Consider the following 72,089-nt stretch of genomic DNA (forward strand, 5'->3'; position numbering starts at 1 on the left):
GTAATACCAATGGTTGATAAACAAACAGATGCAGCCTAGAGCAACTGATAACAAAATCATTCTCTCATTTGTATGGGCAGGAAAGGTGGCGTAAGAGTAAGAAAAAGTGAGTTAGATTGGTGTAAAATGAAATCGCTCTCCTGCCACACATCCTCACTTGCAGCTTTGACATGCTCTCCGTTATCTATCTCAGCAGTAAAGTATTCGTCAAACAGTTGTTTTGTCAGCCCTGAAGATATGGACACAGTTCCGCAAACACTTCAAGCTGTTCAACCTGAGGCTCTTTGGCCCCGTTATGCAATGACAATCTATTTCAACCATCTAACCTCAACTAACTAACTAACTAACCCACACAGTTTGGAATAACAAAGGAATCATATTATTCAGACACCTGTTTTTGGATGGCACATTTGCCGACCTTAAAGGTCTGACCAGCAAATATAACCTGTCTCAAGGTGCGTTTTGGGCTAGCTCAAGGTTTGCAGTTTTATTAAGAATCATTGCGCTACATTTCCTCACTTGACCCCTGAAAAAGTGTTGACGAGAAACCAGAACACTTGACAGGGTTGACAACATAAGTTATACAAATAAATCCTTAGATTTGATCTCCTTCCATTTGCCAAAATGTAACACGAGTCGGTGGCTGAACTGGAAACTGAAAAATGACAGGTTAATTATTCCTCCTCTTGTTCCTGTCTCAATCTTATAACGTTTAAAGTGCTCTACAGAATGTAACTCGGCAGAGCTAAACTAGCAAAATAGTTCCCTGGCACCAGTAAAAGATGCACCTCTCCCCTTTCCCGTCTTGCACATACCTTCTGCTCAAGTTCAAAATAAACAAGGTTTTGGAAAAACTTTTTCAAAATCATATCTGAAGTTCCGGATACAAATATTCTACCCTGTCCACTCATTGCTGTTTTTGGACTGCCCCTTAGTTCATTCATCACAAGAAATAAATTGAATACCTCTCATACATGCATCCTTCTGCACTGGAAATCGCATAAGCCCTCAGCAGAAAGCTGACGGCAGACGGTTTAATGTCGGTCCTTAAACTGGAGGAAAATAATCAAGAACTCATCTAGAGTTTTAAACATTTCATGGCAACCTATCTTCTCATATACACCTTCCACTACTTAGAAAGGCACTTTCCCATTTTGTCTCTGTTTTGTATCCAGCTGTCAAATCTTTTAAGATGCTAAATACGCTAAACACTAACTCCGCTTGTGAAAGTGGACCAACTGGAGACAAGGTGTTTTTATTTTAACTTCTATATTATCTCTATTTTTGTTCATCTGTGTTTCTGTTTCAACAAATATAAAACTGGACATGCTTGTACTTTCAGATGCTGTGTAAATATGAAAAAAGAAAAGAATATTGGAGCTCCTTAGCACAGAGAAATAAAATACATCAGGCTCTGGGTAGACAGAGACAGTACGTTGATAGGATCAATTCAGGATCAATGAGCGGAAATGGGCCGGTTGTGTTCTTGCAGGGCTGACGAGGTGAAATGGAAACAGGTGAGTAGGTGACTGGAGCAGGTGGAAAAGACTGAAGGCATCTGCTGCACAGGAGGATAATGCTGAACGGGTTTTGGGGAAGTGAGAATGTGGCTGGACGGAGGGACAGAGAGGCAGCACAGAGGAGGCACTGAGAATGGGCTTTGGATGTAAATTGTGTGGGATCCAAATAAACTGTTGCACGAGTAAAAAGTCTGCAAAATGAATCAACTAAATCAGCTGCATGTTTTCTGATCTGTCAGTGTATTCCAAACCGTCACAAATCAGCTGTTTCAAAAATAAAAAAAAACATCCACCATCACCTCCTCCCTGCACGGAATTGGTTTTCTTCCAAATCATCTAATTGTTGTTGAGATATTTCACTGGACCAAAGTGTTGCATTGCCATATCATATGCGGTATACCTCCAAAACAGTGAATTATTCACTGCTGCTTTTCTACATTTGTGGTTTCTCCCCCACAGAGGAAACACGTGACGCTTCATCACCTCCCAGGCTGATAAATGTAGTTTATACTCATTTTATCAGAAGGTGTTTGGCTGCCACATGCCTCAGCTAATCCCTACAAAGTGCAGAGTAGTTGAGAGCTGAGTCATCGAGGACGGAGCCAGCGTGCACACACACACTCGCTTAAAACCCTGAGAATCCTGTGGGTTTAACAGAAAGTGACTCAGAAGGATCGCACAGGTTTTCTTCTCCCGATGCCCGCTCACAGCTCAGGCCTTCAAGCTTAAAAACGTAGTCGACAGCACTCCTCTACTTTTCCACCGCTCAGGAAGATGAATAATTTATTTCCAGCCATTAATCGTCATTTCTGTGAAGACACAACTGCTGCTGTAGGAAAGGCCACCAGAGGGGCAGCAGACAAACCAGATGACATTTATGACCGACAGAGAGCGCCTGTTGTTGTTTTACTGGACGAGTCTCATGGTGGTATCAGGGCAATGACACAGAGAGCAGGGCAGCCTTTGAGGGAACTTTGAAGGAGTTTCCATGTGTTGTAAGAACACCTTCCTTCTATATGTGTCCAAAATTCAAACTAATATTTACTATTTAAACTGAAGATTTACTAAAATAAGGTTCAAGTACATGAATTATTTCTAACATCTAACTCATAGATTAAGATTTGATATTTAAAGCTACTACGAGGAGCTGACGTTTTTGGTTGATTTTGGCTGCCCCTGTGGACAGAAGTGGAAGTGTTTATGAGCACCAGAACCCTTTTAGAAAACCGCAAATGTTACCGCAGCAGGGTAACAGTCTAGACAGTCTGCCCGGCTCAGTCCTGGTTCTCCCTTGCCTCCCTTCCCTCCAGCGGGCTCAGCGATACAGCCTGGGCCTCCAGCAGCGTGGCGTCGACTGCCATCGGAGCAGCGAGGCGAAGCTCTGCTCACTGGCTGGAGGGGGAGCTGCTGCTTCCGGCCACGTAGCTCTCTACCTTCTGCTGCAGGTTCGACTGCAGGTTGAAGGTGACTGCGGGGTCTGTCGGAGGAGAGTTGGTTGCTGCCGGAGCCCCCACTTGAGTCTGAGCTGAAGGACTTTATCTGATTTCGCCAGAACTGGTGGCACCGATGACAAGCACTAAGAATAACTGTATAGAAATAGACTGTTTGGATCTGTTCGGATTCAAATTGATCCAACAATTTCATCCAAACTGATGGATGACGGATGGATTGGCATGTCATGGTCCCCATAGGATGTATCTCTCTGACTTTGGTGATCCTCTGAGGTCACCTTTAGTGCCACAGGAGGTTGACATTTGTGGTTATGATTGGAATACTAAACTACTCTTGGAAGGAGAGCCATGAAATTGAATACGTTCCCCACAGGATCCCCAAGACTAAAGACACAAGGTTTTTTGGAACTAAACAACCATCTTCAATTCACTTTTGGCACTTAAATAGCTTTCAGAGCTGATATTTGTCTTTAAAGCGAGACATTTATTTTCACACTGTGGTATTGCCAACATCCCCATGTGGGATTTGTGGCAGGATTTTATGAAGAGGCGTTCTTAGAGAGGCCATCTTGGAAAACAGGTTTTGCCAATCATCTTTGGCGCTTCGGAAAAGTATCTTGTATGAGTAAAAGACCAAAAATGAGTCACGCTGGAAGTGAAACAGGTTTAAGTCGGCCCTTTAACGACCAATCAAATTAATCACACACAGAGGAGAGCTGAGAAATGATCTCAGTTGGTGGATAATATTCAGAAACACGGAGGGGACGAGAGCTCAGAAACAGAACGTTTTATTTGCTTTATCGGTCTCCAGTCCTGCTGCAGAACCGAACCAGCTCAGGAGTAAAAACAGAACGAGAAATCAATGATTTTTAATGACAGTTAAAACTTTTGGTCCCATTGGATTCTTTTGCTGGAAAACATACAGTAGAGGTAAACAAATCTTGCACAGTAGATCCAGTTGTTATGCTGCAGCTCTTCTCTGGCTGCTGTAATGTTTGTTCAATGCTGGTCGAGCCCTGGGGGAAAGAGAAGAGGGGGAGTCCTTCAGTTAATACCAAGACTACATCATACAGTTTCACAGAAGGTTGTTTTAGAGTCAAACCTGGACATGGCCCAGGTCAGCCTGTTCTCATACAGCATTTGTAGCGTCTACGGAAACGAATGCGCTGTAACTTTGTAGATATCCGACAAAATCAATTTGTATGTAATCTACACAATCATGTACCAGGAAGTATAAAGACCACAACAACCAATACAGGTTGGGAGGAAAAAAAAATTAAATAAAGTCCTTCAACCAGGAGGCCGATGTTTGAAGCCCGTGTGAAAAGAGGAGTCAACGTTGATTTATTTGTCACCTAACTGCTGTAATTAAGCGACGCCACTCGCATAGTTATTTCAACCCAAAACACAATCCTTTCCTAAACCTAACCAAATAGTTTTGTTGAGTAAACCTAACTGAGTTGTTTCCTGTGAAGTGTATTTTGTAAAGACTGCACGCATGTAACGAGCAGAAATCAACATGAGTTGTAGGAACTTTTCATACGAGACACATTGCCCAGGTCCAGCTTTATTTGAATTACTAGTAGAACTACTGTTTAATATTAGTAGCATTTGTATTATAGTTATTTACATTAATTTAACTTGTTAAAAACAATTTTTGGGTGGAAGAACCTTAATTAATGATTTTAAACTAACTTTAACTACTAAGTGAGAAACTGGTGGCCCTTAATTAAAGACGTTCTCCCTTTCTAATGAACCTGTGAGCTAATAAAAGTGTTCTGGCTTCCTCATTTAGAATGAGACGTCAATTAAAAATCTCAGCTGAAGGGACTTTTTTCAAACATGGCAATCCAATTGTTTTCATCTGGCATATTTGATAATTCATTTAAAAAAAAGACCGACATGGTTACAGCACCAATGCACATGCACAATTAAAACAATGTGAAAAAAAGACTACACAAAAAACTCACACGTCTTATTTCCATTGTAGTACTTGTTTTAGTTAAATGAAATAAAAAAATGGGGTTCTTTGTCACAAATTCTAAAACCAATAACAAAGTCAAGTATCATGCATCATAACGTGAAACGTGTAGTGGAGCCCCATCTCCAGGCCGGTGTAGGATCAGAACCGGCCGTGTTGAAGCGATGGGACTCCACCCTTTGCTGTCCGCACCCTCGTCACCACATCTGTCCACTGAGAGGACACCATGGTAATTAAGATGCGTTGTTTTTATCCACCAACACACATCGACACACAGATACACCCCCCCACACACACCATGCTGCTCGCTCACCTCTTGTTCAGTTTTACAGAGTTTTAGAAAGTAGCACAGGGACTGTAGATTGTACGGTGCTACGTGGTATTTTGTATGTTTTTTTTTCACCTGCAGAGGTGCCACTGCCATATTTTTCACATTTGGTATTTGGGCTGCATTTGTGCCAAATTTGTAGTGGATCTCAGTGGTAATTTCTTATGAAATATTGTCTTTTTTTCAATGCAAAACACTCAGGAAGACTAAAAAAGAAACAATCTAATCAAAGGCAGCAAAAATACAATTTGAAGCCTTCCGTGTGATTATGTTTTGATTCCATCTTAACTTCTCTGCTGCATCTCATCTCTTCTGTCAAGCGGACTGATTATCCAGCACTTTTTTTGTCCTCCTTTGTCTTGATTGTTGGTGGTCATTTTGTGTTTAAATGTGATATTTAAAAAAATCTGCTTGTTGCGTTGCTCGTGCACCAATTGCATCTCTACTTGCTTTGATTTAAACAACAATTTCATCATGTTTTTCTCTCTCTTCTTTCTCTCTTTTAATCTCTGTGCGAATCAACTACATGTCTCCAAAGCTTCACTTTATTACACGCATAGAAAACATTTTGACCCGAGGAAGATCAGCGCCACGTCATGAATGTTGTCACTTGATATTCAGTGTCACTTCTACACCCCCCCCCACACACACACACATGCACAGTACCTGCTGCATGTACTTTGGTCCTTCCTGCAGCACCGTGGAGCTGAATCATCTGCATGAAGAGTAAAACAAACACAAAATATATAATTTGTCACAACACTGCATAGAAGATTAGTCAATTTTACTGGGTGGTCCTCGGGGCAACACACACACACACACACACACACACACACACACACACACACACACACACACACACACACACATACTGAAGGCGTACCCTGGCAGCGTGAGGCTCTTTCCATTACAGAATTAGCTGGGCAGTGCAGATAAACTGAATGTCTCTTCACTGTTCACTGACGTAAAATGTAAACCTCCCTCCAACAGAGAGTTGTACATCTGTATGTTGAATGCTTCTTTATCTTATTCTTCTCATTAGCACTGTTAGTATTCTTTATTATCATGTTTGTCACAGCTAGACTCTATTGTTTACGTGTATTATGTTAGTCATTGCTTTTAGAGAGCAGGATACCCATTAACCTACGTAATAGTAATTTTGTGGAAGGGTGTCCTTCAAATGTCTTCCAAATAAACTGTGCGTCTGAGCACAGTGTTTTTTGTTTTTGTTTTTTGGAGCAAAATGCATCAAATGCTGCCATGTCCATTTAGCCTGGGGAAGAAATCTTAAACCTCACCCTGCCTCTGCCAGCGCGCGCACACACACACACACACACACACACACACACACACACACACACACACACACACACACACACACACACACATTGGACAGGTGGAGGGCTGGAGACAGAAATAACCTCCAGGGTTGGGCTCTGCTGCGTTCCATGACCCCCTAAATAGTTTACATACTGGGAAGTGACATGTTGGAGATACCTCAGCGTGTGTGTGTGTGTGTGTGTGTGTGTGTGTGTGTGTGGACAGGTTTATATTTGTGAGGAACAGCACTTGGCCAACCACTTCATTCTTGTTAATTTCAGTTCGTTCCTCAAATTGAAATAATGTTGTAAACTGTGAAGTGATGAGAGTCAGAGACAGAAAGAAAGAGACATAAATGGGATGTAACATTGTGATCATAGATTCTGAATAGTTGGGGTCACAACACCACACAGGGTTTGATTCTCTCATTACAGACACACCCATCAACAGCTGGATCCAGTGGACCACAGCTGGACTTTGAGTTTTGACTGAACTGTGATTCAGTTCAATAAAATGTAAGAAATTACAGAGAGGATTCATTAATATACAACTGCCTGGACCAAGACTAAAACGGGTCTTATTGAACTTCATTGTAATGAGTTGAGTAACGAAACACGACAGAAACATCCCTCGCTCTTTTCTGGAGCTTGACTCTAATTTCCGTTTGAATCCACGAACAGCATGTGAGCGAGACAAGAGGAGAGCTTCAACACCGTCTGACGGTCAGGAGAGACGGCCAGTTTAAAACCTGCACCAATACTGAGCTCAAGTGTTGGAAACCTGCTACTGCAAAGGGACGGATCTCCAAATAACCTCCCACTGGAAATGATAAGACGAAGGTGGAAAATAAAAATAACTGATGGATCAATAACTGATTGATTAATTAAATTAAGGCAAACGTGCACAGCAAAGTCAATTTACATATAATGGAAAACATAAAAAATAACATAATTATAATATGAGGATAATGCTGTTGAAGCATGTATTTATTTATTACCACTACATTCCACTACATCTTTTGTCTTTCCGCCACATAGACTACGTGGACGGATACTGTTGCCTCTTATACAAACATGCACACCAAACATTCCCACTCGTACCCCAATCTGATTGTAATCTAAACTCCTGGACTCGTATCATTTCATTACGTCATCGTAACTGCATTATGTTACTGTCTGTATGTCTGTCTGCCATGTTTATGTCACTATACGTATTGCTTCATCAATAAAATAAATAAATACACAAATAAATAATAAGAGAATAATTATAATAATAATAATAATGATTGTAATAAAACAATAGATTACACACAATGAGTTGTTACCACTAAACCTAATACTGCAATGATTATTCTAGGCTAACACATCATTGAATTAGCACTGTTTGGTTTGCAAAAATAGTTTTAATTCTTGAATCAAATCAAATGGAGAGGTGCAAATGAATTCACCCTGATATCATTATGGATTATTGTGCTTTTAGGAGAACAGGAAGCCTAACTGTATTGTAGTTGAAACAAACTCTCCAAATGTATTTGAAAACATTGGAAGATTTTACGTCACGGGTGTGTGAATGGACTGAAGGTGAGCGCACAAAGTTATAGACAGCGGATTAAAAAAAGTTTGAGAGCGAACAGAATGTCTACCTGAAAGAGCCGGGGACATCAGCGGGACACGGAGTGGACATCAGCGGGGCTTGAATCTGCAGAGACAGCAGTTTGACAGACAACTATAACGACTGATAGTCGAACAGCAACGCTGGTTTGTGAGTGTGCTCCTCAGACAGCGGGGTGCAGGACGACTGAAGGCTGACACACACTGACCGACCACTTTAAATTGAAACTTAGCGCAACACGTGCGCCCAGGAAGCCCAGTTAGGTCACGGTCAGACTCTCAGTCTGAGCCATATGCTGCATGTCTAATAATAGCCATGTGCTCGAGATCAACTGTAGCTACACCACCATATGTGGACAGGACTTGACGATGCGTTAATACACAATAAGTGCGCTATATGCGGACATGGTGAAATATGCAACATCGATTAAAAACAATATTCTATTATATTAGACAAAAAAACTTTTGGACTTGAAATTGATTTGCTCCTCTGTCCTCTTATTCTTACCTTCATTCCTGTTCAATAATTCTCAAATATTATTTTATCGAAAACTCTCTTTGTGTATAAAAACAGCCGTCTAACAACCTCTCCAGTCCAGCGGTGATCCGCGGGGCTGTGTGGCGCCATGTCCGCCCTGCTGACCGGCCCCCCCGGCGAAGTTAACGCTCCTCCTCCGCGCGGCTGCTGTGCGCAGATGGAGGCTCATAGGAATGTATGGAGACAGAGAAGCTATTGTGTTGTGAAATATCATCACAGCCGGCGGCCAGAGGACAGTCCAGCTGCCCCTGTCATAACAACAACAATAATAATAGTAATAATAAAAGCAATTTTATTTGGTTGAAAGTAATCCCGGTGGTGGCTGTTGGTTCACTTTATATATTAGGCTATATATATTTTTTGTGAAATAGTCATCAGGCGTATATACTGCATATATATAATATATTATATTATATCATGTATAATATATGTCTATCAGTTGCAAATATATTATACTGAATATTATAGCTCAAGCCCACCGTACAAAATAAGTACAGGAAGCCAGTGTTTACAGTGTTTGATGAAATGTCGCTGTAGCCTGAAGGGAAAACAAATCTACCAAATATTGGGTTTGGTTGGCACTGGAGAGACTCTACTTGAAAAGACTCCCGATAAGGAGCAGAAAAAAAACTGGATATTTATACTTTTATCTGAGCTCTGTGACCTTTCAACAAGAACAAAGAACAGAACCGCCACCACCTCAGGCCCGAGTCAGGCTCCCTCCACTTCTGTCTGCTGGGGACAACCAGACACCTTTTCCACAGGTGGTCCTCACGTCTTCCTCCCTGTATCCTGCTGATGAAAACTCAGCAAGGTCCATCCAATATTACACCCTCCATAGCAATAAAACTCAGTAGCTCAATTTCACAGAATGAGAGCATCACGATCAATGAAATGAACCCTTTTACCTCCACACTACGTCACTATAACAGCACCAGGATTTTAAATGACTATATATCCGTTTGTCCTTCACTTTGAGCTCCTTTCTGTGGCTCAGTAATTGGAGTCTGACAGAGAGAGACGTCCGTCCTACAGCAGACCTTCAGTAACATCATTAGATCATTATTAGCACTGCAGCTCCACAGGCCATTCCGGCTGGGTCAGTCAATTATTTTTCAAAGAGACGGCCATAACGAGATTCTACATGCTTTTTGAAAGTTTTAGAAACATGAACTCAAGGATTTATACTTTTGAGTATTTCTGGCATTGAGGGGACTGTGTATGAAGCAGCGATTAGACGATGATGAAGGGAATGCTGTTTGGTTTTTAAGGCTGAGAAAGTGAGGAGAGAAACACCATGTGCCTAATAAAGTTAGAGTGGTGTGCAGGTTGCTAGGTGGGAATTAGGAGCCATAACCTCAGTGTTTCTTTAACCCTGCAGCTCTTCTGCTTGATGGAAGTCAGTCTGACACGTCGTGTGACAGAAGAACGAAACAAACACAAGCTGTGAGATTGTAATTACATTATTATATGCTTATCAGAGTGAAGCACTTTACACAGCTTTGATTCAAACACATTTATTCAGAGTCATTTCTGTATAAAGAGGAAGCTGATGATGTCTATCAGCACACCACTACCAGCTTCTTCAGACAGTTGCCATAACAACCACCTCTTCAGCCATTGGTTCTTTCAATCACTCCACACGGTGGAAATTAAAGGAGTTCATTTACCGAGCCTGTAAACTTTCCATCTATTGTGTACACGGCTGATTTAGTATTAAATGAGTTTATTTTAAAAAAGCAGTCATGAAGACTGAGAGTAATCTTCTGAACAGCGAGAGGCACAGCTCACCAGCATGAACGTTCATTACTCCAGACTACTACAGCAGACTGAACGGATCCATTAAGAAAACAACTGCAGTCCCTGAGGTGAGCTGGGATATTACAAAGAAAACCCCACTGAGGCTGCTGTGGTTTGTAAAACTAGAAAGTGATCGATGAGTCGACCACCTGACACGGTGATCTATGAGCCAGCAGATGTGATTCATCATGAAACCGACCTGACTGAAGAAAAGCTGACACAGCGCCCTCTTCTGCTACTGGCACCAGAGTACATGACGGAAACGTGATTAAAGAAAATAAAGCCAGTTGAAGGTTTTTAGAACAACTAACAGTTCATAGTTTAACGACTGCCACCAACATGTTACAGATGTCTTATTACACATGTAGTTTGAATCCCGGGCCAGCTCTGATAGAAACACAAAAGAAATGCTAAATAATAATTGCCTTAAAATAAAAATGCCACCTGTGAACGACCCTTTAACAGCGTAACACTGGCAGTACAGTTCCTCTGGTTAAAGAGGAGTCCGCACTGAAGCCAGGTTTACTGGAAGTCAACCGTAGCAGACTGGGGAAACTCCGCTCCGCTAAGAGGTCGTCTGATTTCTCAACTCAAGAGTTTCCATGTTCACCGTGAGAACAACTGTCCTCAGCTGGCTAGTGCAAAAAGCACGAGAGTTGAAATACTGAAACAAACGTGTCCACACTGCCGGCGGGTCGAAACTAACACAAGTCTTTGTGGTCGGAGTGCTGGGTGAGCGGCGTGCTGTAGGCGGAGTCCCAGTCCCTCTCAAACACGGCCTGCAGCTGCGACTGCACGGTCGGCTCCGAGGACTGAGACGCGGTCTGGTTGACAACCAGCGCCGAGCCGGCCGTGTTCACGAAGTAGTCACCTGACCAGTTAGACGTACCTGAAGACACAAACACACAGATCACATCTCAGCCCTGTCAGCACTGTTTTCCCAGGTGACAGGATCACTTCTATATATACGTATATATATATACAGTCAGATGTGACTATTACTGTTTTTCATTATTGATTCAGCATGCAGTGTGCGTGCAGCCTCACCTATGTAGGCTATCTTATCGGTCACCATGTACTTGTTGTGGTTGACTCTGGCAAAGGGAATCTCCTTCTGCTTGGGGCTGGCCGGCACCACAAACAGCCTCTGCATGAGGAAATAACAGTCATCGGGTTATGACTTTTACTTTAAAAACACGCACCATAACATGTACTAACTCCTGTCTCTGTGGCAGAGAAGAAGCACAGAGGAGCTACTCACCACCTGGATGTCCAGCCTGCTCTTGGGGTCGTACACTGAGGCCAGAGACTTCAGGAAGGCAAACATGATCGGTTGGGTGCTGGCCCAGCAGCTGATCAGCAGGCGCACCTTGACCCGCTTCTCGTACCCGACCCGCCTCAGCTGGGTGTCGATGTCGGCCCAGTACCTGCAGGGGGGGGGGGGACGCGGCGTTACGTGAGACGCGGCGTTACGTGAGACGTGGCGTTAACCTTCCGGATACAGTCGCGTCCCGCTTCTATTTGACTTTACTTGTCCTCAAAATAGAAAGCTCAGGATAACGCTGGTGTGACTAATTCATATTTTCATGAAACACAGTAACTCAGGAGGTTTGCTTTGTAAAGTGATTTTAACATTTCAAGGTATTTTGAATCTCTTTTTGGTAACGTGTCAGACGAAGCGTAGCAGACCCGACCTCAGCCTCTCAGCCGCTTTTATGTTCCCTCAAGTCGCTGCGTCATCATTAAAGCTTCATGGCGCTAAATATGAACTCCCTGCAGTGATAATCACTGGTCTCTGAACAGCTCTACCTTTTAGGATGGGAGAACTCCATGGTGGGCATGTAGTTCATGACAGCGATGTAGATGAAGCTCTCGGCGTCCTCCATCACGCTGAGGATGGACTGAAGGTCTGGAGTCCGGCCGGCTGCACAGAAGGACGGAGGGGAACTCTTCAGCGGGGAGAGAAAAGAGAGCTTGTAAGTGATTTGTTCATTTTTAAGCAACGCGGGAGCCTTAAACGAAAAAAATCTCCCCCGCTTCTCACCGACAGGTAGACGTTGGACGGCGTGCCGTTGAGCGGCAGCTGGAGGGGCGTGTCCTTGTTGTAGAGCGTGGCGAAGCTGTTGGGCCAAGGCGACGGGATGGACTGACTGTCCCCCAGGAGCCAATAGGCTTCGAAGATCTTACCCAGGTCTGCAGCCAAGCAGCTGCAGTTGTAGACCACCACGCCCAGCTCCTTCACCTGCACACCAGCACAACATTCACGTCAAGCACAGGTGTTTTTAAACCGCGGAGACGAGTAGGAAACAAAAGCTGCAGGAGCACAGAAGTACTTCATATCAAGACAATATTTTACAGACTTTTTAGACTGACTAGGAAAGCTACATTTGAGATATTGATGACGTCACAGTATCAAAGCAAATTGAAACTATTCTTTCTGCACAGCGTGTGACCGAAACTTTGAGCCGACACGAGAACTTCCTCCTAAAAGCAGAAGACACGTCGTTCTGCTCGGAGGCTTTCGATCCGATTCAGAAAGCGAACGCTGAATTCTGAAAGTAACAAACTCAACAATACTGAACAATTCATTACCCCCCCCGGGAAAACATTTAAGACATTTCCATTCACACGTATAGGATAACAAAAAGTGATCGAGAGTTATGACCTGTGTGAGGGACCTCCAGTCCATGTTGGCGCTGCCGATGTAAATGTGCTTCTTGTCCACGACCCAGAACTTTGTGTGGAGGACGCCTGAGGTGAGCTCTCTCACGTTAACTGTCCTGATGTCAGCTCCTGACACACACACACACACACACACACAGTATTACGATTATAGCAAAAGTCATTATGAAAGAAACTTATTCACAAGCTCCTGAGATTGTCTTTGTCAGCGGCGGCTTCAGTGAGACCAGAGGCTCACTGGCAGCAGTGAAGCGCTGAATAACATTCTGCAAACACTCATTTCTTTTTATATTGATGTTTTTGGGCCGAGCCTGCTGCTGATACTTGATCAGTGTTTCTCATGAAAGTGTTCACTCAAAGTTGAAATGATTAGATTATTTTAGGGTCTATTTAAAGTGACAATCCTTAAGAGTTCAATCCGTGTTGATTTACAATTTCTATGTGAGTGAAAACAATGATATTGTGCTCAGAGTTTATCTGTCTGGAGTCCAAGAAATCCATAATAACGTCATTTTTTAGAATTGTGTGTGTAGTTAAATTTCTTGTGTGTGTTCAATGGCAAAAAACTGCAATACAGCATTTTTTCCAGGAACGTCACCACACACACACCCACACACACCCACCCACCCACCCACCCACCCACCCACCCACCCACCCACACACACACACACACACACACACACACACACACACACACACACACACACACACACACACACACACACACACACACACACACACACACACACAGTTGCAATACCCTCATCTCTAGTGTGTTACCTCCTGCGGCTATAGATCAGTTACTTAACAGACATTTGTTTAAATGAAAGTCTTCAAGATTGCCACTTAAATGTAGAAACCCAGTCCTGAAATAGATAAGTGCACAAAATCAAATAAACCCCAGGTGATAATGTAGCCTTTACCCATAAAGCATTGCTTCATTCCAACTAGTTTGAGACAATTGTTCACACTTTGATTGAAAATACAGACCAGGGATGATAATACCATTTACACAATATAACATATATGATGTAAATAATATTCTTTGTGATCGAAACAACTAGAATATGAAGTAAGTGGTCAGCCTTAGTAAATACAGAAGATGACAGGCTTCACATGAAGGCACCTGAGTCGTTGAGCAGCCTGAGGTCTGCCTGCGGTTGCTTCCCCTGTGGTGTGTTCACTGCGATACGAACAGACAGCTTCCCGGAGACGTCGGCCAGCGTCTTCAGAACGGTCTCACCCTGTGAACGCAGCAGTGAAAGATGATCTCACCATTGAAGACGTCACAAGACGGTACAACAGATATTTCGAGAGGTGAAACTCTTCCTGAGGCGGACCTGATTGGCTGTCGGCTCATGAGTGCCGGTGTCTTCATTAGTGAGCGTCCAATAGAAGGAGGCGATGTCGATACTGCTGCGGGCCTCGCCCATCAGATTGAGCCAGGCCTGGAAGATGGTGGGGTGAGTGGTGCTGGAGTTAAACACCAGACCTTCAGGGATGCTCTCCACCACAACGACCCTGACGAGAAAGTCGTAGTTTGTTGGAGCAACATTACATTTTTCGACAAACTGTTCAGTGGACTACATCTCTTGTCTTAGAAGTGGACGTAGTGACCATATCTGGAATGCAGAGGAGTGACGTAGAGATGCCGTAAACGTCTCTGGTAGCAGCAGCGACCTGTCAATCACAGTAGCCCCGCCCTAAAGCATACTCTGCTTTATGGTCTGTTTGACTCTAAATGGACCATCATTTACTAAACGAACATCATGCTGTATTGAAGAAGACTTGAAACTAGAGATTGAGACCATAAACTCATGTTTACAATGTTTACTGAGGTAATAAATCAAGTGAGAAGTAGAGTCATTTTCTCATAGACTTCTATACAACCAGAGGAGTCGCCCCCTGCTGGTCAGTAGAGAGAACACAAGCTTTAAAACACTTCCGCATCGGCTTCACTCGGTAGAACCGGAGGTTGCCGCCTGGTCTTGCACAACCATGTACGTCACCAATGCCAACACGACCGTAACTTGTCTTGCTAGTTCGCTAGCTAACTTAGTTTTGTTCTACTCAAAAATGCGACCGCATCTCACCAGATGCGTTTTATCCGGCCACTCTTTTAATCACCCGGGAAGCAAATGAAGGAGCGAGACCTGTTGTTTGTGTAACTTCATTCTGGTACAAAACACACCGGCATCGTGGCCTCAGAGAGACGTCACTTACGGGTGTGTAGTCTTTAATACTGTGTTTTCAAAGTCTTATACTTACAGTTTTATGACAACATGCAACTTTCGGGACTTGTAAAATGATCTTTTAAAATCGTACATCGTACGTGTAAGTCATGGCACAATTCAAACGGGAAGGGGCGGGACTTGGCCTCCCCATTAGCTTCTCACAGATATATTAAATGACACGTCAGCCGTTGAGTAGCAAGACAATGTAGTACAGAAATGCCAAAGATGTGTTCCACGTTTCAGGTCATTTAGAATCAGAGTCCCCTTTACATCGTTTGTCAGGATTGTTTTCAACAGTAAAATGTCTCACGATTGACAAAATAATGTCTACCCAAGGTCCGCCTGCTCGTTTGTTGTGGAGCTTTGGATCTAACGGACTATCGAGCTTAACCGTTAAGTGCTTTGAATAGTGGGAATCTGCAGAATGAGCTCTGAACTTTGAATCGACATCAGTCTCACACACTTTTGTCTTTTGAGTTCGCTCTCAGATGTTCAGTATTTAATAACACTTAGGTTACACATCAGCTATTTAAAAAAGCTGATGTGATACACAGTTAGAGACACGAGAGCTGGATAAATGTGTGTCTGTGTGTCTGTGTGTGTGTGTGTGTGTGTCGGTGCTTACTTGCAGGGGTCTGAGCAGGCCTCTACCCGGGGCGGACGGAGGCTGCTGCTCGGTGCCGGATGGGTCAGTGCCGGATTGGAGGAGGAGACCTTCGGTGTCAAGAGGATGATGAGGGCCGTGGCAGCCAGCAGCACAGTGGCCACAGCGACCAGAGCCATCGCACACCTGAAGTTCTGAAAGTGTGTGTGTGTGTGTGTTTGTGTGTGTGTGGGGGGAATCACAGTTACATCCAAAGTGGTTTATCTCTTTGAGACACGTGACGACTGCGATGGATTATGTCTCACTTATTTGTTTCTGGTCTGAAGACATTTGTTGTTTTAAAAAGTCAATGAACATGACTTGACTTGATTTGAGTGTGTGTGTGTGTGTGTGTGTGTGTGTGTGTGTGTGTGTGTGTGTAACGTACCATCTGTGCTTTCCGGTTGGCTTCTTGTCTCCTCATCTCTACGTCCACCAGCTACAGACATCAGAAGAATACATGAACACTATGAGGATTTTACACGAGACGATGTTCTTATCGGGAACCAGACACAAGCAGAAGAGAAGAAGAGCGGTGATGAAGGGTCACATGGGATGAGCTGTCCTCTTACGACAGACGGTGCCGGGATTGTTGTGATCGGAGTAACGAGCTCAATGAATCGAACAGAAAGCATTTAGGGCACACAAGGTCAAAATAAAGGATGCCAGTCTGAAGTTACAAGAGTTAAAAGGATTTTAAAATGTGGACAAATGAATCCTCACATTAGAGAAGCTTTGCCGAGTAAATGTCTGGTATGTTTTATATAATAAATCATTCATAATCTATATGAAAGGAACCGTACCTGGTTGTAAGCGACGTCCGTCTTCATTGTGAAAGACAGAATGATCTGATGTTTATCAGTAGTTTCAGCTTCAGGTCAGATTAGCCTCCGCAACTCTAAAAAACAAACAAACAAGTGGAACAAAAACACACAATGTGTGAGTAAAAGATACACAGCAATCTCAAACACCGTTGTCTCTCCCCTACACACACACACACACACACACACACACCTCTGCCTAACCAAAGAGAAGGTTCTAGATGTTTTTTAGAGCCACGGACAGAGAATGACCCGAACAGTTCATCTCTAGCACAAAGACACACACACACACACACACACACACACACACACACACACACACACACACACACACACACACACACACACACACACACACACACACACACACACACACACACACACACACACACACACACACTGCCTCCAGCTGCTAGGAGCTGAGCTGACAACGAAACAAACAAAAGAACTGTTTACTGGAATCTGAGGTCTCATGATTTATGAGGTTCGATTGCTTAAGAGAGAGAGAGGAAGTGTGGACGCCTGGATGCTGACAGCAGCAGTGTGACTTCAGGGTGAGGCTACAGCGTCATCAGTTTGGGATCAATCACGAGAGTCTGGAGGTTTCTTAGTTCATGAACATGGAGGGAACAAGCTCTTCAACATGTGCAAAACACGTTGTTTTTAACCGATTTCAAAGAAGACAAAACATTTCCAAAAATAAGCTTTAGTTTGATGCTCTTGTGTAGGCTTATTGTTTTTAAGGTTGAAGATGTAAGAAACAGGAAGACAAGATATTAACATTATGTCTGGTATGAAGCCTGGAATAATAAATATAGAGCCATTTTTTAAATCTGACATATTTCATATCTACAATTGAAAGCAGCACTCTTGTTGGATACATATATTATACAGGCTTTCTTCCTTATGGGATACATCTTTCATTCAATGAATAAACCTAGAACCACATGTAGCTCCTCTTGCATTGAGCTCCATAAAGCAGATGATCTCTTTAATGATATACTATTCAAAGTAAACAAACAAACAAATAAATAAAGCCTGCAGTGTCTTTGACAACGTGTGGCAGATCTTTCAGGCCTTTCTCTATCATGCCACAGGCAGCAGAGGACAGAGTCTGTGGAGAGCAACTTAAGAGAGGAACAAATCACATTAGTACATAGAACTACAACTTATTAAGAGAGGAACAAATCACATTAGTACATAGAACTACAACAGGAGAGGAACACGTGACACGAGAGTTGCGGCTCAAGTTTCAAAGCTGACTGAAAAAAAGAGCAACACACGTATTTCGTGAGCTTCAGAATAACGTCAGCTAACACAGGGCTAGCTAGCTAAATAAGGAATGTAGTTACGTTAACGTCGGGGGAACTTTGAAGAGTAGCGGAGATATAAAGTTATTAATAAAAACACGTTAAGAAGCAATAAGAGACGTTAAGAAAACACATTTTTGACTGTTTTGACAGTACCATATTCATTTTAATAGAGCCATAATAATTCCCACTAAAAGGCCGTTACATATTACACTGTAACCCCTGACTGAGCAGACGAAGAGTCGCTGACAGTGCAACAACAACAACACAAACAAAGTCTCCTTCAGCGTGTACAACTGTCAACCCACCTGTCACCATGCGTCCAGGTGAATTAAAGTCCCGCATGTAACAGCGTCGACGTCCGTTCGTTCCACGCAGTCACATTTAAGGTTGTTGTTTCATTGTTAAACACACAAAGAACACAGAAGAAGCTCATTCACTGCGCTATTACAGTAGTGGTTTGGAAAGACGGGACACGGAAGGGGGGGGGAGAGGGTCATGTGATCCGAGCCGGACAGCCAATTAGAGGGGAGCTGTCGGCGTGACGTAGAACAGGCGAGTTACAGTAGTGCAGTTCTCAATCTTAACCACAAGAGGTCGCTGTTTATCCGTGCGAGTGATACAAAGCAGCACACAATTCATATAATAAGATAAAGTAAGATAATCCTTTATTAGTCCCATAGAAGGGACACTTACAGGATATTACAGCAGCATACCGTCTAGTGCAAACAAGAGACATATTAAAAAGAACCAAGATCTAAACAAGTATTGTAAATAAGTAATAGAACAGTAAAGAATATTAACGAAGTAAAAAAGTTAAAAAATTGTACAATTAAAAAATATTATATATACAGACAGAATCATTTTTGTATTGCACCAATTTTTAGTGTTGTGTTGTGTGGTCTACTGGGAACAGAGCTGGTTGTGCAGCCTGACAGCGGCAAGGAAGGACGGACCTGCGGCACCTCTCCTTCACACTCCGGGGGTGAATCAGCCGGTGGCTGAAGGAGCTGCACAGAGCTGCCAAGGCGTCCCGCATGGGGTGAGAGGTGTTGCTCATCAGGGTTGATAGCTTAGCCATCATCCTCCTGTCTCCCACCACCTCCACCGTATCCAGTGGACACCCCAGCACACTGCTGGCCTTCTTGATAAGTTTGTTAAGTCGCTTCCTGTCGGCTGTCGAGATGCTGCTGCCCCAGCAGACCACTCCATAAAAGATGCTGATGCCACCACAGAGTCGAAGAAGGTCCTCAAGAGTGCTCCCTGCACTCCAAAAGACCTCAGTCTCCTCAGCAGATAGAGTTTGCTCTGACCCTTTTTGTAAAGTGCATATGTGTGAACAGTCCAGTCCAGTTTATTGTTCAAGTGAACACCCAGGTACTTATAAGATCTCTAGATCTCAATGTCCATTCCCTGGATGTTCACTGATACCGGAGGAGAGCGTCTACCCCGGTGGAAGTCCACCACCAGCTCTTTGGTTTTACCAGAGTTGGTCTGGAGGCGGTTCCGCTGGTACCATCCCATAAAGTCCTGGTTCAGTTCCCTTTATTCCCTGTCATCACCGGCGGAAATGAGGCCGACGATTGCAGAATCGTCAGAGAACCTATGCAGGTGGCAGTTAGCGCAGTTGTATTTGAAGTCCGAGGTGTAGATGGTGAAGAGGAATGGAGCTAGAACACTAGGACTCTAGGTCGGACTCACACTCCCGTATCCGCACATACTGTGAACGGTTGGTCCGTGCAGTGAGGTGGTGGTCCACCCCGGTCTGCTCCAGGTTGTCCCTCAGAAGCAAAGGCTGGATGGTGTTGAAGGCACTGGAGAAATCGAAAAACACGACTCTCACAGTGCTTCCAGCCTTCTCCAGGTGAGAAAGGCATCTGTGTTGCAGGTAGAATAGGGTGAACTAAACTCGGGTTTAACAAATAGACATTACCATGAAACTTCCCCAGTTGATTACTTACATTAATAGATTTCCTGCAGTGTTTCACCAAAGGAAAAGGGGACAGGGTCTTACTTGACCTCTGGCTTGACTTCCCCGATGAAGGTCACCTTCTTTTCCTCAAGGTCAGGTTAACTAAAAACACTCCTCTTCAGTCTAACCACTCATGTGGCGACATAATGAAATATACCGGCACAAGCAGCAGATAAGCCCAGAGGAACGATTAACATACACAAGACGTTACTGCCAACACTTGGAGGCATTATTTAGCAACATTAACATCTTCTGTTGTGTTTTTTTCATGTTTTCGCATTTATCTGAACTACAGTCTTTAGTTTTAACAGATCGGTCGCAAATTCATTACTCATTACATCAATTTAACATTTGATTTAATGGATAATTCACTTGTGAGGCACCGGTTTTGTGCACAACTCTATTTCTGCTGCAGGTAACCAGGGCCAAGAGGAGTCATCGGGCTTCACTTTTAATTGTGCATGTTCATTTACAAATGTTATATCTTACCATCTTGAACTCTGTTTAACCTCTTAAGTGTTAAAAAACCACACGCAACAACAATCCCCTTTTAAAAATGCATTTACCCACATTTACTGTAACACATAAATAAAGAACGGAGGTACATGCACTTCACACCCACATAAAGATATAAACCAATTCCACTGGAATCCTTTTCTCGCGAGTTTGAACGTGTTGAAACTTGGCATCGCTAGTTCCTGCCTCCTCGTCTTCTCCGGCCTGTGACCTGGGAATCGCTCCACCTCGAAGGATGTCTCAATTCCTAAAATGAATCTGGAGGAGCGAGGAGCGAGGAGTGAGGAGAGAGGAGAGAGGAGGCTTGCCCGGAGGAGCTATAAACGAGGATGCACAGGTGTGCATTTCGGCACCCGTGACGAATAATCAGTCAATCAATCAAACTTTATTTCAGACTCAGAGTGCAGATAAGACAATGGAATGAAATGACATATAAAATCAATATTAAAGTAAATATGTAAGTTATGATGAAGGCTGGTATGCTCTTCAGACAGATGGACCGTCCCTTTAATTGACGTCGCTTTAAGAAGACTCCGAAACACTCCAAAAAACACCTGTGCCTGTCTCCTCGACACCTCGATTCCTTTCTCCTCGCGTCTCTTCCTCGCCTGCTCTGTCCCCGCATCTCAGGTGGGAGGGACTAAGACGTTAGGAGATGAGGAAGAGGAGCGGGATCGAGGACGTTCTAACTGAGAAATGAGGAGAGCCCTAACCGGAGCCACAGGTGTGAGTGTTATGACTCAACAGGGGGCGCCACAGTGCAAGTGCAGACTTCAGCATCTCTTAGAGCTTCAGACATGAGGGATGGGTGGAAACAGAGACAGCAGAGAGAGAGAGAGAGAGAGAGAGAGAGAGAGAGAGAGAGAGATGATGATGCATAGAAGGGAGAAGAGACACAGAGTCAGGTTTCCTCTAGTTGTAAAAGCTGCAGTTTGATAAGAGAGAAAAAAGCCAGACTTCCAAAGAATTCCACACACACACACACACACCTGTTTCCTCCCCACTGCATATCTTTTTTTTTTATTATTATTATTTTGGAGCAATATATACATTTGCTTGTAAGCGTGTTTATTTCCACTGTGTCATGTGTGTGTGTCTGTGCAGGCGTGTGCGTAACCATGCAGACCATATCCCAGAATATCCCAGACATTTTTATTCTTTTACAACAGCTTAGGCCGAGTTATGGCGAGGCCATAAATGAAAGCTGACGTGCTTCACTTCCGCAGCAGAGATCCCTCTCTGTCGTCTCCTAGTCGGTGATGCTTCATCACAAATTGATTTCTCAATCCTTTCAGCTTGTCTTACAGTTAATAGCTGTAAACACTTTGAATGTTGTTCCTTTAGCTGTATTTCTATATCCGTGTATGAGAGCGACAAAAAAAACCAAGAGTTAATAAAGCCTGTATGTGTATTCTCACCTGGCCAATAGAAATCATTTTGATTCAGATTGTTGTTCACACAAGAGAGAAGTCTGCTGTGAGTACATCATGTACAACCCCACAGCTACTGTTGTCCCTCTTATTTGTAATCTACTTCCTGAATCACCAAGAGGTTGCTGATAGCCTACCAACGTACTATAAAGCTTTTTTTTCATTTTCCTCTTGAGGTCCTTCTTTTTTTCCCCCAGAGTGGGTGTGTTTGTGTCCCAGCGATCCTGCGTCAGGGCTGAACCCGGTGAGTCACCGAGCGGCTACCTGAACTCAAATGTCTGTCGTCGTTGACGCCACTTCCTGTTTTCCATCTCTGAGTAGTTCTGCTTCAAGACGCTGTTTTAGCCCAAACGACTTTACCCTTTGCATTCTGGGTAGCTGATTCTCGTCGTCGTGGTCTCCAAGTGCTTTAATTAATAATTGATGAAGTATTTCCATTTCTGTGTGAATTCCCCCTATTCACCGCTGTGCGATGATGTCATTCAGATGTCATTCAGTTTAAACTTCCACATATTCTGCTAAAAATCCTGTCAATCGTTTCTTATTGGGTAAGAATCCCAAAGTGACTTCTGTGAATGTGACACGTGAAACTAAAATAAGCAACACAATAGATAGCTGCAGGTTAATACAACTCAATCAAAACAAACGATTCCATAAAAGACCTGAGATCATGCAAATATCAACTCCCCTGTTTTTTGTTTTTGTTTTGTTGGTTTGTCTTTTATTAAGTGAAGAGTCTCTCAAAGGTTTGAGTCCGCTATATGGCTGCGTGGGCCATAAACAGAACGGTGATGTCACTAAAGGCGCTGATCCGATGGCTCAACAGATTTATAGTAGCTCTGTTATTCAGACGGCAACACAGCAACTGTAATATAATAAAAGATAATCCTTCAGCAGTGCATTGGCTCTTCCTTCTGTCATATTTCTTCATTTTATTGTAGAGTATTAAATACTAAAAATCAGCTTGATTATTTGACATTGTTCCTCACTGTGAACTCGTTGATTTTCATAGTTAAACCTGATTAAACGCGCTTCTATCTGGTCAAATTAAAAATAAATAATCACGGCGAAGCTTAAACCAAGATTGTTGTTCTCAGTTCCTGGAAAGTTTACACATTACTAGTGCTGGAACAATCAATGAATTGACCAACTAAAAAATGTTTTGACAATGTTGAGAAGCAATCTATAATTTAAAGGAGCAGCTGCTTTTCTCCGTTTTATATTCTTTTTATACTAAAAATAATCAACAGATTGATTGATAAAGAAAAAAAAATCTTGAATTTATGGCTGAAACTTTGAGTTGATTAATCGATTAGTTAATCAACAGATAAATAATCAACAATAATTTAAATAATATATTTTTCCTTCCAGTATTTATTCGGTGCCAGTTCCAGCTTCTCGTTTGTGAGGATCTGCTGCTTGTCCTTCTCTCATGTCATAGTTCATTTTTCACAATGTTCTGACATTTTACAGTTCAAATATTAAATGAATTAAACGGCCTGATTTCTCTTACTTCCTGAGTCCTTTCCTAATTTCCCCTATTGACCTTCAGCAACTTTCCTTTTTTTCTCTCGCTGTGCTGTCACCTCGTTTAAAGGAACAAGTGCGTCACTAAAATAATAGTCTTTGTGTCCCATAATGCAAAGGAGCAACGATCCACCGTGGGGACAGTCTCACGGTGCTGTTGAGTCAAAGACTCACGCCCAGAGGTCAGTACCTGATGTGCCGTACTGACTCACCGTCCTGCTTAGCGCCGCGCTTCATTAGTCATTCACTATTGATCTGTGGTTCTCTCGCATGTTCTCTTACCGCCACTCAGTCTCCCTCCCTCCCTCCCTCCCTCTCTCCCTCTCTCCCTCCCTCTCTGTCACATACACACACACACAGCTTCCAGGATCTGTGCAGTTAAAGGATGTAGAGAAGGAAGTGCAACGACGGCTCGGGTTGCTACGCACCAGTCACCACCCAACTAACTGACTGTTTGACTTGTTAACAGGTTTGGTGGAGAAGCAGGTTGTGTCTTCCTTTAGCCCCCTGTAGCTCTGACCTTACTGATCACAACTACTTCACATAACTGCACCGACACAAACCATGAACTTCAATCTAATTCTGACCATAAAACCCCGAAAACCCCAAGACCCAACCCTCAAACAGCTCTTGGGGACCAGGACAAACATCCTCACTTTCCAAAACTGTCTTCACTTGAGGTCTAAAACTTCAAATTGGTTCTCAAAAATAAGAACACACACACACACACACACACACACACACACACACACCACGCGGACCACACCTCGCTCTCCCAGTGCAGCGTGCCACAACAAAACATTCCTTCAAGTCGGAGTTGCTCAACTCCTGACTTGTAATAACGTTTTGTATGAGCTGAGGGACAATAAGGCCTCTGCTCAGTTGTTTGGAATATTTGTTGTATTTATATCGGAATATGAATTATTCTGTAGATATCATTCAGCATCTACCTCCGACAGTTCAACCTCGAAATAAAGGTAACATTAAACAAACTAAAACAAAATATGATTGTGGTTGATTTGTGTGTTCACTGTCTGTTCATCACCTACAACTCCATGATATACCCACACACACAGAACTGGTAATTAAATTAGCGCATAAATACAAAAAATGACATTGATTTGGACTCTGAGCTGGTTTGTCCTGCTCACCCTTTCACCCATCTCTGAGCTGGACTCGGTGACCAGCGTGGGGGAGGAACGTGGGCGACAGCGGTGAGACGGCAGTGTTGAGCCAGGGAACAGGCCGTCCAGTCACAGGTGAAGGCTGACAGATAGTCCAGATACCGGTGTGGGGGTCAAAGACGGGCTGTCGGCGAGGTCGCTTCGCTCTCAAAAAACCATGACGATGTGTTTGTTTCAAAATATTTCCCGCAGCAGCTTTTGGACTTTTTGTGCTATTTTACATTGCGAAACATCTCCTGTTGTGAAAAGCACACCCTGGTCCATTAGGCCCTTGGGAGGCAGTTATGGTGCAGGCAATGAAGGCGTGTTGGGGGTTGATACTGTAGGAGAGAAAAGGTCTAGAAAGCCACGGTTTAGTTTTGCAAGTCAACATTTGATGTTGAATAAAAAACACCATTTCAGCGATTTTGTTCTGCTGTTTTAGCCACAAATGTCTGCAACTAATGTCACCTGATCCATTTTCTTGACATTCTGGCAACCCTCTGCTCTCCACTGTCTGCAAATAAGAAAACTGGCCTGAAACCCCTTTTGTAAAAGCACCTACACGTATTCAGTATTTTTATTATACAGTGCAGATGCAACGATTTTGAGCCCTAAAAAGCCTTTTCTCTACATTAGTGTGGACGTGGCGTGTGTTTTTAAGTGGACTTTGGGGGCTGTGTGTGTGTGTGTGTGTACTACATGGGCAGCACAGGTCAGATAGAGCAGGTAACTGATTACCCAGTCCGGTCGAACCAGGTCTGTGAGCGGGAGGAGGAGGGAGGTGGTGCATCCCGAGGTATACCTTTAGTTATCCTCATTAGTTCAACCCTTAAAGCCTACGACCCTAAACTTTACACCCTGACCATGAATGCCGAGGATTTCCTCCGCATTGTTGTGTTTGAAGCGGGCTTTTGTCTCGCCTAAGACACAAGAAAAACAGACTGCGGCGGGCCGAGCTCTTTAAGAGGGTGAAGATTCGGTGGTTTAGGACAAACAAGATTTGGCCAGCGTGGGTTTCGAATGACAAGCTTGGTTTGAAATGAAAACGAGGAATTTCTTTCACAGAAATCTGTTGGAGGCATGAAAACCAGCGAGACTCGTGCAGATCCAACAATCCGTACCTCGGCGATGCTCTTTTTTTTTTGGGGACGTGTCATAATATCACAGCTACAGACCAAAAATAGAAGTATTATATAGTCTCACATCGGCCTCCCCAGCCTCGCTGCCTAGAATGAGGAAATGGAGCTCAAGTGCTGAGGTTAAAGGTGAGATCGGTTGTCATGGCGACCGGTTTTAGGTGAGTATCAGGGGTCTTATCAGTGCTCTCTAAACGTCTCTGACTGACAGCCCCGGGATCAATAGAAACCACCTTTGCATTCCCGCTCGCCCGATTTGGGGGAGTAGAAAAAAATCTATAAAATAATGTTTTATTGCAATTATGCAACAGTTTGAATATTCAGAGGGTTGATTTCCCACAATGAACCTGGTTGTAATAACAGGGAATTCAGCTGCAGGGATCTGCGCTCTGATTGGCCTGAGTGTTACATCACTTTTATTCCAGCGAGGGGAAGGAATTTCCCACTTTGAGATCAATAAACCTCTGCTGCTATACTGCCTCTGCTACAGATTACTACTTGTACTCATGCTGCTACTACTCACTAATAGAAGCAACTGATCTTCTGCTTTTACTATGAGAGAAAACTACGAGGAAAAGACCATTCAGATGTTCAGCAGCCAAACAAGCAGCAAAAATAAAAGTGCTCGGTGTAACAAAAATGTGCTTCTTTCGTTAGTTATTTATGCATAATAAATTACTTTCCCTGTAAAAAGAATCAAAGAATAAATATCGGACAAAAAATAGAAACCACTCAATTAAGGTACAAGTACCTTAGAATTATACTTAGTAAAGCACAGTACTTACTTTCCACCACTACTGTGATACTACTACTGCTGATGCTGCTTCTACTGCTGCTAATTGTACTTCTACAATTTCTGTTACTGCTACTTAATGCTCTTTGATAACACTACTGTTACCACTACAGCTAAACTACTATCACTAAAACTAAAGGTTTACTATAACAATTGATTACTACCTCCTCTGTACACCAAAACTTTCACTGTAGCCAACGCCCGTACTGATATTCCTTCATTTTCTCTACCACTACTGATGCTACTGATACAAGAGCTACTGCTAATACTTCTACGACTACTATGACGACCAATCCTTTCCAGCTACTACAATACACGACTATTTCTTCTATACTTCTGCTGCTTGAAGTAGTAGAGGTAGAAGTATCTCTGCTACTTCAACTGCCTGTCTGCTACAACTGCCATTATGATTAAAGCAAGTGTGTGTGACTGTGAGTAGTTTAACACTGTGTGGTCATGTGTGTGTGTTTGTTGTGTGTTTAGCTTGAACTACACTGCCATCAGTTCTGGTCTACGTGTTGTGTACTGAATACTGGTGAGTTAAATGGGTCCTCCAGACTCCAACAGGCCGATTGTTGTCACGTCTTCTTCTTGATTTCTTTTATTTTCCCGTCTTCACGCTAGTTTCCTTCCTTTAGTTCGCTGACGCGACTATTGAAAACAAGCAATATTAATAATGTATTTGAGTGTGGATAACAAAAGCTCCAGTCTCTCTCTCTCTCTCTCTCCGTCTGTCTGTCGCTGCCCCTAAAACTCGCTCTGCCTTTCCCCTCTTATCAGTGTGTGTCCTGGCCAACCCCCACACCCGCCCCACCTGTAGCGCCGGGGCCACATCGCCGCCGTTACTCATTAACCAGGACTTCCTTCTATCCAGGCCAGACAACCCTCAGGTCACTGCCCGACCCACAGCGCCGCACTTTTCAGATGCTACTGGTACACTGCACCTGCTGATAGCGCGCTCCAGTTAGGACCCAAAGATAGATTCAACGGTCGAACAAAAAATAAAATACAGAATGAGGACAAAGTAACGTCCCGTTAGAAAATGTGAGGAAATTGTATTTTCTTTTTTTTGGTACAGTGCTGTAATCTGCCTCCTGTCCAGCCTATTGATACTGACCCACAATGAGAGTTGTAGTTCTCGCTTTCGCCACACACCGTCACAACAGCAGCACGAGACTGATGGATCCGGACTGATGGTTTAGTGGAGTGTCCTCTCAGTGAATGTCTCTATTATGGGAGCTGAGAATGGAGAGAAGAGAAGTCATTTTCGTGGCAGAGCCGTTCATTCACTCTGTGTTTACAGCACCAATCATGTCAGCAAAAGCTCTCTACTGCCGTAGGAATTATCGCTCTTGTCCGTCGGGTGCAGAGGAGGAAGTTATTATTATATCGTTGTTATAAAAGTCTGGGTCTCATCGTGCGTTTCCCTTACTGACAGTCAATGTCTGTTTCTTTTAACTATGATCACGATCGTTTCTAAACCTTCACCGTGTGGTTATATGGTAACCGTGACAATGAAGTTACCCAAACCTTAACGAAGTTGTAATTTTCAAGACAATGTCTGTGCCTGAACAGAACCGAACCTTTATCATAGTTGTATGATATCGGAAAATTGCTACATTCTTGCAACAGCGATTTGCTATGATCTGAAAAGACTTCTATAGAGCGTTCAGACTGGACGTACGTAGAAGTGGACGTTGTCACCGTGATGTAACCCGTTGGCTTGTGGACTACGATTTTTAAAGCCATGAGATCGGGATTTTGTTCGTCGCCATGTTGTCCCCCCAAAAAAAGGTTACAATTGACTTCCATGAACTGGAAACACAGTGTGGAAGGGTTAAAGGTGTGAGACGAAAAACATGTTGTGGTAGCGATGTGTCAATCACAAGGTGGCCCCGCCCTAAAGCATATCCCTACTTGTTTTTATAACCAGAGGAGTCGCCCCCTGATGGCCATTAGAGAGAATGCACGTTTAAAGGTGTGTTCACACCAAACGCGATGAACGCGCCGCGAATCGCGTTCATCGCGTCATTCGCGCCGCCGGAATCGCCGGGGACTATTTGTGTTCATTCGCGTGCATCGCGCTGGACGCGCCGGAGAGGGGGCGTGGCTTATCGGCCTGAAAGCTGTTCAACTGTCTGCCATCAACCGTAGAAAAATAGCCTCTATTTCTGCTCAGTACGTGTTGTGGAAGTCCCAGATATCACGGGGAACTAAACGCCGTCATGTCTGGTTCATAACATAGTCCGGAGGAGCTCCGTGGATTTCATCGAGCTCACTGTGTCTAGCGAGCCACACGTCGGCTATTTACTACAGCTCTATGACCACAAAATAAACTGACTTGGCTGTGATTTAATGGCAATAAACCGACAAAAAGGGACTCCGAAATAACTACGTAACGATGCCGATTTGTACTTGTTTTATCAATGAAGCTCGGATCGACCGGTACTAGGCTATGCTAACGTTATAGCAGCTCCATCAACACTCACGATAACGTCATATAGACGTAAATACGGCAGCGTCTATTTCATTGTTTGTACCATATGGTTTACACACACACATGTCTACACATAGTTTGGTCCGGTCTCTACTGATATGATGTATCGTAGAGCTCTGGGTGAACATGGCGGCTACAGCATTTATTTCCTGATTCAACAACAGCAGGACTTCACTGATGACGTGGGGAGCTACTCAACGCTGATAGGCTATCGCGCTGGAGTTAAAATATTTCAACTTCTGCGTTTGGGGCGTTTCGGCGTTTTGACGCGTCAAACGCGCCGCGCCAAACGTGCCGCGCCAAACGTGCCAAATGCGCCGCGCCATCGCGTTCATCGCGCCATCGCGTTCATCGCGTCTGTACATAGACTTTGTATGTAATCTTGACGCGTTCATCGCGTTTGGTGTGAACACACCTTTAGGCTTCACTTTACAGATCCGGAGGTTGCCGCCTGCTCTATAGGGGAGGTGTAGTGATTCCAACATCACCTACGCCGGTCAGTGGATTCAATCCCAAATTTTCACCCTAGTAATATTTACAGCAGCAGTACTATTTACCCATTCATGTACAGACAGCTGGATTACTTTGATACAGAGCCGATGACAGTAACAGGTAACACAAGCTAACTAACCAGCAGCTAACCGGACAAAAGCAACTGATGCACATTTCAATTGACATCCAAATATTTGTGCCGCTGCTGATCAACATTGGCTTCTACAATTAGTGAGTGCACACGTCAGGTGTGTTTTAGGCATCGCGGTCATTGTTTGCTAGCTAACGCTGATATGATAAAGATATCTATATATATATATATTAGGATTTTTGCTGTAAACATGAAGCCACCACCGGAAACACAATTACTGGAGCCGCTGCGTCCCGCACAGGATGCATTATGTGACATGAAAGCCCACAACTACACATGGCAGTTAGGTGTGCAGTGGTGTGCAACACGCTGTGACCAGATGCCACTGTGGATAAAGAGCCTCCCTACCGCCTGTCACTGCGACTGTTTACGAGGATTATTGTGACTTGACCGAGTCCTGCTGTATATTTAAAGCTCTTTCGTTGCATTTGGAGATATAGGGTTGAAGTTTTAAACTGTTTAAATAAAGGGAGAACAAGTAATGCCATCTGTTCCTGCAGCGTATTTTACCAACAGTAGCTGGAACGACTCACATAGATCTCATGCCTTCACTTGATAAGATTTAGATTCTGCTCAATGCCTGACCGATAAAGAATTATACTAAAATAAAGAACCTGGGCGAGGGCAGGAGGCGGGGCTGACCAATCATTAATGCGGCAGGTATGCCCCGTGTTGTTATCAGCTGGCAGAGGGCCAAGCCCCAAGCCGAAAAACAACACACACAAAAAAAAAGAAAAGTGGCTTATCGGTCGAGGTCGGCCCCGCTCCTGACTGCTCAGGCCTTAAGACCTGAGAGTGAACCATGCAGGGAAACTCTGACATGGGGTTGAACCGCTGCAATGAAAGGACATGTGGCCTCTGGCACTGCTGGCCTGATCTACTGAGACCTCTAAGATACATGTAAGAGTGGAGAACACAACACCCACATGTATACAGTCCACTCGCAGTAATCACATTATATCAACAGACAAAATTGGTATTTCCGTATTTAGAATTTTTATTTTAATTTCTGCACCAGGATTCAGATCCGCACGAAAAAAACATATTCACTCGTTCCCTTTTTTAAAGATATCCTACTAACTTACAAACAAACAGGGGAACTGGACTGAAAGGAAACCTCCCTGACGAAGATGATACCCGAAATTCATTTTTTATTTGAACATTTTCTGTTTTGCATAACAGTATAGCTCAATATTACCATTTTATTGCAGAGCAGTTGAATTAACGCTGAGCCCCAGACACAACAAATTGTTGCCGTTCATAAAGGTTGTAAATGTGCATCAGAAATGTGTGTTTATCTCCTGAACCAACAATGAATTGATCCTCATGACAAGAACTGTCAGTGAATCAGAGCCTGATGTATCATTCCTTCTGCCAAAGCGCTCCATTGTCCAAAAAACTATTAAAAACATATACATGAGTGTTTAGGGACTGGCTAACATGTTTCCATGAACAAACACACACACACACACATACACACACACACACCGTATAGTTTGTTTCGACACAGTGGGCCAAGGAGGTACTGCGAAACATTTTTTGGGTTATTTTCATACTTGCTCAAGAATTAACATGAATAAAAAACGTTAACTCAAAATGACCAGTTACGTTTGAATATCCTGACACGTCTTCGGAGACAAACGTGTTTTGTTCGCTAGCTAACGTTACCTCGGATGCATTGGCGCTAAAAATGTATCTAAAAAGTGATATAGTCCAAGCGGCACGAGTAAAAGCTTCAAAGCGCGTGGTTAGGAAATACGACCCCGCATATTACATTTGGATTCATGATGGCAGGCAGTGATGGGTGAGGAGAATATTGATTTTCAGAATTTTCTTTTTTAATCAGAAGTGGGCCTCAAGTTTCAAGCGGTTGAGAACCGCTGTGATAGAGCAACAAATATGAATTAATCTGCTACTGAAAATAGTCCCCGACAAATACACTCCTGTTTGAGCAATATTAGCTAAAAACTACAGAGCCCATTAGGAAATTACTACCCCCCCCCCCCCCCCCCCCTCTTCTTTTTTAAACAACTCAAATATATTTGTGATTTGTTTAAAACAATTTCCATCTGACGGAACTTAAGTGAGAAGTAAAGGTATTGTTGCTTTGGGTCTTTTTAAGCATTTGTTACCAATAAGACAGATAGAGAATCACACCTTTTTCTACTAAAAGTTTTTGCTACAGCTGTGTGTGTGTGTGTGAGAAGTGAAGTGTTTCTGTCCAAAATTAGTCGGAATCATTGGAAGTTTTGTCCTCACACACACACACACACACTCGTCTCCTCTCACCCGTCGATCAAATAAGGGTGGGGTTTGGGCAGGGTCACGCTGAGGCTTCCAACTGATCCCATCAAAACCCATCAACTGTGTGTGTGTGTTTGCACAGTGGTAAAAACCTGAAAGAACCCCCTCCTCCTCCTCCTCTTTCTCCTCCATAAACCCTTCCCCTTTAGCCAGAACCTCCCAGGACACCCAGGTGTGACCAGACACACACACACACACACACACACACACACACACAGAAACACACACACACACACACAGAAACACACAGAAACACACACACACAAACACACACACATGATTTAGGATTTCACTTTCTCATCAAGCCTTATTTCAATCAGGTTCATTTTATGCAGACAAATATGAAACTGTTACCCACTCCTGGTGTCTCACTGTATATGTGACTGTGTGTGTGTGTGTGTGTGTGTGTGTGTGTGTGTGTGTGTGTGGGCCGAGACCCCCATCCCCTGCACTGACATAGAGCCGGTGCTATTAGCTCAGTGCCAGGTGAGTCTGTGAGTAAACAGAGCAGACAATAGATCCAGCCCATCTCCTCCTGTCAGCCCGGCTCTGTCAAAGCCAGCCATTGTTCTGCCCGACCCGTGTGTGTGCGTGTGATCTAAGTAAGAATATACCCCACTGTATACAGACACACGCCGACATGCACAATACATGCAATGGACTCGCATGCAGACATGTGCACTGCATATGTGCGTTTTGAGCATCAGTCCCACAGAGTGGCTCAGGTGGATACGAGATGCAGGATTCGGATGATAAATGTTCGTAATTCAAAAGAAATAATTCCCCTTTGAGCAAAAAGTCGTGCAGTAAATGATTCATTTCTTGGCTTATTAAAATCATTTTCCAAATATCCAACTGTATCGTATCACGATACAACACTTAATAAGATGAACCATATCACACATACACTTGCACAAGAACCTGATGGTAAATTTAAATGTTCCCTCGTATCAAACACATTCATCACGCACGTGTTTTAATACTTCTGTAAAAGAAAAGTAACATTTGGAAACTGCCTTGTTTCCTGCATACTTCCTTGTTTAGACTGCCCTGCATTGAACCAGTGCAGGGGGCCGCACTGGTGGAGACTTGTTGCTTAAGGCACCGGTGAGACAATGAAATACGAACCAGAAAGTCCAGTTTTGAGTCACAGATTCATGTTTTTAAGGGGCTTATCAGATGACACAACACCGCACGGTTAGTAATACTGGGAAAAGTGATCACGGCTGCAACTGTTTGTTTTTTCTGTTGAAATAGAGCGGTAAACAAAAGAAAGAGACTTTTTTTTTCTTTTTGGTTGCTGAATGAGTCTAAAACTGACACTAAGGGATACCTAGAACGTCATAGTTTGAAGAGTAGTAATTGATAATTCAAGGTTCATTCATTATCATTATGCAACATAAGGTTACACAATAAAAAGCATTTTGTAGCTCATTTGCTTCAGAGGAAAAACATGTCAAAACAAGAGAAAAATAGTAGCGCCTTCATGTAGCGTATCCGAAGCATGAGAATATGTTGCGACATGCACGAAACCACACACTTCAAAACATCGCTCCATAGTGGTCAAAACTCCAAAGTGTGCCTTTAAGTGAGTTAGTTTCACCTGGTTAGAGGACGCTTACAAATACCCAATACTAGTAAACATAAAACTTTGAATATGTCGAAGGATATTGAAATGACCTTTGTTTAAAGTTTGAAGAAAGTTGCTCATAGTTCTGCTGTCATATAAATCCGTGCTGTTTGACCTGCACATGGTCCACAATGTTTTCGTAAATATCTCAACAGACCTTCCTATTGTTTCTGGATTATATCAGCCAAATATTTAAAAAAACAAACATCACAGTACAGCCTTCAATTGCATGAGAAATACAGAAGCACTGGCTCACTTTTGACTCAGAGGTCCACTCAGCTGTAACTGTGACTGTAACAATCCCGAAACAATAAAAAGTAGAGCAGCTGAGGAGGTAATCTGTGGCAGTTTGGACAGAACATCCCTGACGGAGGTTAACATCCCCGCCCCTCCTTAGCTGTCGTCCTCCTCCCAGCCACCATATTGTGCAAACACACCATGTAAACAGCTGGGAAGAGCATGTGTGTGTGCTTGAGAGTGTGTGTGGGCCCAATACATATGTGTGTGTGTGTGTGTGAGTTAGGGATACTGAGAACGAACGACTGCGAGACACAACTTTAAGAAAAGTCAAAAACTACGACATAAACAAGAAAATCGCAAAGATTAAAAGTCGGAGATAGTGAGGCAGAAACACAGAGGCCTTTGTCTCTCTTATCCTCTCCACATAGGTGTCTCACTCTTTAACCCCGTGACTTCTTCACCTCTCAAACCCCCAGTCAACCCCCCCCCCCCCCCCTCCCCTCCCCTACCTCCTCCTCCTCCTCCTCCTCCTCCTCTCCTCTCTCTCTCTCTCTCCACACCCTGCCCCATTCATCCCTCCATCTCAGCATCCCTCCACCCTGCACTCCATCCCAGTGCAAACACTCCACAGCGCTGCGGGAACAAAGCACGGATGAATAATGGCAGTGAAATGTCACCGTTTTCTCCGCGGCTGCCGCCTCCTCCCCTCGCTCTGCGCCACGGGCCGAGCCCCGAAGGTTAACCATTAACCAGCCGGCACAGCACCTGAAGCTGGAACAATGAACAGAACGAGGGAGGGGAAGGTAGAGAAGGTGCAGGCTGCATTAGGGGAAGAACAGAACTGTGGATCAGGAAATATTTTTTTACTACAGTACTCAAAAGTTTGATGGTATAATAAGTGTCCCATCCGGACTAAGTGATATTCAGACTATTTACCCAGATGTATTTCTGCTGTGCTGTAGCAAGACAACTTAATGCAAAACTCAGAATAATAATATGTGAGCCAATATATTTTCTGATGTGATGCAACATTTTAGCTTAAAAATGTTCATTTATCCTTGTTTTTTTGTCCAATATGACAGAAGAACAGACACCGTACAAGCTTCTTGTAGATTATTGTCATGAATGTTTTTTTTCTTTCTATTTCTGCCGCTATCTACTCATTGCTATGGTGTGTTTTTCACTCTATGGGTTTCACCTGAGATCACCTGCAGACAACAAGGATGGCACCACGTCGACTGTTTATGAGGTTTGAGTTTACGAGTGGCGTTCTTTTCTTTCTTTTAGTCAAATCTCTGAACAGGCACTGAACACCACCAGCTCAGCAGCAGACAGCAGACAGACACAGTTAGCGACTAGCTGGGGAGCTTTGTGGGGCTTTTAGCGGCTAAAGAGACGAATATTTCCCTCAGGAGTTGGTGGAGACCAAAAATGGAGCTAAAAGGGAGGGAATATTGGACATATATTATAAATTTAGGTTGCTAGAAACACGATTGCAAACGAGTGATAATGTTTCTGCTGCATGTGTAAATAAGCAGCTCTTTGCTAACAAGTTCACCACATCAACTTAAAAGGTGAAATATCAATGTTGTGTTCAAAACCTGCTTCCACCGCCCTCAAAGATCCGTTATTGCAGTTTTAAAGACTTGTTTTAAATAAAAAATAAAAAATACTTTGATTATGTATTCAAATATTTAAAATTACATCTTTTAATTTGAATGTTTAATGACGAGTCACAAGATGTTTTCCTGCTCCAAACCATTTATATATGTTGTAAACAAGTAGATATACGAAAGACAGTTTTTCTCTTCTCGACTCTCTAGAACGTTTGATTAAGCCTTTGAAACTTTTTTTTTTTTTTTTTGTAAATTATGTTTATTCAGACTTTGAAACTTTTAATGTTTTTTCTTGTTTCCTCTGAAGACTCCAGTCTCCCTTCATCTTTCCTCTCTTCACCTGGTAAACCACCAGTGACACATCAGGGCAGCTCCTCTCATTTTATGGCGGTTGGAATAATGAAAACAACAAATATTCTCCCTCCAGCTCACCTCTTTGTCACTTTTATTTCCCTCTCAGATTCAAACCCCTCCCTACATCTTTGCTCTATATTTTCTTCACTATAAATACCTCCGCGTGTTCCCTCTCTCTCTCTCTCTGGCCTCTAACTAACACTAGCACCTTTGTACGGCCAACATGCCAGATGAGACTAAAATTAAATGCACTTTAATTTCAGCTTGTGCTTCGGTATGTGAGAGAGGTGAGGAGGATTTACGGAGAGGAAATTATATATTTAGGCCGCGATTTAGTGACGACGACTTGTTACTGTTTAATGAGAGAGAAATAATCAAGAAGATGACATTCTAACTAAACAGAACCCCCAGAGGGCTTTAGCAAGGAGCCACAGTACGCCCGGGTGGGACATGAAATCAGCAATAGTTAAATGGGGCAGTTTTCCGGAAAATGTATTAATTACTAGTATTTTAAATGTTGTTTGTTTGAATGCTTTTGAACACGCTGCTTTTAAATCGTTTATTATTGATAAGACAGAACTGCCATTAAGTAAAGATTTCCAGCAAGCGTGCACAATGGAAAATTACAGAGTATGAGGGCCAGGCATCAGGAAGAAAATGATGGGGGGGGGGGCGAATAGAGTAAAGTTGAAAAGCAATTTCGATTTCAATTTTAGCGAATTAACCTCAGATTTTGGAGAATAAATCAAACTTCTGTTAGCGCCTATTGCCACAGTTCACAGAAAGCACAATAGAACTCAAATGCTCGACTCAGGAGGCAAATATGTCGAGAGTCTTTTCTGAAAAGATACAAGGATCCAAAATCCAGGCGGGCTACAAAGGTACACAAATGGGCTACATAGTGAGAGGATGGATCCAAATTAAACAAGCTCGGTAAAAAAATAACAAAAAAAAAACTAACAGGCTATCAGCAGGCTGGACCGCTGTGGGACAAGGCTCAAAGACAATCTGGCAGAGAACAAAGGAAGTGAGCTGGTGTATGTGCACTAGGAAGTAATGAGGGAATGAGAACCAGGTGAGCAGGTGAGGTGATTATATTGAAGACTGGCTGTAACAGAGTTACACCAAGGATTTAAATTACAAGACGGAATGATTGAAGCCCCAAAAGTACTGACACACACACTGAAATTTCAACTTCATTCTCGTCATTTCGACTTTAATCTCAAAATGCTAAATAAATAATCTTCCTCTTCTCATTTTTTTACCTACGCCTGAGTTTACCTGGCCTCAGTAAAAAAGCTCACGTTAGGTTTAAGTGAACAACACCCCGGTTGCGTTAACGCGAATATACACAACGAGGCTGTGAAGGCGGACTAGTCGGCAAGATGACATTTAGTCGTCTCATTTAGTCATCTTGTTACGTAAAAGCTTCAAAATTCATAAGAAGGTTGTTTACTGACGTATTATTTCATCGTGAAACAAAACGTTGAATTCTTCTCGACCTTATTTCAGGCATCTAAACAAAAAGAACATTACAAAAAACATTGACCACGAGAAGAGCTATGCAAGCTATTATATACAAATATATTTTTAAACGGAAACTGAAATGAGTTAACCTTAATTTTTCTTTTATTTCTTTTCTTAACCAGAAAATATTGTTTCAGTTTAGTTTTTCTAAAAGGATTCAGTTTATGCCAATATGTTCACTGCTTGTTTTCTTTCTAGTTTCAGTTTTGGTTCATAATAATAACCCTGGCCTGATGATCAGTGGAATAATGTGAACCTATTGGCAGGAATGCGTATTTGCGTCATTAACAGACTGCTCTACAGCACGACTAGTGGTTAAACACTCCACAGGGTACCTTTAATACCAATAACAGGATTGAGGCTTTTTTTAGCACAGAAATTCATTTTTTAATTGTCAATATTATATATTATTATTATATAATATATATTTATGTAAAACTCTTAACACATAAGTTGAAAGTAATGTTTTTAGTTCACAGTAAATATAACAATGGTGGTGGTGTGAATGTATTAAGTGTTTATTTTTGTTAAACTGATACATGTAAGTCATTTAAGAAGAAAGTCCTGAGTTAGTACACCAAAAATAACTGTAAGAACCACAGTTGCTTATTTATTCAGATTTTTTTTCTGTTGAGAACTCAGAGGGCTCTTTGAGTCATCGCGGGTTTTATAGCAAAACCGCCGCGGTAACCAAAGACCCTTTAAAGAACCTTCCTTTTTCTGGCCGAATGAGAGGCGACTGGGGAAGGGGACACGGAGGAGAGGGGTGAGACGGGCGGGGCGACGGTGTTCGACCAGAGGAGGAGGAGGAGGAGGAGCAGAGGGAGAGGGATGGAGGATTTGGGGCGAAAGGAGGGGGCACTCGGTTAATAAGATGTCTAATTCATGGAGCGGATGTTTTGAAGGAAACAGACTGAGGATGTAGCTGCACTAACTGTACCCTCTGGGTCTCTCTCCCGCGCTCTGTTTTCACTGTGGAAATGAACTGGACCTGTTCTGTGTAGCTTCCACTGGAACCTCACCTTGTACCCGGAGCGGGACACATTCTCCATTGATACAGTTCACTTCCCTCTGTCTCCGAATCCGACCTAGCTGGCAGGGTAACAGGCGAGTCGACTTCTAAAATGTCCCACTCATTACTCCAGACCCTGAGCTGCAGCCAGCTCTCGTTTCTGTGCAGACATATCGTCAAAAAATAAGAGACGAGGAATGGATTTAAATGTCTGTCACCACCCTGCTGTTTATTAAACTAAACCCGAAACAAGCTGTGAGCCAATTAAGACTCTCTAAGTCTAGTGGGTCCTAATGAGGATCCTTCCCTCACTAGTCCCTATTATCATCTAAAACAACATATCAGTAACAGAATCAATCATAAATACCAAGTGCTGAATCATTTTCCTGTTAAAATAAAGGAACCGGTAATACAGAAAAAGACACAGATGTCAAAACAACTCACGTCACGAATAGACGAGGCGTTGCATTCTTTATGTTTACTCTAATTCCTGTTTTCTGTTTGCTTTAGTATTTATTGAAACAACTAAAACAGAGTGAAGAAGCAACAAACTTGACTCCTCTTTCTCCACCAGTGGTGGAAAAAAAAAGACCTGTCGCTTCCTCTCAGACCAGAGACACTGACCGAATCCCATCCATTCACTTACATTGTTATGTCTCATTTGCTTTTCTATTTTATTTAGAACAGCTCTACGCTGCATTCACATGGAATCAGGCAGGCGGCAATCTCGGAACCCATTGGTTGTCGGTCTGGCGGTGAGGAGCTATATTTTTGGGGTTCCAGTGTAGCCGGCGGAACATCTCCATCTCTGTGATTTGCAAGACTGGAGCGTACGGCTGGGTTGTTTCACGAGCAGCCAGTTTACAAGCTAATTTTAAACCAATACAGACGATAACCGGTGGGTTCCCAGATTGCCTATCGGCCAATGGGCTCCGCCTCTTTTGCTCTCCTGCATTCAACCAAAGCCTGCTCAAACATGATCAATACTTCTCGGACTACAAACGGAAAACCTGAACGTTTTCATGACCAAACTCTTCCCGTTGCAAGTTCACACAGGTTCTGCATTTGCATGCAGTCCACTAAAACGACATCCAGTCTGTCGTCCACCGTCGGCCTGATTCCATGGAAATGTAAATGGTTTGCAGCATGAATTGCTAACTTTTTTGGTCATTTTAAAATCAACCAAAACTGTTTAGGATAGTTTTTCCTTTCAGTGTACATTTGTGTAAAGCTTTACTTACTCCGTATTGTCTGTGTTTAATGAATAAAGTGATGAGGTCACTACGTTACAACGCTGTACATTGGGAGACATTTAAATTGAGCATTTTAACAGCAGATGAACCAAAGTAACTGATTCGTATCGATCAAAACAAATTGCCTGGATTGGGCCCGATTGGCTCGATTCAATGACACAATGGCGTGAGCGCACACAGAATGTGGGGTCATTGTGATGCAGTGTGTAAAAATCTTTGTTTTTTAAGTCATAAAGAAAAATAAATGGAATACAGAGGTCCAACTTCATGAAGACGGCCAGTCTACTTTGGGTCAGTTGAGGTGTGTTTCCTCTCAGGCGTTTGAGAACTGGCCTGACCTTCTTTCCACTTCAACCGGGTCCTTTTAAAACGGACGCTCGCCTTTCTATTTATCCAGCTATTTATGTCCGAACAACATGAAGGGAGAGTGTATGTGTGGCGCATGTGTGCATCTCTCAGTCTGCATGTGCAGTCTGTGTTCGTCTACACATGTACATCTATGTTTAGTTTCTAGGGTGCACTGGTTCGCGGGCCTCTGCGTCGTCGGTGTGCGTCGCCGTTTGAGCGCGGGTCTACATCTTCACTCGTTTGTGTTTTCTCAGTGTAAAACCAGCAGAGGGGGAAAAGAGGAACCGACGGTGAAAGGGAAAAATGAATGAATGGTGGTGTTATTTATTCGGTTTTGGCGGACTGCACCTTTAGCGGTGAAAAAAAATGACCCGCCGTATCACTAATTCGGTCCCGCCGCCGCCTGCAACAGAATGAGCCTTTGGCTGTCTGTGTTTGTGAGTGTGTGAGCGTATATATGTGTGTATTATCTGTTTATGGTTTGTATGTGAGAGAGGTTGTGTGCATGCATGCATGTGTGTGTTTGTGAAGCAGAATTTCAGCAGCAACGTGTAAAATCAGCTGAACTGTAAAATGACAAACGCGCAGCTTTAATTGTTTTCATTTGTCACATCCTGCCGCTCACATGTCTGCGTTTTTGACTGACAGAAATCAGACGAGACAATTCTCCCTTTGATTGGCTCAGTGTTCAGCAGAGCTGCATTCAGACTGCTGGGGTCAGATTATCTCTTGGTATTAAATTATGTAACTGTTATTTGGCATTAACTACATTGTTTTTTTAAATCTTGGAAGCATGTCTACAGGGCTACCTCCCTGTTAGAATTAGTTTATCAGTTGTTTTAGCTGAAAGACTTTTAAAGGCCTTGACACCCCGAGGCTGTTTTCTATTATTGGATAATTAGCACGTCAATATGTTTTATAGAAATGTTGTTTTTGTCATCACCACTGAACTCAAATATTACGCTGCAAAAAAAAAAAAAAGCTCCATAATTTATTTTTTCAGAGCAAAAAAGCATTTGCATCACAAATAAAGGCATCAACTTATCCCATCGTGTGGAACAGAGTCCGAAACAATTCTTACAGTCGGTCCAAGAAGATGGTCTGTTGTCCGAAGGACGACGGAGACCTTTATAACTCCTTTCAACCTTGACAAAGGCAGCGCATGACAGATCCACTCCTTCTGTTCTTACCTTTCACAATAAAAGCCCTACTGTAGTGACCGTTTGACAGAGGGAACTTAAATTCACCCAAAGCATTTGGCTAAAAGAAAAAACGTAGGAAAATATCTTACAGTAGGCTGTGTAACAATTTAACTCACACAGAATGACAGACGCTGATCTGGGTGAATGTCAAAGCAGCCGTTGTGTCAAGTCATCGCTGGGTAAACATAGGTGTAATTAATAACATCAATTATGGCCCTATTCCATTTAGGTGCATGCCGGCTCACCGGAATGACTGCGACATACTAATGGGACCATAATTCATGTTATTAATTACACCTGCGATGACATGTCAAAATGGCTGCTGTGAAAAGGGTTTATAGGATCCCAGTTGTTCCTCTGCCTGCACCAATCCATTCAAACCTTTTATCGAAAAAGTGTTGTTTCAAATTAGCATCGCCGCTGGTACGAATATTTTTTATACTAAAATACTCTCCTGCGAATATCTTGCATTTTAATATTATCTTTGCCAAGCCCCCAGGATTGGAACGGCCGCTATGTTTTATTCATTTGTCAACGATTTAACATCGGTTTGATCATTTTATATAATTTTGCATATTGGCCAGGCAGCAACCTTCCAATCTGCCAAGTGAAGCAGATGCGGAAGTGTCTTAAAACTTGCATTCTCTCCACTGACCAGCAGGGGGCGACTCCTTTGATTGTAAAAAGAAGTCTGATTGTATAGAAGTCTATGAGAAAATAATTCTACTTCTCTTTAATTTATTACCTCAGTAAACATTGTAAACATGAGTTTATGGTCTCAATCTCTAGTTTCACGTCTTACGATTATGGTCCATTTAGAGTCAAATAGACCATAAAGCAGAGTATGCTTTAGGGCGGGCTTACTGTGATTAACAGGTCGCTGCCGCTACCAGAGACGTATACTCTACGTCACTCCTCCGCACTTAAAATATGGTAACTTCTGTTTATTAGTTGCAAATTCAAGGCTTTAATATGGCAGTCCACAAACCAATGGGTGACGTCATGATGCCTATGTCCACTTCTTATATACAGTCTATGAAATTGGCCACATAATGTAGAATAGCAACATGACAGTAATATAGCTGTCAAGGAATCACTGGTGACTGTGGGACAGGCTGTTAAAAACAAAAGCAAATTCAACACAGCTAGTTTTAAATATCTTTGTGCCACTTGATTACGAAGTGGCGCTCTGACAGTTTTCCTGTTGGGTAAGCAGGGTTCCCCCAGGAAACTGGTTAGCAGAGACGCTAACCACACTTCAATGTACAGTTGCTTAAAGAGGCTGATATCAAATATCATAAAAATGTTTCTTTTGCAAAACTGGACCAAATGCTGTTCTTAGTACAATTCAGTTGACACCTCAGAATCTGACCGAATCTGATGGAGGGTCGTTAACAATGATACATATTCTTATACCTGTTACTTTCTAAAATGTAGATCATTGTTTTTAAAAACTCCTTCTGCCATTTTAACCTCACCGGTGTTTCATAAAGTGTCTCTCCGCCTCCTCATAAGTCATGTAATTCTTTTAAGTTTTTAATTAAATGTCTTTTACAAGCAAACAAGCCCCGAGGCGTTTTATTTGGCTTCTGTTGGCCTCATTCAACTTCAAACAAAGCCCAGATGGAGGAAAAAGCAAGGCAGGTGCTTGTCCGCTGATAAATGACTCATTTTCAAAAGGTAATTTACAAACCGCTGTTCATCTTTTTATTTTGCTGTGGGTTTTTTTCACGAGGCTCATGATTATATAGTTCACCTCCATAAGTGTGTAAACGTGTTAATGAGTAAACACTCACTAACTGTCCTTTGAAATATTGTACAACATTCATTTTCAATGTTTAAAATAATGTATTAACATATTTTTAACATGTGTCCAACAGCTGCATCAACAACTACACACTTATCTATAGCAGCTTTTTCTTTTTTAATTGTCACAATAATCCAACTTACTATCACTGCATTTAAAAGGTTTTCATCCTCCTGAGTGTTGATTTTTATAAATATGCCACCTGCCACCTGCCTCCACCTCCATATTTATGATGATACCAGACAAAGAAAAAGGAGAAAAAACACTTGTATGGAAAATTTGGGATCAATGGGAAGGGCTCATGAATATCCCTTAACCTTCACGTAACCATCTCTAGAGTCTACAAGAGAACCAGTCCGACCAGTTCTGTCCAAGTGCTGCTCTGTTTGCTCTGAGCAGCATCTCGCTCGCTGCTCTGCACGACTCTGTTTTCCACAACAGCTTCCATTCAGCCTTTGAGCAGTCGCTTTCTCAAATCTGGAGCGGGACCACTGTCGAGATATAAGAGGTTGAAATCAGCCGGTGACACTGACTGATAAATCATAAAACACACTTTCACAAATAGAAATGTATTTTTTATAACACTAAAATTGGCATTCGTATCCTACTAATTATCAACAGCAAATGTTTTTTTTAAAGAAATAATACTCATGAGTTATTCTATTAACGTTATAAGGAAACATTTTAATAAACAAGTCTATAAAAAAGCAAAATGTTTCAATTTGAACGTATTGGGCGTGATTAATGTTTCCGTGGCAACTCAAAGTACTTGGTAAAGGGCAGGGGAAAGACTGTTGTGTTGAATGTAGTGAAGTCCACGATGACACGAGGCACCACACGTTTACTTTTTTAACGTCTACCCAAATCCACAACCTTTCCCTAACAATTAACCAAAGTTAATTTGGAGAGTAAATCTAACCACACAGGGGTCACAGAATGTGACCTCCTTGCTACAAGATGTGTATGGTACAACAACCCTAGCGTATGTTTACGAGACAGGATTGTACTGTTCTGTGACCGCAACTTCTGAAAACAAAAAAGGGAAAAACAACAACAACAAAATACCCGGGAAATGAAAGTTCAGGTGTTGATTTGTTCATAGTATTTTTTTTTTAACATTGAAATTAATCTTTACTTTGGTGAATTGCTCTGCTATTGTTGATGTTGTTCATGTTTTCAAACCAACCTATTCTCTAAAAACTCAAATCCATACTAATACATTTGAGTGAGTTCACACTGGAGAAGTGACAAAAGTCAGTAAAAACCATCTGGATGCATTCTAAAAAGTGCGAGTTGTTAATGGCGGTGTAACATTTCAGTGTATCTTTGCAGTGCTTTTGTTTAACTGGAAGTGACTTTCTAAAAAGGTTCAACTTTCTTTGTTTTATGAACAAGCCTCAGTGCATTTAATGTGTAATTTCCTGTTAGTATAAAACACGTGTTGATTTCCTAACCTATAAAGACTGGTGCATAGAATTGCTATGGTAGTTCATACAGATTTAATAAAAAACAAAAAAACAAGCAAACATCTACATCCATGAGTGGAACAGCATTCTTTTCTTCATCCCTGAGAAAGCTCCCATTTTCCTGCAGACGCCTGGTTTTCAGTGATACGCTCGGCGACTGCGTGCCCTGCCCTGAATGAGCCTATAGATACAGGGGGGCTTCTGGCCAACCTGAGGTTTAGGTAAAAATTACGATGAGGCGCAATGCAGCCTTCATGAAAGAAACATTGACTGCACTCGATTTGCCTGAGATGATGGAGTCTGCACAGAGAGTGGAGTCACTGCAGCTCAGTGTGGAGGACTGTGCGAGGAGACGACAGAATGGGGAACTGAAAAGCAACAGACCGCATTGAAGAGATGTGGGTGTGCGAGATCGAGACGTTTCGGGCGCATGCACACTCACCCGAGCACTCGATTCCACACAAAAGCCAGCACACAACCACGCACGGGAAAAGTGAGGGGAATGGGGAGAAAGAGTGGTTTACTGCATATGTGTGTGTGTGTGTGTGTGTGTGTGTGTGTGTGAGTCATGCGTGAGTACACATTGTTAGCACGGTGAAAATCCTCACAGGTTCCTGGAAGGAATTAAAAAGGCTGACGTGACACCAGGATGCAAGACTGCTCTGCAGGGCTGGTCCCACCCCTCTGCTGATCCATGTCAGGGTGTGTGTGTGTGTGTGTGTGTGTGTGTGTGTTTTCATCCTGTGGTTCAGTAAAACTTTGTCATGGCTAGCTCCACCTGAGACAAAGCCTGCACATTTGAGCAGGTGGAAGACATTCAAAAGTCTTTTAAAGGTCCCACTGCGTTCTTTTCCGGTATTTTCAAATAGAAACGTCCCGTCAGCCGTTAGCAAAAAGCAGTAACGTAGGTCAATCAATAATGTTATGAATAATGTGAACGCTAGCACTAGCTGAGTCAACGTTAGCTGTGTAAAGTTTGGAAATGAAAGGGTTCGGGTTAGTTTGGTGTTTTTGAAGTAAAGGTAAAACCGTTTTTCAATTGTCAGATTTTGAAGACTTACTTCTTGTTTTAAGTCTGACCGTAGTTTTAAGTTGTTATCAATGCCATGTGACTGTGGATGCCGATGTTGTTCTGACAGTCGGTCGGTCCACTACGTTGGTCCACACTGCATGGATTGCCATGAACTTTTGCACAGATATTCATGTCACCCTAAGAGGTTGAATTCTTCTGAATCCTACTCATTTTTGGCAATTTTTCCCATCGTGCCACCATCAGATACATTTTTTTTTATCATATTCCAAACAAAACGAATGAGATTCCCATCATCTTCAGCTGTAGGTTGTGTATAGTGCTGATTGACAATTGTTTACATGCTGAACTAAGATGGTGAAAGTAATATGAAACCTACTAAAGATTAGCATTGTTAGCATTGTAATTGTAGCTTGTTGACATTAGCATTTAGCTCAAAGCTCCGCTGAGCCCAATTAAAGTCCCACAGGACTGCTAGCATGACTGTAGGCTTTTAGTCTCATTCTACTCTGTGAAGAGGTTAAAACAAACTTCACCAGTATGCTCACTCTGTGTCTGATTTAATCTCACAGAAATACGTGAAATGACTACGACCTCTTAACAGCGGTGATAGGTAAAAACAAACAAACAACGTAACACGTAAAATATCGTGCCGCCACCAAGAAAACAATTTAGGAAAGAAAAGATTATAGCTTTGGTTAAAAAAACTCTGTTATGCATCTTCTCATGTAGCGTACGTAATTTGAAATAAGTCTGCATTTCCTTTTGTTTCACACAGGACACAAACACTGATCTCCTGGGTGAGAGTCCTGTTTTTAACCCAACCATCTAGCCCTGACCTCCTCCCTGCAAGGAGTTGGATATAAACGTATTTCTGTTGAGCCTGGGAGTTCGTGTTTCCAACCCAACAAAGATCCCAACTGACTCTCTGTGTTGCCAACACCACATAATACGCTGTTAAGAGATTTCACATATTTCTGTAAGATCAGTATCACGTACAGATAAGCGCTTTAGATGGCTGAGATACGATGATCCGACTGCTCGTATTCCTTCCCCGTCGGACAATATTCCATTGCATTTATCAATGCATTCATTAATACCGGGAACTTTTCACTGCTTTTCTCCTTGTGGTTATGTTTTTTTTCATTGCGTTTTCCATGTCCCAGGTTGCTCCCACCGCTGCACAGAAACCCTAGCCTCCCGGCGAGCTTCCTCTGTGTTGATTTGATCTTTATTTGGCCTTTTTGCCGCAGCAATTTGAATAAAGCTACTCAGCGCATTTACGGGAAGCGCACCGCGCAACATCACAACTGCCCTCCCACACCCCCCACGCTTCCAAACTGAGCCTTTCCAAATTAGTTTTCACGAAACCTGCCAATTTACAGCGACGAGTTTAGAAAATATCTCTACCTCTCTATCTACTCTAACTCCCCCTACTCTTCAGGACAACCTCCAGTAGCAGTCGCGGCCCAAAAAAAGGTAATTCTAAATTTAAACATGCAAAGAGGTAGCTTTGTAAACCCCAAGGTGGCTTCAGAGGGGAGAGAGGGAGAAATCTAGAAGGAGAGGAGGGGGAGGGAAGTTGCAGGGAGAGATCGAGGAAGAAAAACAGGGTGGAGAAGGAGTGTGAGAAGGTACAGCAGGCTGAAGAGGACATGACATGGACCAGTATTAGATCATTATTTCATGGTTTTGACATTTTTCTTGAGATCAGCTCACAATCATGCAAAAAACTGTTTGCCTTTCATACAATCTTTTTATTTAGTTATGGAGCGACAACACACCAAAGGACCTCGCCTTTGTGTGTGACGAAGTGGGGGAACTTGTCAGGGAGAGAGATATCAGTTTTTGAAACCGCTCTGAATGTGCCCACATTTTCACATGAACTGGGGATTTGGAAAGATAAAATGGTATCTCATTCAGACTTTATGTCCATAGAGGAGGTGGGGTGATTTTAACAGGGATATTGAAAAAATCGATGCATTGGCATTTTTAAAAGGACACCTTTTAGCAGTTTTACATAATGTGAGGGTTTCGCAGAATTAAATTAATAAAGAATAAAGTTCATGTCTAACATACACATTAGAGCACAATATAGTGCAATATATATTAAATAGTGCACTTTAGTGTAAATATAGTGCTTTACAACCTAAATTACTAATATGTTTTGATTCCGATTGAACAGTGATAAAACCACTAACTTAATTTTCTGCATACGTAAAATGCATAACGTATGCACTGTCGCTGGTTTGAATCCTGGCGTGAACCTTTTTTCATGTCACCCCTCTATGTTTGCAAAGTTAAAGGCAAAAATGAAAAAAATAAAAGTTAAAAAGCTTAATCCCCATCAAGGAGAAATTACACTGTTTCAGCACCAAAGACCAACAACATACAGCAAAGTTCTAGTTAAAACTGTCTGTTTGGATAGCAGAGCATGCTGGTGGCCGTAATGAACAAGTGGCACACAGGAGACAGTAACAGAAAAGGAGAGAGGGTCCAGGGAGGAAGAGAAATTCCCCCGTGCCGTGGCCTAAGAGCCGCTGGACGGGCGGCGTTCTCTCCGGCCCATGAAAGGTGTGATTGTCCCACAGCTTCCCCGAGCCAGGAAAGTTCCCCCGGCGGCGGTCGGCGGCCCCTCTATCTGCCAGGAACGCAGGGCCGCGGAGAGAAACGCAGCGCCGGTTATGTCAGATACCGCGGAGGTGGAGGGATGGGTTGTGAAAAAAAAGCTTCTTTTCAATGTGTGCTATAAATACTTTAGAGAAACACACATGCACTTTTAGGGGACACAGGACACACACAGGAGGACAGCGGGGCCCTAAACGAGGCTGTCGGCATGGAGCGTCTGAATGAAAAGAAGGGCAGCTCTCAATGTGTTTATTTTGACAAGAGGGAGCGAGAGTGGAAGGGGGAGGTGTGGGGAAGGGAGGGGACACAGAGGGAGAAAGAAGTGGGGAGATGAGAGAAAGAGACGGAAAAGTCCGAAGTGTTTCAGGCTCGGACATTCCTTCTTCACTTCCAAAAACAAAGTTTCAGTCGAGTTTGAAAAGAAAGCACCAGCCATGTTTTACAGTAATTCTTTTTTCTTTAGGGGGGATTTCAATGCAAATATACAAATATTTTGACCTGGAGCGACGAGGAACATAAAGTCTGAGTCCTACAGTTTACTCTGCGTCTAGCTCAATGACTAAGGTGGCTTATGGGTGTGGTGGCGGAAAGACGGGACAATAAAGATGGCTCCAGGCCACTGTAACTATTCAAATACACTGCAGGATGGCCCAAGGGCTAACTGAACCTACCCTGCTGTCAAGGATACTGATGCATGACTACACCAGCCTACTGATGCTGAGCAAATTAGCAGTTATTTTCCTTGTTTTTGACAAGAGGTAGATTTTTAGATATTTATTGAACGGATCGTCATCTCACTTCAGCGCATTTTCTTGATTTAAAGATGGCGACAGTTCTGATGCTATAATGTGTAAATGTATTGCTTGAGTCAGTCAAACGTGGAGCGGTTGTGCGTTAGCTATGGCTGTTTAAATTGAGAATTTGTGACCTGTCATTACACCACCTTTCTCAGTTCAGACAGGGTATCATTTGTAAAGATGCTGTTTAATGTCTGTACGTTTTTGCGTGGCTAGAAGTTAGACATTTTGAACATTTAACTCTTTTACATAGTCATTTGACTAGTACAAAAGAAAATGGTGATCGTTGTAAGTTGTTATGGCAACAACCATGTCAGTGACGCTGTGAAGAAAGCGGACGCATCTCCGGAGACGGATGGCTGGCCAGCTAGCTAGGTAACTAGCTTGTCCTTCTCCAGAGCGTTGGGGAAAGAGGCAGAGACCACTGGCCACCATCGGCCAAATGGCTCATTTTCTGTAACCAGTGTAGCATTAAAGCATGGTGGATTAGCAAGCTAGCTAACTAGCCAGCTGTCGACTAGTTAGCTAGCTAATTTGCTAATCTCACAGTACTTAAATTCTACACTAGTTACAGAAAATTAGCCGTGCAGCGTGCTTTCCTACGACATCAGGGACGTGACAAGTGTGTGAATGAAGCATTAATATGTTACATTTTACTTCTTTACTCTCTACGCTTTGCAACATTACCACTCCACTGCTCGATTTAGTCATTACTGCAAAACCGCAACTTGCCGTGAATCTGTAGTTTTTACAGAAGTTAGTTATTTGGAGTTGATACATAGAAAACACTGTCTTCAAGGAATAAAAGCTGGGTCAAAATTTGCCAAGTGGCTCCCTATATTGCATCAAAATTCCAACACTGATAGCTAAAATTTGGTTTTCAATTATTTCTTTCTGTTATAGCAATCATCCACGACTAGATAAGCGACAATCAAATTTAAAGTTTGAAAAACACATACATCCTCAGCCATTATTTAATAAAAGTTGAATGCCCCAAAACTCAGCTAATCTGCTTCATCAGAACGGTAGGGTTGAAGCAGATTTGATTGACAGTGCTGGCAACATTAGCAAACAACCCCACAACTATCCCACTCAAAATCAAAAGTTGTTCAGTCCTGATTGGTGCCCAAACTGTGTGACATCTTTTCAACACAAAAAGAGAAATGTCTGGTGTGAAACAACCAACAGTGTTATAACTTTGTCAGAAAATAGTGTCTTCATATACGACTCTATCTTTGATACGAACAAACTGGTGAGAAAATACATTTTCAAGGCCCTTCAAGGAAATGTTAGACGTGAGACCAGCATGTTGAATTGCCAGTTAAATTACGTTTAGTTTAAAATACCACAGTGCAGTGGTTCAACAGTAGTATTACTTTATGTCACAATGTTTGCTTTACCACACCTGTCAGTAATGACGCAAAATAATGATGATTCATTAGCGTGTAAAATAGCAACTTAGTGCCCATTGTTATGTCATACATAAGAATAGTGAAAGCGTGAGTGAGGGGGGCGATATTAGACACAGTTTAGGAATATGTGCTCATTTTTTTTATCCACTCATACGCCAACAAGTTCCATTTTTCAGGTTCCATAAGGTGCTGTCTCTTAATTACACTAACTACCGTGCTGAAAACGAATCGCTGTCAGTGATTATCAAAGGATCATCATAGCCCTCATTCATTTCTACCATGTCCGCGGCCGCCGTGTGTTTTTCAGCCTGTGCCGTGAAAATAAGTGGAGCTTGTCTACCTGAGCGTGAGAGGCTGTCGGGCTCTCCTCAAGGAGCTCCGTTCAGTTGCACACACACACTCCAACACACACACACACACACATGTGCACACGAGTCCGGAGCCGGCAGACATAGTAGCATTCATTCATCCTCTGGCAGCGCCCCCCCCCCCCCCCCCCACACACACACACCCCCACCACCACCACCACTGGCCTTCAATCCCCCGTGTGCTTTTTTCACCCAGGCACCACCCTCCTCCTCTTCATTATCCCCCCTCTTCAGACCACGTCCATTTTGGGCTTTGGGAAGGTAGGAAAACAGTCTGACGGATGGAGACATCCATAACACAACTCGGCCCCATTAAAGACACCGGCGTGCGCCTGAACCGTGTTAGCCTGTGTCCGCCGGCGATCTGTCTCCACAGTCCTGCCTTGTTTTTCTCTGTGTTTTCAGTGGAAAGGACACACCGCTGCCCTTCACACAACAGTGCTGAAGACAAGATTTGTGTTTTGGGGCATCATCTCTCTGGATCTTGAGGAAACCTTGAGCCAGACACTTCCTTTTCCAGCAGTGGTTCAGCTCTCTGAGGATCGCACACTAACGTACTGCATACTACATACTCAATCAGAATGTATTTTATTGGACCTGTGGAACACAGTTTACAGTTTTCTGTTCCATTTTACTAGAACCAAGGCACCCTGCCAGCGACTCTCACATCTCCAAAAACGATCACAGCAAATTTCTAAATAAGCGTTTATATACGCTTTCAAGCTACATTTTAGTGGCAATTGCCAGTGACAAATTATTGTCTTATGATTTTAGAGACCCCCGAAATTTTGCATTTGAGGTTTTCAGTCTCAATTGTCAGTCAACGGGTCTCGGACCCCCTGAGTCCCACCGTATTTCACACACTGATTGTGGGGCAGTGAGTTCGCTTCTCATCCAACGATATTTTTGCTAATATATTATATTTTCCCACGTACACAAAACCCACTGTGCATTGTTTACACACTACCTACTCAATTTTACGTCATATACTCAGTATGAATAGAAGGTTGGTTTGTGAACATTATTGAAGCATCACATAGAGACAGATACGTTGTGGTCTCCAGCTGCAGTTCAGGATCGTTGCTAAACCAACAGCTGTATCAGTCCATGTGTGACTGCACGTCCACATTGTATCGAGAGTCAAGTCCAGGTGTGTAGTAAACCCAAATGAACCTTGCACTGTAAGTGTGGTTACTACTCTATGTTCCCAGTGGCAGCTTTTTTTTTCATAAAGCCAGCTCAGGAGCCGGTTCAGGTAACACGTGGGCTCTCCCACAGAGACAACAGAAAAACAGTGAAGTGGGTAATTCTTCTCCCGTCTCTCGTGTGTGGGTGTTAACTTTAAACCCCCTCTGATCACCACGGCAGCACAATGAGGTGGCTGGAGGGCCACTAATGCGCCCCAGCTGGGTGCCGTGCTACACTCTCAGTGGATGTGTGTGTTGCTGTTAATTGGTCCTGGCCGGGGAGGAAGAGGGGGCTCTGATTGGAGGCGGTGGAAAAACAAATGCGCCTCAGTAACATGTCGGTGAAAAGTGAGAGGGACCTTCAGATTCCTCTGTGACATTTTAATCTGTATCACTTTACGGGTCAGCTGATGATTTGCTAGGAAGAGCCCTGGAAATAACTTAATTATAAGGGATAATACTGTAAATACAGTAAACAGATAACTTCCAATTGATCAATCAGTGCTATTCGTCAGTGCTCAAAATATGAGCTGAAGATGCAAACATGTGACAATTGTCTTTCGGCAATCGTATGATTGAAATTATAAATTAAAAAAAAATGACTTGGGTTTTAATGGAACAGGGCCGAGAGGAAATGTCTCGGAACATTATAAAACTGCGTATTAACTAAAGTAAATCCAGAAAGAAAATCCTTTGTCACAGTTTCCCTAGAATTTACACCAAATCACATAGTTCTTTCCAGGAAACGTTATTGTGAACAGATAATGGAACCACAAATTGAAGCTCACCTTTTTCTGTCACCACGCGAGAAAAAAAACAAAAAAACTTTCTTCTATCTAAAATAGTTGAAAACCATGTGCATACCGTACATAAGTGACATTTTTTTAAGGATTTATACCACCGACATATTTGAATTCATTCTTTGAAAAAATAAACAAAGTGCTAAAGTTCCTGCCCACCATCTGATCCAACCACAGACGGTTGTCTCTATTTGTCTTGGCTCACTCTCAGTTTGATGTTGACAAAGCTGTGCGGTTGACATCCAACTGCATGGACTCCAAAAGAGTCATAACGGTGTGAGTTGTCCTGCCCCTACAGGTAAAAGTATCAGCTACTAATCAGACAGCTCGCGCTCAGACAAAACCCTGAGAGGAGCTCTCACCCCCCCCCCCCCCCCCGAATCACCTGCACACCTGTGGGCCTCCTGTCGACAGGTGCAAAGGCCCTGCACACCTGTGTAGATGCACTTTTTTTTCGTTTTCGTTTGCACGTTTTAAGTGTCCTGCAAACTGGATTAGCGAGAATATTAACATTGATATCAATGTCATTTTCTACATTTCAAAGTGCTTATTCTTTACGAATTTTTGCGGTTGAAGCACATTGAGGGAGGAAAGAATCCTGCTCTTCCCACATTTGCCTTGACAGCACTACGACCCGCGGCCACAGCTGTTATATTGTCCCCACTTACATGTGTGTGTGTGTGTGTCCAGCTGAACACACAAACAGCTAATGAACTCTAAGTACCTGGCTGCAGTTATCGCGGTGGTGCGACCGTCCCAGTGCCTTCAGTCAAAGGCTTGATTTGAGTTCATTCTGGTCTGGAGCAGTGATTGGGAGAGAACAGCTTCGAAAAAGAAGATTTTGAAATTGTAAAATAAAATTAGATTTTTTGATCTTGTTTCCGTTTCTATGATCAGAAAGCATTGCATAAAACCTCCATGGAGCAGGCTTCTCATTTGCTGGATGAAATTAGTATGTTGACGGCTGCAGATTATATCAGCTGCAGCTACTTGACCCTTCGCTAAGTCCCGCCCCTCGAACGCAGACTGGCCAATCATAGTGTAGCATCGTCCCACAACTATCCTGCACTGATCCTTAGACTCTCATGCAAGGGTTTTAGATTTTCTTCATTTTCAGTCTGGTTTAGTGGATTTGGAGCTTGTCATGGTTAAACACTGTGTAATAGTGAGACTCGTTAGGAGTATATTTCTAAAACGTTAGGTTTCTATGTAAGAAAAGCCTGTGGAGCTAACATTAACATAATATTATTACAAGTATTTATGAGTGTCAAAAACCTCGTAAGTCCATTTGAGCTTGACTTTAGTCAAATATGAATAATATAATGACACATGCGACTATATAGCCACATATAAAGACACATCACCAACTAAGTATTCAACTATTTAAAAAAATTGTTTTTCGACTTACATCATTGTATTTTAAAGTGAAGACTTGGTTTAAGGTTAGGTCAAGATTAGGTTTGGGTTAGGTTAAGGTTAGGCTGGTAGCGGTTATGGTTTGGGTTAGGGGTAAGTCAACATAATGTCCCCACAAGTTGTGAAAACACTGATGCGTGTGTGTGTGTTGTATCTGTAACTGAAAAGTCATATTTTTCTCCCTTCCGTCTGTTGAAGGCAAGCTGCGCTGCCAGCCTCTGGGCCATCAGTCCCATCGCTCCTCGACTGTATGATACACAGAAGAAAAGTCACTCAAAGTAAATATGGTATTCAGCTGGTAGAATATTAAACAATCAGAGATTTTCTGCGCTGTAAACAAAGATTAATCCTCTGATTCGCAGCAAATATTTGCAGCAAATAATCAGTGTCGTGAGGATATTTGCCAAGTCATGGCTGTTTCCTCCACGCCAATCTGCTGCTTCGTCACAGATCAAGTCGAGCCAAGTTTTATTTATATTTGGTTTAGTTCAGCAGATAAACGCCTATTTCTGTAAATGCTGTGTCAATTTTGGGAATCATAAAATGTTTTTAACTTTGTTATTTTGCTGATTGATTTATAAAAGACTCTGAATGTTCTGTGCATCACACACGTTTTTTTATTTTAATTAAGCCCAAAAGAACCTATTGAATTTGTTCCAAACCTCAGACTTGCCCTCCTGATGCTTGTTTCTTCTTCTCTTCTTCGGAATCTGTTTTTACAAACCAAGGCAAACTGGCAAACTCCCATTTTTTATACAACTTGTTCTCTGACATGTGGATAAAACCAACAAACAAAAAAAACTCAACAAATAAAATGACATCTGACTCGAGGGAGAAATCCGACATGTTTCAAGTTGAGAATTCTCAGCCAGTCGGCACTGAGCCTCCACTGTAAAGTCCGGTTTGGATGTCGGAGTGGAGCCAGACTCAACACAGCGGTCTGACACATCGCTCCATCACATCCTGTCATTTGGCAAAGGGTGGACAGAACGTCTTCATCCATCTCTGAGATGGAGACAAACACTGCCTCCGACATGCTCAGTGTGTCTCTATGCCTCTTACATGTGTGTGTGTGTCCTAATGTCTGTGATTTACAAGGCAGCGGACAGTAGTGGCTGTCATGTCAATTCAAGTAGTGTTGTCTTAAAGTCTAGCCAGTAGCTCTCACACACACACACTTTTGCTGTGTGTTTGACCCGACACATGCTCTCCAGATGTTGGCGAACATTCCTGAAGGTCTCATCACACTTGTGGACATTTTATGTCTCCTCGCACCGTCCTGACACTGTCACAGCTCAGTTTTTGGTTTGTTCAAATTGAAAGCTGCTATGGAGAGAGAGGGCGTCCACCAAAACGCGGGCCAGTAACTCTTCTTTTCTTTGTCTGAAAGCATGACATTTGTGGCTAGCTGGGGGTTAATCAAACGCTCCCACACTGCCGCCAGCTGTCACAAAGTTCAGGCCCGGCGTTAACCTCACAAGTGGACAGCTCAGGTGTGAATGCACCCAAGATTCATTAAGGATGCACTGAGATACGATCAGACTTGGACTGGGCCTCGTGCCACATTCTTTTAGCAGTGTGTACGCGAATGTGTGTCCACATTGAAGGACCGCAACTGACGTTTGTGTGTGTGTTTTTGTGTGTGAGCATAGGTGTCGCGATAATGATGCTCTTCCACTTTTTTCTCCGCGTAAGAATATTCCAAGTTGGGGGGGTTTAAGGTGTGTTGATTGATTCACGGCGTCAACTCGTATATTGAAGCATTGCTCGTGGGCGCCTCGGCAGTGTAATTGTCGAGTGCCCTTGTAACGGATGTTATGGGGCAGTCTGCCAGTACCAATAGGCTTCCAGCAATATTAGCTTTGCCCGATGCCACAGCGATGAGTCTGCACGTCGGAGAGGACTCTATCATTTAGATGGGCCGTGTCACATCACAGGTCTGGGAAGCGAAGGCGATTATTGCGGATCAAGGTTTATTCGAGTGATACAAACGAGCCATGCGGGGGTTTTCCCTTGCGTTGTTCACAACATTATAAAATCCAACCCGAGGCTCCCTGCGAGACACACGAGTAGGCGGGAGCCGCGCAAAGTCCTGAGGATATTATTCTTACACTGCATATCCAAACATCCTCAACCATAGAGGAGAAACAGGAGTCTGTCCCGAACCACAGCCGGTGTATTAACCTTGGATTCTTATCACCTGAGGCTAACCCTGTGATCAGACACTTCACCGAAGCAATGTAATACACAACTTTTATTTTGACATCCGCAGCGCTACAAAGTGGACGTGACAAACCTGGCAGGTGCTCTTGTGTGTAATCATAACAGAGACAATGTTACTCGCACAAATTAAGATAAGATAAGGGGGAAACTTTATTGACACTTGAAGGGGAACTGGGTCAGTGCAAACAGACGCAGGATGCAGCGAAGACAAATCTGAAATGATGACGAAAAATGAAACAGGAAGAAGGAAAACATTTTACAAATGTACAGTTTACTTAGTTATTTGAGTTGGATCAGGAATTTCTGGATCAAGGAAAGAGCATCATCTCAGCCAGTGAGACAGGGATTAGGACCAGCCACCTATTTAGAAACCTGCTCTTCTGACTTTTAGCCTGCTGTTTGACTGTCTTTTTTTTCTGCCATGATTGTCCATGAGTCGCTGGACCTGTTTTGATCGATACTGTGTGTGTGTCTCCCCCCCCCATCAGGTTAAATGCAATCAGCCGCCTCCTCTGTGTTCGTCTCTCAGGCCAGCTTTTTTTTATCTCGGGCCTCTTTGCAACACCCACGGCCGACAGAGCAAAGTCCAACAGCTTATCTGTGCCTCTGCTGGCCAGTGGCGCTCAGTCTGTCTGTCTGTTTGAATGACACACTAACTGACTGTCTCTCTGTCTTTTTTACTAGCTGCTGCTCTACTTGTGTCCCTGCCTTTTAGATCCATCCACAGCTTTTTGTCCATATGACTGTCTAAACAATTTCACTGTAAAATAACTGTTATTTTACAGTGCAACTACTGTCATTTATTTTAACAGTATTTTATTGTATATTGTATTACAGTATGTGGTAGTAGAATAACTGGGTTTTACAGTAATGTTACAGTATATGTCAACATGTTTCCGTTTATTTACAAAGGGTAATAAAATCTGCAACTTTGGCATTTCATTTTAACAAAAACAACAAAAAAGTAAAAAACAGGAGGATTCACATTCAATACAATATTGCTGAAGTTTATTACTTATCCTCAATATTGTACACAGATGACTTTGTAAGACAAATAATATTTGTTCAAGTCCCTACTCTTTGAAAATCATCGTTTGATTCTATGATGCTTATTTTCTCAATTTATTGTTTCCGTTAGGAAATAGAAAAATGTAAAAACTGTCTGACCTTGAACGAATCATGTTAATATATTACATAAAGCAGATTAAAAACTGCAAATGCTCACACTCGAGAGGCTGGAATTACAAATGATTTCAAATTGTCAAGTCGTCACATTTAACTTGTGCATTTTCTGAAAAACGTCCACATCATATTGGAACATAGAAGTATATTTGTTGTGAGATCAGGCCCTCTGACTGTCTGACTGTCTGACGGACTTATGAACTGTCTCTTCTTCTTTGTCGTCTTCTTTATGAGCTGCATCTTCTTATTGTCTGCCTGACTGCCCCTTTACAGCTTTTGGTCTTTCTGACTGTCTGTCTGCCTGGTTAACCACCAAATTGCCTCCCTGTTTATTAGCGACAGCTCTTTCTGACTCTCTTAATTGCAGCATTTCCTATGAAAAAACAACCCAAACATTCTATGGCAACATCGTTAATCTGACACTTTTTGTATGTTTTTTTAATATGATTTCATTCTTAAGATCTTTTGAGCTAAATGTGACTCATTATAGCCAAATACCCAAATAACTCAGTGTCTACTAAGACTTCCTATGTGAATAACAGACTTTCCTTCCACATGCAAATTTGCTGTGAGATCACTTGTCAAATAGTGGAGAGTATAGCCTGAACTGTAAGTGCTCTCCCTCCCTTCATTCCCTCCCTCTCCTCAGGCAATAACAAGTGTAAACAGTTCATCCACCTAACAGGATCCAGGATGCACAGCGTCGTTTGCATGGCACATCTTGAAAACACGCACCACCCTTTTTCTCTCCTTTCTTTTCGTTCTTTCTTTCTTTCTTTCAGTGCGTGCTTGTATAAGCTTTTTGTTAGTCTACATTAGTGCACGATCAGTTTCTGGAATATCTGTTTGCTTAAAGACAATTGGAGTGTGTTCGGCGCAGTGTTTTAAAGTATCGCAGAGTAGCTAGAATATGATTAAATGTGGGTTCGATGTAAACTATAGCAGCAGCAGAAAATACATCTTTCTTTTTTGCGTGAAACTCTTTCATTTGAGCACAGGCGCTCTTTGTGCAGGCGCCATGCTGGCTTCTGCTGCCACCAGGCCCCGAGGGCGGCTGTCATCAAGTGTTCAACAGGGAGAGCTGACAGACTGTTGCACCTCAGGAGACAGATATCCGTCTTACTGTGAATGACAGCAGCGTCTCCCTCGCACGGACTCGCTTTGAGAGCTTCTGTCAGATCTCGGCCGCTAATTATGCAAAACGCTACACAAACTGTCGAGTCTTCCCATGGGAAGAAATAGATAACATCTTATCTATGACTCTCACACCAAAACTGTTTCATGTGTCTAACCTTCCTCTGTCGTCCAATGAGCCGGCCAGAACAAACAACATCAATGTAAAAATGAGTGTGTTGTTTTGGCTAATTACAAGCGTGTTCTTTATAGATGTAAAAATCAACATACAGGCTTTTTTTTTCAATTCTGAGGATTACGTAAATTATTAAATACAGATTAAATAAGTGAATTTACACAGAGTGAAACATATTGGATGTGGTTACTGGTCAGTTTTGCGTCCATTCACCACAGCTTAGAGAATCAGTGCCAGTACTGCGGCCCAGTATCCGCAGGAATCACTTGCAATGTAACGACGCAGACCCTCCCAAACCCTAATCAAGTCATTTTTGTGCCTCAGGTACGTGTTGTTCTGGAGGACATGGACCGACAGCATATTTTGTCACTTAATCTTTAGAGTACACAGTGCAGTACACCACAGTACACTGCCACACCATTCGAAGTCCACCGCGCAGTATCTCCTGACTCTCCAGTCGGCTCTCTCCTGGACTCTCTGGTCTTCTTGTGCCGTCAGAGTCCTGCAGCAAATCTAGCCGTATGGGTTTCATGGAGAAATAGACACATTCAGGGCCAAAATCACACGTGTCTACGTGCATGTTAGAGTTATTTATGCTTTTTTCTCCGTATTTGACTATTTCACTAGGGGTGCAATTTGTAAGCTTCATCACAATATAATATTTTATGAATTGAACAGCAGTACGATATTTCAACCCAATCTCACGACAGTTAGTGAAATAGTCACATATATTGCAATCTAGTGGTTGGTGTAAACAGAGACAAATGTTCTATTTTTATTATCGCTGCCATGCAAGGTGACCCTTGTCCTACGATCTTGGGGCAAATTTTCATTTTCCAAAAGCGTTTTTACACCTTTAGGGTAACTTTTGACCAACTTCACGTACTTCTCATACTAGCAAAGACTGTGTTACACCTGCTACGATATGTTGATTTTAAGACTTTACGTTTGTGAAAAACTTGCACAAAACAGTCATTTGTGTGCATAATATGCAAATCACAGAAACTTCTTCAGCTGAGGCAATTCTGGCCATTTTTGACATCCAGACTGTTATCAGCAGCCGCTATCTATTTTTCTAAGAGTCTCGCGTTTGGAAACTGGGTCAGCTGAGGGTTACAGATTACAACCGAGAGGTTACAAATGTAAGGGTCGCACTTTTTTCTTTCTCCCTCTTGTTGCCAGAAATCGTTCCACTCTTAACTGCTGCATTGTTGCTCCCTCGAAACCTCAAGCCACAGTATGTTATCTGTGGATAGACTCTAATCAGCTTTTTCTTCATGAGAAGCCCGGACTGAATCAGCGCGGTCACCTGATTACTGCAAGGGGACGTATCTGAGTGACATTTCAGAGTTGGCTAGGTTAGTCATACCTGGGACGGCCTAGTGTGTGTGCGTGTGTGTGTGTGTGTGTGTGTGTGTGTGTGTGTGTGTGTGTGTGTTGTAGCTGTGGAGACCGTATCAGGCGGGCGCTTGCCTATCTTATCAAGCCAACTGCTCTAAAGGGACTATTGTGTATGCAAGGTGACGAACTCCCTTTACATTCCCCGTCAGACTATAGACCAGTGGCCATTTCTTTAAGGTGTGTGTGTGTGTGTGGTGCTCATTTAGAGACCCACATGTTGATGTTGTATCGCAAAAAAAACACCAAAAAAAAGGGTGAAAAATGCTGGCTTTTTCTGGAGCAGCCGGTAACGTTATGTGCTCTTTAGCATCGTGACTCACTGAAGTCAAACAGTGAGACATACTTCTTTAGCATACATGTGTGTGTGCGTGTTGCTGCAGTCTATATTCTTTAAGCCTCGGGCTTGCGGTTGCTGGGCTTGACGTGACAGAGAAGAATGGGCCGCGGCGAATACGTGACGACTCTGACAAACAGCGGAGGCCGGGGTTGAGCAAGCCAGTGGAGAGAAAGACAGGCAGACAGACGGGCAGATGCGAGGCCTGGCGACAGGGCGGGAGGCCAGGGACGGGCAGCTGCAGGAACCAAGATCAATAAAGTAGCTTGTTATCATCCTGCAGATGGAAAGAGATGGAACCATGAGCATGTCACCGTAGAATCACATATTTTCATAAGCATCAATCCTGACTTAGTCTCTTGATGCTATTCAGCAGGTTTCCGTACTGAAGCTGCTCTTATGTGTACAGTAAGTGATGTGCTCCATGTTTACAGTTTGAGATGAATAGAAAAGGATCTGATTGGTCCGATCAGGCCCAATAAAATAAAATAATCTGCTTCTGCCCTGTTTTTGTTCTGTTGATGTCTATGTGCGGAGGGTTCAGAAGCACTGTCTCACTGTGTGTGTGTGTGTGTGTGTGTGTGTGTGGCGCCCCCGGGGCCAATGGTCCCTGCATGTGCAGAGGTCTGCTTTGAGGCTCTCAGTGTGATCCGGCCGTGTTTAGTCTACCAGTCCGACATGTCACACACCACAGTCATTTGGTCAGGAGCTGTTTCAACAAGACGCTGCTATTCCTGCAGCAACGCCTCGCCACACGGGTGAGGAAAATGGAGTTGCGATTGATTGATTGACGAGTCATCGAGGTCCCCGTCAGCATGACGCTATGTGATCCAGGAACCAAATTCTTTTTAGACTTTTAGAAAAAAAAATTTGCTGCAATATTTTTCGGGAAAATGACGAAACCTTGCGTTCAGCAAGATTACATAAAATATAAATAGATTCTAATACAGAAAATGACAAAACCTTGCATTCAGTGAGATTTTTTTGAAATATAATAAAAAATAAAATTTTTGATTTGAATATTTTTGAAGACTTACTTTAGTACTACTTGGAAAGTACTCGGAAACAAATTACCTTTTTGAAAAAACTCACAAGACGTCAACGCTGAATGTATCGGTGAAGCAGCTTTCAGCGTCGCCCTCGCCAACAACAAACACTTCCTGCGTTATCACTGACGTAAGAAGAAAAAACAAACGCGCCGTTTCTCCCCACATTTTTTGCCTTTTTAATAAGAAAAATGAAACATTAATCACTTAAATCACATTTACAACCAACAGGAAACAACAACGACGACAAAAAAACAACAACAATATATTATATCAGCACACTTTCAAAGTTTGAAAAGCAACGCAGCTTAAATAAAAGACAATTCTCTTTGAAACTTAAAATATGCTCCACAAAAAGGACACCGTGTGACCTGAACCTTCTGTGTCCTCTGAATAGTCCTTCAATAGATCGTCGATACATTGATCTCCTATCAGATCAGTAGTCATTTGAAGAAAAAGGCACTTTTTTTCGGAACCGCGACGGTCATTTGACACTCGCTGACATTGTTACACTGATCCCATTGAGCCGACGCATTGACATTGTGAGGGGGGGGGGGGTGCTCCTAAGTATTGTTGTAACACACGCAAACGCACACACTATCAGCCCACCTGGCCACTGGGAGCTCCATAGTGCAAAGTACTGTATGTAAATCCTCCCATAGTGCATCTCTCCTCCCCCTCCTCCGGTTTTTAGTAACTGACTGAGCTCCCCCACGCGCAGCATCGGCTATCTCCGATTCAAAATGTGACAGTCTGTCGAGAAAGCATTTGGTTTTAATGCTCCTGTAACAAAAAACATAAACACAACATGTTTTTTTGAAATAGTTTGTACCACAGTTGCTTTGCCTCGTTCCTTCTGGCTGCAGAGGATTACTTTAGTTTCCTCTGAGCTCCAGCGAGGACAAAATGGCTTCTTTTTCCCCCCCTTTCTTCATATCAACCAAAAAAAACACAAGTACAGATTTCATCAGCTACATTTTACATTGACGAATGCCTGATGTGACGGAAATGTGGTGTGAAATGTCGTAACGCACAAAAAAATAAAGGTCTCCCACTGCAGTAACACCTGCCTGAAGCAGTAACCTCTCGAAACTCGCCCGGCGTCCCTCCGTCTTCCGATTAGAAAAAGAAAACCTCTCACATTTGGGTTGTAACTGGTCAACAGAGCGCTATACAAGATATATTAAAATGTATTCCCTTCATAAATAAATGCAAATATTCTTATTTTTTTCCCCCTCCCCGCATTACCTCTATTTACATTTTGTACAAAGCCAATTTCACCAAGACAGAGTCTGACTCCTGTATTGACTCACACACACACACACACACACACACGCCAGTCGGACGTCTTCATTGAAACTTTTTCAGTCCTCCGGTCCACCGGTCCGCATGTTCTTCAGAGTTGGTAAAGCAAAAACTAAAAAAACTGTCCTTTGGTCCCTCAAACACGGCAGCCATTTTAGATGCGAGTCTCTGCCGAGGCCTCTGGACGTGAGCCAGAGAGGGAGAGAAAGAGGAAGATAAAGAGAGCTGGGGTGTCCATTTTAGAAAGGGCAGGAGAGGAAAAGAAGTCTCCATCTTGGCTCGCCTTTAGAGACAGGTGTGTGTGTGAGGGGGGTGGGGGGTGAAGGGGTGTCCACATTAGGAAGCGTTGAGCACCGAGCGGCTGTACAGAGTTTGGTAGTAAGCGCCTGAGTCCATGGTGGCCGGCCCCTGGCTGTCGTAGATCTGCTTGGCCCCCATGGGAGAGCCGCTGGCGTAGCTGTTGTAGGCCATCACCTGGTCCTGGTAGGACTTGAGGTCCATCTTCTGCTCGTTGGACATGAGGTTGGTGATGGAGAAGGGGTGGTTGAAGTTGTAGTGGGGGTCCAGGGACTTGAGGGCGTCGCTCTGTAGGTCCATGTGCTGCTGCATGGCACTGGGCAGGAGGTGGGCGCCGCCCACTAAAGACTGGGAGTGGAGGAGCGGGCTGGAGGAGGTGGCGGCCGAGAGGGACAGGGAGGACGAGGCGGAGGATGGAGGCAGGGAGACGGGCGGGCTGTGGAGGTGTGAGGAGGACAGCGGAGGGCAGTCCATCGGAACCAGGGAGTTTCGGGGATGCGGCTGGTCGTCCGAGGAGCCTGGGTGGGAGTTGTCCGAGTGGGCGGAGTCGGCTCCCTCCGATCCTCCCGCGGGGCTGTGGTCCTCCACCAGGTGATCCCCGCCGTGGCCCCCTTTCCCCGAGCCCCCCTCCTGGCTCTTGCCCGCCTTCTTCGCCAGCTTCTCCTCGATCTTGAAGCGCTTCTGGCGCCTCAGGTAGCAGCCGTTCTCAAACATGTTGCCGGACTGCGGGTGCAGGGTCCAGTAGGAGCCCTTGCCCGGCTTGTCCGGCGAGCGCGCCACCTTCACGAAGCAGTCGTTGAAGGAGAGCGAGTGGCGGATGGAGTTCTGCCAGCGCTGCTGGTTCTCGCGGTAGTAGGGGAACAGCTCCATGATCCACTGGTAGATCTCGTTCAGGGTGAGCATCTTGCTGCCGCTCTGCTGGATCGCCATGGTGATGAGGGAGATGTAGGAGTACGGTGGCTTGGCGTGGGTCAGGGAGCGCCGGTAGGGCTTCGGGGGCATCTCCTTGGGTCCTGTGCGGCTCAGGGGCGCGGTGGAGGAGTACCCCAGCTGGCTCATGGACTGGCCCATGTTCTGGTAGTGGGTCAGGGAGCCCAGGGAACCTGGAGCGCCGGGGCCCAGCTGGGTCAGAGGGCCCGAGCCGAGGGACGAGGCCACCGGGGAGAGGGACATGTGGCCGGGCCCGGAGCCCATGGAGGCCAGGGGGGAGCTGCTGAGGCTGGAGCTTGGGTACGCCATGTTCATGCCCGCAGGGGAGGCGGTGGCCGGGTTCAAGTTGATGTAGCTGTTGATGGTGCCCATGGAGCCCATGGAGCCCAGACCAGAGTTCATGGTGTTGGCAGAGGAATACATCTGGAGGAAAAGAGGAACAACATCTGGTTATTCACAAAAAAAAAACACAGTTGGCTTTCATGCAACAACAATAAATATATATCATTTTTTAACGTTTAGAAAACAAATATAATAAACTCTTATCTATTAAACTGGTATTGATTTAAAAGGGTGGCTAAAGTGAACGTCTAAAAGGGAAAGGAAAGCGGGTTGACTCTAAAAGGGACTCCTTATCAATGCACAATGAAGCTCTCAGTGCGCGAGAGGACATGGATTTCACACGGCGATGTTAACCTGAAAAATGCGTAAAAAGCGCGTCATGGTGCCTCTTGCTTCAGACCAGACGGCCTCCTCCGCTGCTTCCGCGGAAAAAAACACAAGACAACCAAATCTTCACTTTTTAAGCTCACCTTTTTTTAATTTGATTGTTTTCCGTTCTACGGTTTTTTTTGGTTAAAGAGGAATAATTCCGTGTAGTATTTTTTTTCTTGGTGAAATTTCTAAAAAGCCGTTTGACGAGAGGTTCAAAGTATTTGATCAAATTCTTCGGAGGCCATCAAGGGATCGCGGCCCGCTTACTGATCGCTGGTTAAATATTATCAGACTCTTTAATTTCATCAGGTCGAGGTGAGAACTGAAGCTGCTGATGGAATTAACCCTAATTGAATTAGTGAGGGGGGAGAAGAGGAAAAAGGTCTCGTAACATTTACACCTGAATCGTCGCAACACTTCAGCGGCTGCGGGGGCACAAAGGAAGAAAGTCTATTGATGAGCAAATCACTTTTTTTTAAATGTCATCGAGTTAGCAACTAAGAACCGGAATATTTATAATGACATATATATTAGGTATCAATAAATAAATTAAATCTATTTATTATTGCAGTTTTTTTTAAAAACATGTTTCAATAATGTAATAATAATGTTACTAAATGGGATTATTTCTAAAGGAGAACAATATCTTTTTTGATGCTTGTTGGTATTATTTAAGGTATATTTCTCCTGATGGTAGTGTAGCCTACTGTAAAAACATAAAGTGCGCCTTCAAATATACTTTTATTATACTCAACGTTATTTGACTTATTACGGTATTCCCACAATATTGTCCATGGGAGTTTAAGAAGTGAATATAAAATCTTTATCTTATTCTTTTATAGTTTATCATCAAATCAGGATTACAGCTGCGTTTTTTCGGACGGATTACTGCGCTAATAATATGTTGTCTTCTCTATTTCACTGCCAAGAAAACCCTTTACCGTAGACCACTCCTAACAACACCAGTAAATAAAAAAGCAGTGGTTTATTGTATTTAATGTTTTATTATTATTGATGCTATTTCTATTAGCGTGTCTTTACCTCGCTGGCCTCGCTGTAGAAAGTATTCCACTCTGGTAGATCATGTGCTTCCATCTTCACGGAGCTCAACATCCCCAACTCAAGTCTTTGGAGGAGAAAGACTGATCTATGATCGGATTGTTTGAAAAAAGATCAAAAATAAATATACAATCCGTCGCAAAGTTGTTAGTTGTTGAAAAACCAAAAAAGGAAAAAGCTGAAAGTTGTCTCCCCTTTGCCAAGAAAGAGGGAGAAAATATGTAGAGCCCCCAAAAAAGCTAAGAAACAACAAACAAGATGTGACGTTCTGCTCCTGGGAATAGTAAAGTCAATATTTCTTATTTGTCAGTCGTCCATTGTTTCATAACCTTAATCTTGTTATGGCTCAGCAGATGTTGACTTCTTCTGGCCCGTTTTTTTTCTCTATGTCCTCCGGGGCCCTCGGCACGCAGCGTGTGTCAGGCGGAGGTGCAGCGCGCAAATACAGTAGAGGAACCTGGAAGTCCTCCTCTTATAAGGTGCCGGCGGATCCCGCCCCGCTCCTGTCATTTGAATACCAGGAAGGGCCCCGGCAAAAAGGCCGATGTGGCCCCCTGGCGTGCTGTATATTGGCCGGCGGCTGCAACGGGGGCCACCCGGACGAACGACTGTCCAGTAATCCTTCAGTGTCTGAGTGGATTTATATACATATTTATTATACACGTTGAGCGGTGACGTGAGGTCTTAATAGTGGTAATATGCTCGAAAGTGACGTATAAGATCAAATAAGATAAGATGATCCTTTATTAGTCCCGCAGTGGGGAAATTTACAGGTTCAAACAGGTTTGAATAAATGCGTCTGTTCTAAAAATAGATGGGAAAAAACCCCCCAAAAAATGCAATCCTGTCTATTCCATTGAAGTAAAGACAAATTCAAAATATTTGTTTTCTTGAATAGCTTTTCTGCAGCGTTTAGGGATACAATTAAATTAGAAACACTGACATTATCACACTTGATCAACAGCACAATTAATTCGATTTTGCACAAAAAAACACAACAACTAGGTTAATATATCGAAATACGTTTATTAGAGTTGGGACTCTGTTTTGTGACATATCTGTCTCTCTCTCTCTGTGTGCGCGCGCGTGTGTGTGTGTGTGGCCAGGGGTGTTAACACTCGTTAATTCCCTCGATCACGGAGGTATGAACCTATAGTTTTCAATTTAGTTATCTGGTTAAATAAAGGTCAAATAAATAAATAAAATAAATGTTTGGTCGTCAAATAAAAAATCACGAAAGAATTTGACTGAATATTGGAATATCAATCCCCCTTGCTTGGAATAGCCCCCCCCCCCCCACACACACACACACACACACAAAGAAAATCCACCACACTGATAACCCTCCGCACGCTGATTCAAACATCTAAACTCTGGCCACATTTACTGCAAGGTGGAGTAGGCTAAACTCAATCAAAACTTAAAGGTAACAACAGACATTTGTTTTCAACTTGTAACGCTCGCGTGCGCAATCCGTGCCGTGCGGGTAAACGTGGCTCCTCGGTTAAAGGTTGAGAGATGCTTTATTTTTTTCATTTATTCTTCCAAAAGAGGCATTCGCGACCCGCCACCACGGAGCAACACAATAAATACTGTAATCCCGGTGTAAAGCCGGACTCCAGTGCTCGGAGGGGAATACACATCGGCCTCGGTGCAGACGGAGGCCCGTGAATGTCAATGCCTCTGCCTAATGGCCAGTCAATGGGGATGTAATTGATGCGCAGGCGGGAGGTCGACGGGATTAAGAAGAAAAGAAGCCGAGGCAATAAGGAATGACAGGAAGGCGCGTGAGCGTGCACGAATACGGCAAAAACAAGAGTTAGTATCGCCAACTAAAAGACCAGATCCAGCATTTTATAACTGTAAAGTGTTATGATATGATGGAGCTCTGTGTTGCCTTCACTGACCCTTGCATTGCAGATTATATCCCTTTAATAACCAAGCACAGTGACGGGTTTGTCTTCATACTTACCACCAACGTGTCATGTTTCAGCTCCTATAAATATACATGTCGTCAGTCAGACTCTCTGCGCGGCCATCACCTGTAAAGACTCGGCGATTATCGCCTGTTTGCAAAGCGCTGTCAGATCGATTAACCCGTGGAGCGAGCGTAACACCTCGGCGTCTGTAATGATGTAATTAAGCCTGACAGAGGCGAGCCTCTCCCATCTGGACGGTGATATCTGCAGCATGCTGTAGATAAAGAAGAAGGATTAAAACTGTGCCCTCCAGTTTGGGATCATAATAATAATAATAATAAAAGGGAACAATACAACACATGTTAAGATCAAATGTATGTATTTTCATGAGAATAAACAATATAATACACTACAATCGGACGTCAATTTAGTAGGCTGCAGATTTGGGTGGTGATCCACATTATTTTATCTATCATTTTGTTGCCTTCAGGTGCCATTGGGAAATCTGAAATATTCAATTTCCAACTCGGCATCACATTCATTTTTGCTCTGGAAAAGGAAACAGCAGGATTCTAACTGTTTGGGTGGATTTCCAGCAGCTCCGCTGGACGCCATCTGCACTGATTTCCACTGAAGTCGGTTATTTCTTCAGGTGGACGCTCTTTGAACCTGGTTCATTTATTTCAACCCTGGTTGGGTTTAATGCTCCTCCAAGGCCCCCAAACACACATTTCTCCATCCCATCTCCTCTCCCTGCGGGCCGCTTCTCATTCCAATGGGCCCTCCATCGGCCATTAACACCTCTATAATTGGTTTAACAATAGCCGACACTAATGGAGGAAGCGGCACATCGGCCCACAAGGAGCACTGCGGCCGGACGGCGAGGGGGGGGGGGGGTGTAATCAAACGCCCCCTCCCGCTCGCCTTCTTCTTCTTCACAATGGAAAATGAGCAGCATCGTCCCTGATGACATTTCATCGCTTTTTCTTACTTCTGGTTCTCAGGCGGACTGAGGCCAAAAAACCCAACAGCGCCATCTCGTGGCCACTAGAGGAGAGTTCCTGTGGCAGGTTTCAGTATTAAACTGAGTCCAAAAACTACAAAGCAAACTCAATTAAATGAGAGTCCCTTCACATGACGAGTGTTTAAACATAAAGATTTGGAACAACTTTTTATTCCACACTACAATGTTAAATACCCAAACACGATAAAGTCAAATCTAACTGTTGTTAGAATCATGGAACCAGATAAGGTGGCAGATATGACATCTTTATTCTCATAAATCCCACACACTTGGGAGGTACATGCTCCTTATTTAGACGGGTGTGCGTGTGCCTTTTCTAAATCATGTGCAATCAGCTGAGTTGACCGCAGGTCAAGATGTCGAAACGTCTCAAAGACGATCGAGGGGCCTGAACGCTCGCGTCAATGTTTTTGCTTATGACTTCTGAATGTTTGTATGTATGCAGTGTGCACTCATCCAGGCAAAGATACTCAGGTGCAAGACAAAAAACACCTGCAGGGCACCAAGGAGGTCCGCACACTGTTTCACTTTGTAAAGGAAATGTTTTCGCTCTGTAAAGATCTTCTTCAGACAAGTGCGAACGAGAAAAAAAAAAAGAATTCTTGTAGAGGCAGGAATGAGCTGAAATCACTATCACCTGCTGGTCAGCCAACAGGAGGAGAACATGAAACGATCACAGTAGAAAGTAGAAACAGCAGGAAAAGAAATACACAGGATACAATGTTAAATATGACAGAGACTGAATATAAAACATGTGGAGCTCATTTGATGTCTTTTACATTTAGAGACCAAAAGCGAACAGGCAGGCAATCACACAACTCCCATCTAATCAGGTCTCTGTACTCATAGATGATGGTGTGTGTGGGAGAGAATACACGCCATATCAATGAGAGAGAGAGGGGGGGGGGGGGTCATCTATCATACCCCAACAACTATTTGATTACTACCGTTCTTATCCAATGAGCATGTGTTTTTCAGGTTGTGTCGTATGTTTTTTCTCCTGGATGTCCTGGTGGTTCTATTTTCTGGAGCGCTGTGATCATCATTTCTTTTCCTTCCTGTTTGCCGACCAACAGGTGATTCTGATTAAGATTTGATTGCTGCCTCTAAAAGAAATGCCTGTTTTTCTCTTTTTCACAAGATTGAAATGCTGCTTTACTGGGAGAAAAAGATGGAAATAAACTATTCATTTAGAGCCTAACAGTGTGGGGAATTATTGTGTACCATGTAGTGCATGAAGCATGAAGAAAAAGTCTTTTATTTTGACAAAGAAATGTCTGAATCAGTGGCAAAGCATGTCATTTCCTGTGATTTAACTGAAATCTCCTGAATCAATCTGTGCTTTGGTCCTGTGGGAACAGCTGCCGTCTATGGAGCCATGATGCCGACCAATGTGTGGTTAGAACAGCTACAAATACAACGTGACACAATACCAATCCTCCTGTTGGAGGAGTACACTTAGCTGGATGAGAAATAAGATGTCACCCTGGATTCATTAAGCAATATTCAGAAAACAGGGGGGTGTCTAAAAAAAATCATCATACATGAAATCAGAAAGTAACGACACTTGTTTTCCACAAACAAAGGCAATTTAACATGATTTAATGTCAGTGGTTAAACTCAAGAAGAAGAAAAAAAACCTCCAAATAAACAAGCACTTACATCCCATTTAAGTTCTGGTTTCTATGTTGTACATGCCGCTGCAATAAACCTAAAAAGGTGACGCGTGGATGAAAAGAAGAGGCGACGCGAGGAGGGACCTCGTGTCGACACGATGAGCCGGCGGTACAAAGACTTGGGATGAAAGCGAGAAGCCGTCTGCTGGCGACTGAGGTTTCAGGAGAATCATTGACTGGACAATAAAGAGTACAAAAAAAAAAGAAAAAGAAAAGAAGCCACGCGCTCCTGCTTCCCCTGAGGTTCCCAGACACACAGACGCTAAACGTCTTAAAAAGGCACTTAACGAGGGAATTGCATGACGTGTCAGTGCATATTAAACTGAAAGTCCACTTCTTCAAAGACATTTCTCTACAACAGACCTGATCTGTGGGACATCATCTCAATATAGAAGGCCCATATATATATATATATATATATATATATATAATCTCCCCTGTACAGTAGACCACATGAGCGGCTTAATGGAGAAAGCCGGTTAAAACCAGATTACATATAGGGTGTATATATATATATATATATATATATATATATATATATATATATATATATATATATATTTTAATCCAGAAACATCACATTGGGAATAAAGTGACCTTTGGTTCGTCTGTGCTGCTGTACTGACGGGTACATGCTGCTCGGGCTGGGCGATATATATCACGATACAGCCTGTTTACTGGTAGTTCAATAAATAAACACGCTATATGAAATAAGCAGGTGGTTTTGGATACTACTGTGTGCATTAAATACTTAACAAACGAAGAGAGTATTTTCTCATTTAATGAAAAACTTTAGTGCAAAAATCATCAGATATTCTTGGCAATTTGAGTTCGTTTGTGCTTGTTCTTCTCAATGAAGACGAGGCGATCGCGTATCACGACATCATCGCGGTACGATTGAAATACGACCCACGTTGAATCATCGCCCAGCCCAACATGCTGCACGTAAAGAGAGAATCCACCAAAGAAAGCTCATTTGTTGTGATGTTGGATTGTTCAATTTAGAAACATTGCGTCCCTGCACGCGCTGTCATCAGAAGTACAGTCTGTATGTGTGCTCTCCCACATCAGCTCCACTGACATGAACGGAACAATGGATATGAATGGAAAGCAAATTCTACTGTGACGTTGTTTGTTCTAATCAATACGATTAATGTCCACATCTGCATTCAAAACAGAAAGCAGACTTTGAAATACAGTTTACACTCCACTAAGGTGACTCGTCTCTACTTTTGGGGGAAACTAATTCATACACAACGTTCTGCTTTTAGGTTGATTCTCACTTTAAAAAAAACTAAAAAGGTTTTGGAAATGATACACAATAGTTTTTAATCACATATTCCAACCCGTTGCAT

General features: G+C 43.0%; 3 protein-coding genes and 1 long non-coding RNA gene across 5 annotated transcripts in view; all 4 read right to left on the minus strand.

Annotated features, from left to right (window-relative positions):
- Window positions 1-3,758: 3,758 nt before the first annotated feature.
- On the minus strand, window positions 3,759-8,859 carry LOC306701310. Of its 2 annotated transcripts, XR_013767230.1 has the most exons (4): window positions 8,719-8,859; window positions 8,243-8,298; window positions 5,947-5,995; window positions 3,759-3,987 (listed from the first exon to the last, which is right to left on the minus strand). It is a non-coding gene; the product is annotated as an uncharacterized lncRNA (long non-coding RNA). The 2 variants fall into 2 exon arrangements; XR_013767231.1 differs by lacking the exon at window positions 8,719-8,859 and having other exon boundaries at window positions 8,243-8,387.
- A 1,375-nt stretch (window positions 8,860-10,234) lies between these two features.
- pld3 (phospholipase D family member 3) lies at window positions 10,235-18,683 on the minus strand. Its single transcript, XM_079166499.1, has 12 exons — window positions 18,547-18,683; window positions 16,911-17,005; window positions 16,496-16,546; window positions 16,090-16,262; window positions 14,571-14,751; window positions 14,357-14,474; window positions 13,214-13,341; window positions 12,593-12,790; window positions 12,358-12,497; window positions 11,810-11,975; window positions 11,596-11,695; window positions 10,235-11,437 (listed from the first exon to the last, which is right to left on the minus strand). The coding sequence occupies exons 2-12, from the start codon at window positions 16,935-16,937 to the stop codon at window positions 11,250-11,252; spliced, it is 1,470 nt and encodes a 489-aa protein (XP_079022625.1). The 5' UTR covers window positions 16,938-17,005; window positions 18,547-18,683; the 3' UTR covers window positions 10,235-11,249.
- Window positions 18,684-61,965: 43,282 nt separating this feature from the next.
- foxa3 (forkhead box A3) lies at window positions 61,966-66,530 on the minus strand. The gene is made up of 2 exons (XM_079165694.1): window positions 66,098-66,530; window positions 61,966-64,765 (listed from the first exon to the last, which is right to left on the minus strand). Exons 1-2 carry the CDS (start codon window positions 66,167-66,169, stop codon window positions 63,452-63,454), a joined length of 1,386 nt encoding a protein of 461 aa, XP_079021820.1. The 5' UTR covers window positions 66,170-66,530; the 3' UTR covers window positions 61,966-63,451.
- A 4,967-nt stretch (window positions 66,531-71,497) lies between these two features.
- irf2bp1 (interferon regulatory factor 2 binding protein 1) overlaps window positions 71,498-72,089 on the minus strand; it is a 4,263-nt gene continuing 3,671 nt past the window's right edge. Inside the window, exon 3 of the mRNA XM_079165705.1 lies at window positions 71,498-72,089. This exon is cut by the window's right edge and continues 1,295 nt beyond it. The gene's annotated coding sequence lies outside the window, so the exon portion shown is untranslated.

The sequence above is a fragment of the Pholis gunnellus genome (genome assembly GCF_910591455.1).
Source record: "Pholis gunnellus genome assembly, chromosome: 9".
NCBI classification, from domain to species: Eukaryota; Metazoa; Chordata; class Actinopteri; order Perciformes; family Pholidae; genus Pholis; species Pholis gunnellus.

Bases quoted from the DNA above. Each gene is read 5' to 3' on its own strand.
- pld3 (XM_079166499.1), bottom strand. From the start codon at position 16,937: ATGAAGACGGACGTCGCTTACAACCAG. The intron at 16,263-16,495 runs GTACGTTACACA...ACACACTTTCAG, and splicing joins CCAACCGGAAAGCACAGATG to AACTTCAGGTGTGCGATGGC. The intron at 11,696-11,809 runs GTGAGTAGCTCC...TTCCTCATGCAG, and splicing joins GCAGGCTGGACATCCAGGTG to AGGCTGTTTGTGGTGCCGGC.
- foxa3 (XM_079165694.1), bottom strand. From the start codon at position 66,169: ATGTTGAGCTCCGTGAAGATGGAAGCACATGATCTACCAGAGTGGAAT. The intron at 64,766-66,097 runs GTAAAGACACGC...CTTTTCCTCCAG, and splicing joins TCTACAGCGAGGCCAGCGAG to ATGTATTCCTCTGCCAACAC.